This window comes from Marmota flaviventris, chromosome 12 (genome assembly GCF_047511675.1).
Source record: "Marmota flaviventris isolate mMarFla1 chromosome 12, mMarFla1.hap1, whole genome shotgun sequence".
In the NCBI taxonomy this organism is placed as follows: Eukaryota; Metazoa; Chordata; class Mammalia; order Rodentia; family Sciuridae; genus Marmota; species Marmota flaviventris.
The window spans coordinates 75,646,483-75,717,434 of NC_092509.1; the positions used below are offsets into that span (position 1 = coordinate 75,646,483).

Below are 70,952 nucleotides of genomic sequence, written 5' to 3' on the forward strand. Positions count from 1 at the left end.
ACAAATGTCTCAAAATTTGACTGACTGAAAGGCAGCTGGTTGCATTTGTAATAAAGCCAAGACATAACTGCATGTCTTCTAATTCCCCATCTCCATTCTGTCATTTGGGTTTCTGGGAAACGTTTGGCCTGGAAAACCCATTTTAGAAAATAAGCCTAGACATTTAGAGAAACAGAACTGAGCCCTTTGGGGTTTGAAACTCTTGGTTTGTATTAAGATAGCTTTTGAGAACATGCTTATATATGGAATAGTGACATGTGATTAAATTTGGGGCCAAATTGAGTGCACCCTGAATAGCATGCAGTGCACACATGTCCTAAGATCTTTAATTGACAGGTTCCACTTACTAAGATATGTCACCACGTGCAGTGACTGTCATTTAATTTTGCATATCACTTTTCTTATTTGCAAGTGCAGGGATTTTAACAGCCATTCTATTTTCAACTGTTGCTGCCAGTAGCTGTGTTCATCTGTGTGTTTGCTGCAAACCACATACTCTCCTAAGCACTTCACACAGAAAATTTTTATTTCACATTGACCTTATGGGACAAGTATTTGAGGTAACTGGGGCCAAAAAATGACTTTTCTCAAAATAGTGATTTTTTTTAACTTTAATCAACTCCAGAAATAGCCCTTTGCTACATCACAGTGCTTTCCACTGTGTGTGTGTGTGTGTGTGTGTGTATATGTGTGTTGGTGGTGGTGGCATCCTTGAAGTTTTTCCATTTAACAAATTTCAGTGTGGTGGAAAGAGTAATATGTTAAGTGGGTAGATAAATTTTCTAATACCTTTATGATGAGAATGTTTATACTTGCTCATTAAGGAAATGAGAAGGAAGACCCCAAATGGGCCATAGCTCCACAACCCAATCAAGACCTCTAATTTATTTCAGTAAATTTGTTTTTCATTAATTTTTTAATGCAGACTTTTTTGTTCAATTGTTTTCATACTTGAAACATCTGATTGCCTGCTATTTACGTATCTAGGGTTGCAGCAGGAATTGTAGGAGATATAAGATCTGTGCCCTAGAAATCCAAAGAAGAAAGAGGTCAAAAAAGAGTTCTTAAAGTAAATTTGAGATAGATAATGATTGAAAAAAAGGTGGGATAAGATTTCAGGTTGGGCAGAAAGGGAGTTTGAAATGCTTAGGCAAGTTTGGAAAGTAGTCAATGGACCAAAGAGTTTGTGTTAAAAATAAGGTTAGGGGCTGGGGCTGTGGCTCAGTAGTGGAGCTCTTGCCTTGCACATGTGAGGCACTGGGTTCAATCCTCAACACTACATAAAAATAAATAAATAAAATAAAGGTATTGTGTCCATGTACAACTAAAAAAATATTTTTAAAAAGTAAGGTTAGGGCTGGGGTGTGGCTCAGTGGTAGAGGACACACCTTGCACGTGTAAGGCACTGGGTTCAATCCTCAGCTCCACATAAAAATAAAGGTATTATGTCCATCTACAACCAAAAAAATATTTTAAAAAATAAGATTAGAAAGATGATTGGCAGCTTGTTTAGGTGATTCATTTGGCCCATGTGGTATGCCCATTTTGTGCCAGGTACTTCTTTAAGTATGTAGGATGCAAGACTGGGGAGGAGAAGGCTCCTGTCCCGGAAGGGTGATCAGAAAACAGAGGGACATGGAAAGAACTCTTCAGTGTGGAAAGTGCCAAGTCTTTACTACTTAAGAGTGGTAGAGCTTGAGAGGGGAGATCAGAAAAGCCTTATGACAGACAGGACAGTCAAACTGAGTAAGAGTCTGCCAACTGGAGGGCTATGGAAGGAAATGCATTTCAGACAGGTGGAATAAAGGGAATGAAGCCAGGGGAAATGTGATGCATAGCACAACTTGCTCAGAGGAAAGCGGATATTCGTCACAGCTGGAGCTGGAAGCGGGGAGCTGGCAGTAGGATTGTATTAGTCTGTGCATGCTGCTATAACAAAGTGTTAAACTTGGTAATTTTTAAGTACCAGAAATGTATTTATTGCTCACAGTGTTATAGGCTGGGAAGTCCTAGATCAAGACACCAGCCCTAGTGAAGGCTATTTGCTTCATAGATGACACCAATTTTGCTGTATCTAACTGGCAGAAGGGGCAAACAACCTCCCTCTGGCCTCTTACATAAGGGCACCAATACTGTTCAGGAGGGCTCCATCCTTATGGCCTAGTCACCTCTCAAATATCTCATCTAGATACCATCACATTGAGGATTAGATTTCAACATATGCATTTTACAATCAGGCCATTGCAAGAGTAGAGGTGAGAAAACACATTTAAAGTGGGGTCAAATAAAGGATATCTTTGTAGGCCATGCCAAAGCATTTGGACTTCATCTTGTAGTACCAAGTGAAGGGATGTAGCACCTGTGAAAGGATTTTTTTAATCTTGTTTTCTTATTGAAAAATACATGAATACTAGTCTTTTTAAATGTCATATTTAGACACCATTTTTTTAAACCTAATTGTTCTGGATGTCGTAAGCACAACATGGTCTCATTGGGCTGAAATCAAGGTGTGGGCAGGACAGCATTTTTTTAGTTATAGGGAAGCATTCTTTTCTTGCTTCTGGGCCCCCTTTCTTCATCTTCAAAGCCGTTTTTTCTCATCTCTTATCACTCAGGCCTTTTTTGGCTCCTTTTTCTTTTCTTTTCTTTTTTGCTGTGCTAGGGATGGAACCCAGGGCCTTGTGCATGCTAGGCAAGCGCTCTTTACTGGGCATCACCCCCAGCCCCTCCTTTTTCCACTTTTTTTTTTCCTAGGGATTGAACTCAGGGGCACTCAACCACTGAGCCACATCCTCATCCCAATTTTGTATTTATTTAGAGACAGGGTCTCACTGAGTTGCTTAGCACCTCGCTGTTACTGAGGCTGACTTTGAACTCTTGATCCTCCTACCTCAGCCTCCCCAGCTGCTAGGATTATAGGCACGCACCACTGCACCCTTTTTTCCACTTTTAAGGAACCCTTGTGATTCTATTGGGGCCCACTTGGATAATCGAGGTCGATTTTCCATCTTAAGATCAACAGATTAGAAGCTTACTTTCCCCCACATAGTCACAGTTTCTAGGAATGAGGACCCAAAAATTTTTCAGGGATCATTGTGCTTATGATAGACAGAAAAACTGAGAGTAGAGGGGACGAGGAACCTGTCTAAGATCATACAGCTAGTTTGTAGTAGGACCAAGAATAAAGACAATTTTTTACTATTTAAATAATATAGATATTTTTTAAAGGAGATAGGATTCTGTAATGTCATCTCTGAAATAAAAATTGATTAAGAGATTGGATATTATTATAGGTATTTCTCTACATATACAGTCCCAGCTGTGAGCCCCTCCCCCTACAAAAAATAAAGTAAAATAAGAACAGGCTTATATATGGCTTTTGGCAATTTGCTTTTCTCTCTTTAATGTATCTTGGATAGCTTCCCATGTAAGAACACAGAATTCTACTTTCTTGCTTTTCATTGCTACATAGGATTGTATGGAGATATTATAATTTATATATCCAGTTACCTATTATTGGATACTTAGGGTACTCCTTTTTCCTCTATTATGAACTCATATCTTTGTATATTTATGAATTTACTGAATTTACATGAAAACTTTTTTAGGAACTCCTAGAAATACTCCAAAAGGATATAAACATTTTGTTTAAATTTTGTATCAAATTTCCCTGTAAAATATATCCATATATACACATCCATTACTAGGGTCTGAGAAGTCAGTTTTCCAATGTCCTTAAGAAGACAGTTTACTGATTTCAGAAGTGAAAAAAACTAAATTATTTGGCTTTTATTTTGTTATAAGTGAACGTATTTTAAAACATATTCATCATTTTTATTTCTTCTGTGAGTCACCATCCTGCGTCTGTCTGTGCTGGCGATTGAACCCAGGGCCTCTCCACGCTAAACCCACACTCCACCACTGGGCTACACCCAGTCCCTTCTTAGTGATTTATTTTATATATTAAGGACAATAATCTTTTGCTATATCTTGCAAATATTTTTCCTAATTCATGGAGGGATTTTAGCAAAGTCATATTAGATCTGGGCTTAAGAAATCTCTCTTTAGTAGCTTGAATGCTAGCTTAAGGAGCTAGACTTTATTATGGAGCTGTATGCACTTAATTTGAGGATGGATGAGAGTGCTGTGCTTTATGAAGGCAGTGTTGCCTGTTAAACCTACCACAGATTACAGATCCCATCCTTCCTTCTAGGGTGGCAGGGTGAACAGAGCCAGTAGATTGGAAATAGAAATTTAAAAAAAAAAATAAAGAGGCTTTCTTTAACTTCCTAGAAGAGTCTTCAAAGAGTGGTACCTTTCTGTGTTCCTGTGATCAGTAAAAGCAGGGACTGTCTTTTTATTTATTTTTTTTTTCATATTAGGAATTGATCCCAGGGACCCTTTATCACCAAGCTACATCTTCAGTCTTTTCTTTTTCTTTCTTTTGTTTTGTACCAGGGATTGAGCCCAGGGGCACTCTACCACTGAGCCACATTCTCAGCCCTTTTTATTTTTCATTTTGAGACAGCGTCTCACTAAGTTGTTTAGGGCCTTGCTAAGTTCTGAGGCTAAGTTGCTGAGACTAGCCTTGAACTTGTGATCCTCCTGTCTCAGCCTCCTAGAGTCACAGGGATAACAGGCGTGTGCCACCAGGCCTGCCTTAGTTTTTTTTTTTTTCTATTTTTTATTTTGAGCCAGAGTCTCGCTAAGTTGCTTAGGACCCTGCTAAATTGCTGAGGCTGGCCTTGAACTTATGATCTTCCTGTGTGTGTGTGTGTGGGTGGGTGGGTGGGTTTGTTTTGCTGGGGGTTGAACCTAGGGCCTTGTGCATGCTAAGCATATATCCCCTGCCTTGACTGTCTTTAATATACACAATGAAGAAGGAAAAGACTACTTCTCAAAATACAATTAAAATCATAGGGAAAATTAAGCATTGGGATAACAAGCCAAGTGGTTTTTTGTTTGAGACAGGGTCTCACTATGTCACCCAGGCCGGCCTCAAATACTTGGGCTCAAGTGATCCTCCTGCCTCAGCCACCTGAGTAGCTGGGACTACAGGCACACAACATCACACCCTCCTCTATATTTCATTTCCGGAGAAAAGGAATAACTGCCTTTTCTGTCAACTGATCATTTTCTGTTTCTATAGCTTTTCAGAGTTTTATTACACATATTGTCTCTTCAGAGTTCTCAGATGGTGCTTTCAAAATCTGACCTATCATATATGATCAGTGTCTTCAGATTCCAATAAAATGGTTATGGTTGAGATAGGCACACAGGGATGATTGGAGGTGCAGTAGTGGGAATCTACCTTGGAGCATGCATTCTAGGTTCTGTTAGCTCTAGTAGGCAGAAGTTCTGAATTTGTCCAGTAAAAAGTAAACTAGAAGTTCAAATGTTAAGCTACTTCCTTCCTAAAAGACAGTGTTGGATGAAATCTCTTATATTATTTTGTACTAGGGATTGAACTTGGGGCACTCAACCACTGAGCCACATCCCCAGCCCTTTTTTATATTTTATTTAGAGACAGGGTCTCACTGAGTTGCTGAGGTTGGCTTTGAACTCACGATCCTCCTGCCTCAGCCTCCCAAACTGCTGGGATTACAGGCATGCACCACTGAGATATGTACCACTGTGCCTGGCCAGTGTTGGCTGAAATATGAGTGAATAAATGAGCAAATGGAGGGAAAGCATCAGCTGAAGCTTCAGTGAAGAGACAGGGAGGACATGACTCACACCTCGGATGGGGAGAGTCTTTATTCAGTGGCCATCCATGTGCTGGCCTTGGACTACACAACCAGGCCAAGTCCTGGAAGACCTGTTGTGAACTTTTTCCCTGCCTGGACATGTTGACTATGGCTAGTTCCATTCATTACCTAATAAATGATTAACAAGACTGCTTCTGCCTCGTTTCATAATACTAAATAACGGTGTTTGCTAAAATAATAGCAATTTGTTCTAATAAAACAGCCTCCAACAAAACTACTTTTTGATCACAGCATCACCCCAATCTCGGCACTGGCATTCTGATAATAATACCAATGGTAAGACACTTAGTATAAACATATCTGGATACCTATTAGAATAGCTATTATAAAACCAAAACCAAAGCCAAAATAAGTGCCGGTAAAGATGTGGAAAAAGGAGAACACTTGTGCATTGCTGATGGAATGTAAATTGGTACATACAGCCATTCCTGAAAAAATTAAACAGAATTGCCATGTAATCTAGTAATTTCAGTTCTGGGTATATACCTAATAGAAGCGAAAATAGGGACTCAGATATCTGCACACTCATGTGCAGGCACTACCCATAGGTGGGAGCAACCCATGTGTCCAGACATGATGAATGGATACACAAAATGTAGTATATACATACAATTTGGCCTTTGAAAGAAGGACATTCTGTCACCTGCTATGATGTAGATGAACCTAGAAGATATTAATTAAGTGCAATATGCCAACCACAAAAGGACAAAAACTATGTGATTCCACTTATAGGAGCTTCGTGGAGTAGTCAAATTCATACACACTGAAGGCAGAATGGTGAGGCCCAGGGCTGGGTGTGGGGAGAGGGAGTGGGGAGTTAGTGTTTAACCTGCACAGAGTATCTGTTACCTTCCTGGAAGATGGAAATGTTCTGGAGATGGATGATGGTGATGATCGCCCAATGACATGAATGTACTTAATGCCATACTACCGTACACGTAAATATGCTCATCTTGTGTAATCTTTTAGCCATAATTTTTGAAAAAGCAGGGTAGGGGAGAAGTTGGCAGGACCTGGAGTAGACAAGAGATAACTTGTTTAATGTTTCACTGGTTGGCCGTACTATTCTCTTCCCTCAGAGAAGCCACGTTTTACAAAGGGAAACTTTCAGGAGGCAGATGGTGATGTGTTTTGTTGTGTTTTGATGTGTTTGTTTGGGGACTGCATCTTCAGTTGGTTATAAACGCTCTGTGGCAGGGATTGAAGACTATTTACAATGAATGGTGGGGTAAACTTTAGTGGTTCCCATAGGGATCTCTGAAATCTCTGCTCTCTGAAATTTAGGCACACAACAAATGTTTGTGGATTTAAACAGAAAGCTCTGACTTACCTTCATTTACGATTTGGGAGTCAGCCCCGCCTCTACCCAAGGATGTGGTCATATTTTAAAAATTAAGTGTAGCACGTATACATTGCACTTATGTATGCCAGACTGTCCTAAAGGCTTTTCACATATCTATTCATTCAACCCTAATAAGCCTGTGTGGTACGTACTTGTTTCCCATTTGACAGATGAGAAAACTGAGGCACAGTGAGAGAAAGTTATACAATTATAAAGTGGTGGATCTGGGATTCCACAGGAAACATTTTATGAAACCAGAGCTCATTCTCCAAATTATTATACACCTCTTGCTTCTTGGAATAGTAACGTTCTAGTCCGGGACTTTAATGACCCTGAAATGGATCTCAAGGTCCAGAATGGAGAACGTAAATTGGGGATGAAGACATCTTTGATTATGATCCTGATTCTCTACTTCAGCGGCGTGGTTGGTCTCCTGAGGGTAATGCCGGAGCCAGGTTTAAGGGCTTTCGGGATTAAGGTCAAATTTTTTGAACCTAAGGAATTTCCCTCCAATTCTAAAGCAGCCCCTTAGTGACGAATCTGCGGCGTAGCCCACGGGTTTTGCTATTAGCAGATTTCCTAAGTGATCAAGGCAGACGAAATGAAACACCATTTCATGAACACTGAGCCACGTTGAACCCTATATAAATCTTTTTTTCTAGTCATTTCAAGATACAGCTCAAGACGAATCTGCAACTTTGGAGTGGAAGCCAGGGGGCGGGCTGAGCAGCGACCATTTTTGTTTTGCGGCCTTGCGCTCTCAGAGCATCTTGATTAACAGGACCTCACGGAGGAGGCGGGGCCTGCCAGGGGGAGGGGCGGGGCCTGAGAGACGTGATGATTTAAACTGACTAATAAGCAGGACGCATCTGGCAGAAGCCGCCAATGACAGAGCGTGTTGGGGCGGGGCGCCCAAACCCTAGTGGGTTTGGTTGTGCCGCTGCTTTGGCGCATTTTCGGCTGGTTTGATTCATCCATTTTGAAGAGACGGGGGAGCGGGGGGCTCGTCTGATCCAGGGGCCCTGAACCAAGGAGCGGCGGAGTTTGAGAAGCCAGCATCTCGGGGTTCGGCGGCAGCGGCCCCATCGGCCGAAGTTCGGGGGGGGTGGGGCGCCGAGCGCGCGGGGTGGGGGGGGTCCTGGTCTTTGGCTTCTCGACTCGGTCCTGTTTCGACAGCGAACATGTCTCGGCCTGTCAGGTCAGTGCGGAGTCCGAGGCCTGGAGCGGGTTGGAGGGGGTTGGGGGTGAGTGGCGAAGGAGTGGGAGACGGAGCCTAGAATCGGCCCTCCCGGTTGCCACGCGCGGCCTCCTCCCTTTCGGGGCCCGCGCGCGCCCTTGAGCGTGGGGGGCCCTGTTGGCGCGCGGGGGTGGCGGCAGCGCGCCCGTGCGCGCGCCCCTCCCCTACCCGCGCCGCTGCAGGGCTCCGGTCTGCTCTGATGCCTCCCCCACCCGCCGCACTGGAGCGGGCGGGGTGTTCCCGAACCGCCAGGGCCAGAGGGGGAGGGGTGTGAAGTCAGCGCCCCCAAGCAGGCCCCACCTCCTCGGGGCGGGCCCCTCAGATCCCGTGAGGGAGACTGGCAGACTCGCGCTCGGCCCCCCCAGATTCGGTGAGGAGGGGCGCAAGCACGGTGTTGCCCCTTCATCCCGCGCCTTGCGTCGGGGTGGGGGCACTCGCCCTCCAGCTCCAGCGGACAGGGTGTTCCACGCAAAGGGGGAGGGGCAGCAGTGCTGCCCGGCCCCGCCTCCGTCCTCGGGGTCGCTCCAGGCCCCGCCTCCCGGGCCGGACGTGGGCGGGACCCGTTCTTTACCCTTAGAGCAAAAAGTTGAGGGATTGGACCCCCCAAAAATAATGCACGGCTCTCTCTCCCCACCCCGGAGTTTGGAGAACTTTAACCCCGAAGTTCGCTCTTTCCTCCGACTAGAAATGTCCTTCGGGGAAATGTCCGTACTCAGGGAGGTGCGGGTTAACTGCACGACCCAAATCCCGTGTGGTTCTCGTTCCGCCCTAACCCGGCCTACACGTCTCGGGATATTTCTGTAACCCTCTCCCTCCCCGGAGTGACTTTTTAATCATAAAGGGGCTAGATTCCGTTAACCATCAGACTTTATTCTCAGAATTTCAACAAGTTTGCTGCTCCCCCAGCGGTCGGTGGGATCGCCCTCTACCATTCTCCAGGCTGTTGTATGGAATGTGCCATTTACGGAGGGGTGTGGTTTAGTCCGATCTGTTAAGGCCTTAAAGAGGAGAGCTGTTGTAAATAAATACACTTACTATAAAGGATTGGCTACTTTGTATAGTGTTTTCTAAACAGATATTTAGTTTTTAAACGTTTTCATGCTTGTCGATTTCCCTTCATTCCAAGTTTTGTGGGCAACAGAAGTATTTTGAGAGTTCTAAAAAGAGGTTTGGGATCCTGGGAACGGTTTTGTTGCACACCATTCTGTCTCCTACTAGATGATCCGTTTCCAACTGGTGGTGGTATGGGACTGCGTACTCCTATGCCTGGGTGGGAATGCAGAGAATGAGCTAACTACCTGACTGCTTCTATGCCATCCAACTTCAATCCGCATCTCTATAAATCACCACCTACTGACAAAGTTTTGCAGGCTTTTTGGTAAGGAGTCTAGATGGCTCTTTCAAATTACAGTGTGAATACTTTTTTGGCATAGAAAGTGGCCAGTGTATTTCATCAGGATATTTTTCCTTAGGATCAGGTAATTAGACAATATTATAATAAAGATTTATTTTATCTGGATTTGATCTTTTGTCTCCTGGAAGTAATTACTGTGTGGTGAAACTAAATTACTATTTTTCCCTGCCATGAAATCAATACACTAGGTTGTGATGAATTTGTATTCCTATATTTATTTATTTATTTTTAATTTTTTTGTATTCCTATATTTAGATAATGAAATATCCACAGAACTTTTTTACTGGGAAAATTTGGGGTTATCACTTTGTGGACATAAATATATTAAGAATATTTATTATTTTTTGGAGGTATTGGGATTTCTGCACAACTTTTTCTTAATGTGTTGTTAAAAATAATTAAACTTTGTCTATCCCCATAATTTGAAGAGCGAAGTCAATATATTGTGGGCTTCTCTTTTGTCACTTTCAAATTATTAATTTCAGAGCAGTTTGGTTTCTGATTATATTTTAGTGATAAAGTCTCTGTAATTATTTTTTAAAGATTCTTTAATATACTTATGACCAATAATAAAGCAGAAACAAATAAACTTGAGTTTGGTTGTTTGTCAAATTTTGCTATAAATAAGTCCTAGCTTAGGGAAATGATATAGTTTCAAAGTGTAATTGAAGAATCTATATTACCTTAGATCATTTAACAACAAGAATGTAGACATTGACTTGATTTTAAAACAATCAAAAAGAAGTATATGTTGAAAAATATCAATGTCAGTGCATCATTTGCTGTACATTTCTGTCCATGGACCATTTTTCTAGTTCTCGTTTTTACTGTAAATGTTTATTTTAATATAAACCTAAATATTTAAAGGGCATTTAGAAATGAATTAATGGTGCTTTGACACCAGTATCTAAATAAAGCATATAATGGGCTGATTGGATACAGCATGGTTTTCCATGGAGGTCTAGGTTGATAGTACATTATTTCTTTTTAAATTATTTATTTCATGGTGCTGGGGATTGAACCCAGGGGCTCATGCATGTTAAACATATGCTTTGCTACTGAGCCACATCCCCAGCATAATATGTTATTTCTAAGTAATTTTTTTCATACAAGGTAGCTATCTTTACCTTTTACAGTATTTATGACAGCTCAAATATGTTGAGCCTTAGTTTCAAATTAATAGCATAAAACTATAATCCTGGAACTAGAAAGAAAGGACAACTCAGTTCACAGGACTTAATGTGCTGGACAAGTGACATGCTTTGTATCACATACTACTAGTAGGTCCCAAAATTGAATCTAGAACCTAGTCTTAATTCCCCATAGTAATCACTTCTGCCTGAGAAGTAGTAATAATGTCTGTGGTGATTCCAAAACAGTATATGGTGTTTTTTAACTTCAGAGTGCTTTTGTGACTCTTAATCCTTGTATAGAAGGAAGGAAAGTACCACTTGTAAAAGATGAGAAAGAAAGCTCAGATTTACTGACTGGCCCTCACTAGAAACCAGGTTTCTTGATCCAGCTTGGTATATTCTCCAGGGATCCTCCTCCCTTGTTGAAAATGATCTAAGTCACTCAAGTCAGTCTTACTTGCTCCTCTTTGTAACAGAGGTGTGCTTGATATCTTTTGTTTAATACTTGAGAATACAAAGAGTCTTTGCCATTGAAAGTTTAAATGTGAAAACAGAGGCTCTTACAAGTTACTTTTATTGTTTATAATTACAATGAAAATTAACAGTTTTCCCAAGATTCCAGATTGCTTTCTTTTCAAGAATGTGTGTTTGGACTCTAAAAATGTTTGTAGCAAAAAAAAAAAAAGTTTCAAGAATCCCTCAGTTGGGGCTCGGGTTGTGGCTCAGTGGTAGAGCATTTGTTTAGCATGTGGGAGGCACTGGGTTCAAGTCTCAGCATCACATTATAAACTAATAAAGATTGTGTCCATCTACAACTAAAAGTAATGCACATACCAAAAAAAGCCCTCAATTATAGGGAAAACTTAGAAACCTGGAAATTCAAGGTAGCTTGGAATTTGTTACCAAGCAAGCACAGGATGACACTTAAGTTGTTATGGCTGTAAATAAGCCAGTTTCCTTATATCTCTTCAGGTATTCTTTTTGGTGTTTATGGATATGTGCGAGATGAGTATGACTTTATTAACCTTGGGTCCATACATTTTATTATTAGCTTTTATCTAAAAAGACAATCCCAGACTGGGTGTGGTGGTCCACACCTGTAATCTCAACTACTGTAGAAGCTGAGACATGGTTTGAAACTTTGAAGTCAATTTAGTGAGACCCTGTCTCAAAAACTGAAAAGGGCTGGGGATGTGGCTCAGTGGTAAAAACACCCTTGTGTTCAATCCCCAGAACCAGGAAGAAGGAAAAAAAAGGATAACATAATTTTAAAAGCCTGAATAATGGGGAAGTTGGTTTTATGAGAAATTAAAAGCACTCAACTTTTTCAACATTTGATTAATTAAAATAATAATACAATGATTAAAATAGAGTAGACTACTGAATAAACATTCATTGAGAAAAAAATGCAGCCAGGCACTGTGCTTTCACTTTATCTTGTTTTATCCTTTCTAAAAATATTTAACCAGGGTATTTTTTTTTTAATACCCATAAAACAGAAAAACTTAAAAGCTTTTGTTACTCAAGGTAATAGAGTAGTAGCAGAACCATGATCTAATAAATCAAATCTAGCTATAGCATTCTTTCATGGTACCACTCTTTACTACCTAGTATTTGGTGTTAAAATGGTCAGGGTTTTTTTGTTGTTGTTTCCGTTTTGTTTTTTGCTTGGGATCCAGCTTAGACTTGTTCATGCTAGGCAAATGTTGTACCATTGAGCTACACCCCTCATCCTGAATACATTCTTTATTCATAGATTTTTAGCTCCACATAGGAATTTTTTTTGGAGAAAACAGCCAAAATATTTCAGTATGAGCACTGTTTGACACTATACAAAATAATTTTCAGATATATTTTTTAAATAAAAGCATTACATTAAAATCAGTTTCTTCAGTTTACCAGTGATGATTTTGAAACCCAAAGAATTAAATACAGATAATAGCAAGGCTGCATTTAGACTGCCTGAATCTTAGCCATTCTACTTTCAGCATATTTACTATATTTGGTTCCACAGAGAATATATTACAGGTACAGGTCCCTGATTTGAAACCTTTGGGGCCAAATGTGGGAATTTTGAGTTGTTTTGGTTTTCTTTTTAATTTAGAAAAGATAATGGGGTACATATAACATAAAAGTACTACCTCTGGGGTAGTACTATAATCAAACACATTGGTATCTTATGAAGTTTTATGAATATTCACAGAGGAGATGGGTTTGTAAATTATGAAAGAAAATGGTTTTCAGAACTTAGGGCTTTCTGAACTGTGAATTAGGGATTGTGGACCTTTAATGGCATAAATTGAAAAAAAAAAAATCACTTCTAAACTCAAGAGAGCTGTCAGTCACTGAGCAACTCTTAGGTGCCAGGTATTTGGCCAGGTACTTTATACAACTATTTCAAAATCATGCAGTAGTTCTTCAGGCAAGGTATATATTATCCCATTTCATGTGTGAGGCCTGGGGCTTGGAAAAATTAAGTACCTGGCACAGTTCACCTAACTATTAAAGAGACAAATCAGGAATTTGAATCCAGGTGTGAACAACCAAAAGCCATTATGATCTTTCTCATGTGGCACTGTCACAAGGTGTGGTTTTTCCCGCAATGATTGTGCACTGTCTTTGGAGGGTGATGACATTTCATATTGGGACTTGTGGGGAGGGTTAACTTTAAGGAAGTTGGGAGGGGGGTGGTAAAGGACACTCTTGGAAGGAACAAAGCATGTAAAGCAATTAAATGAGGATAAACTTGACTAGGGAGGAAAAATTGAAATTAGTTTGAGTCTTTTGAGGGAAAATGTCAATGATAAATGGTATTATTGCATTTACGCATTTCATAATATGAGGGCATTTCCCTTGATTAAAATATGCCAAAGAAATACAAGAAAGTTATGTGCTTATTTTACATTTTTGTTTTGTTTTGATACTGGGGTTGAGCCCAGGGGTGCTTAACCACTGAGCCATATCTCCAGCCCTTATTATTATGTTTTATTAGAAACAGAGTCTTGCTGAGTTGCTAAGTGCCCCTTCCTAAATTGCTGAAACTGGTTTTGAATTATGATTCTCCTGCCTCAGACTCCCAAACTGCTGGGACTACAGGCGTGCACCACCTACAGCTTGTTTTACATTTTTTTTAAAAGAATTATGTGATCAAGTAGTTTGTTCAAAGAACAAAAGAGTCTTATCACTAATTCATTATAAAGACTAAAAGAAAAATCATGGCAATTGAAAGTTTCAACATCTATTAACAAAACTTGTTAATGCCATTAAAATTAGAAGGAATTTAATATTAGGAGTTTAACTTGACAAAGTTTCAAAAGTAAGTGGTTACATTTTTATTTTTTTAAGTCTCGGTGAAAATTTTTGCTTTTGAGGTGCTGGTGACTGAGATAAAAAACTAATTCTTTGGGGAGATAGCATGGTATAGCAAAAGAAACCCTGGGTGGGGGGGGGGGGGGCATGTGTTTCATCCTCTTTTAGGTTTGTATAATGGACATGTTGAACTTCACTGGAGTATTACTACATTGCATTTAACAAAGCAAGCATTTTAGTTTTCAAAGCTTTTCTCATTGGTTTGAGCTCTAAAATTACCATTCATGGGGCTGTGGTTGTGGCTCAGTGGTAGAGCACTTGCCTAGCATGTGTGAGGCACTGGGTTTGATCCTCAGCACCACATAAAAATAAATAAATAAAGATATCGTGTCCATATACAACCTAAAAATATAAATTAAGATATTAAAAATTACCATTCATTATTAAGAAGGAGAAAATAATTTCAAATAAAGATTTTTGTTTTGAGCAGTGTTTGGTCTCTTGTTTCCAGAAATGTAAAACAAGGCCACCACACTATAAAACTCAGGGACATCATCCTCATTATAGTCCATGTGTATGTTGAACCTATATAGTTGTGTGATTTATAGTCTGCATAGCCAGAATTTATTTCTGTTTACTTGAACTAATAAAGATATTATTGCTATAAAGTGTTAATTGTTTGCCTTTTTAAAAATTCTTAGCTGCAAGGATAAATGTGACTTAAGATTCAGAAGTAGTTTTTTAGATGGTTGAGACAGCACCTAGGGGACTCTGTAATGTTGTATACAAGTAGAGAAAATAATTGATTTAGCACAGGACCACTTTGGTCAAATTGAGCATCCTTTTTTTTATTGTGGGAAAATCTGACTATCATTTGGCAGTGGCCTACGTCAGTAATCCCAGCAACTCTAGAGGTTGAGGCAGGAGGATCACGAATTCAAAGCCAGCTTCAGCAAAGGCCACACTAAGCAACTCAGTGAGACTCTGTCTTGAAACAAAATACAAAATAGGGCTGGGGGTGTGACTCAGTGTTCGAGCACCCCTAGTTTAATCCCAGTACCAAAAAATAATTTTAAAAATATTTAACTATCTAGAGTCAAGGAAATGAAGCTGATTATAGAATTGCATTTCCATGTTTAAAATAACTACCATTTAAGTAGTCATAATTATAGGTCTTTGAAATACTTTAGATGAAGAGACTACCTGCTGCCAAGAGTTGCAACTGGGTATTGCATATTTTCAGGTGCCTTGAATTGTATTTTTGTTCAGTTTCCACTAAGCAAGGTACTCTTCAGAGAGATTTCCTTTCCAACTACTTTTGGTTGTATAGAATCCTTCATTTGTCAAAATCATAACCTGAAAAATAAACTACATGAAAAATTAAAAATTGGGTTACCAAGAAAATAGAAGTCCACCCTGCTATGTTTTTGTTGTTGGTTTGTGGTACTGGGGATTAAATCCAGGGCTGTGTGCATGGGAGGCAAGCACTCTACCAACTGAGCTGTATCCCCAGCCCATCCTGCTATGTTTTGAGCTAGGATAACAGATGTATTGTCTTCCAAGAACATGCCACAGCTGTAAAGTTTCATGGCAACCTGTTCTTTAGTTGCTACAGTTCTTTTTTCTAGGCAGGGCTGGGGATTGAGTCCAGGGGTACTCTACCACAGAGCTGCATCACCAGCCCTTTTTTATTTTTTATTTTGAGACAGGTGTCACCAAGTTGCCAAGGCTGGCCTTAAACTTGCAATCCTACTTTAGCCTCCTAAATTGCTTGGATTACAGTGTGCCACTGCACCCTTCAGTCACTACTGTTTTCTTAACAAGAAACCTGGTTTCTTCAAAATCAGAGACTTAGAAAGATTTTTGTTTAGAATTATAACATCACATTTTTGTTAGGAAGATCTTAGTCACTTTGACATAAAGAACTAGTCTTGATTTACAGTTTCAGTGCTTTGGATGAGGGATTGCTAGCCATGAAATTCCAGATCTATCTTGCCTTCTTCCCCAAGAAATAGGACCCTTGGTCCACTTTGCAGTCCAGACCTGTGTGTACACCTCTAACACATACTCCTACATTTAGAGCCTGTCGAGACCTGCTGTTTTTACCTTAGTTCTGTATTTCCCCAAAATCCTAGAATTTTTTTTCTCTGATATCAGATGCCTGGCACTACTGATGTGCTTTGTTTTAACGAGTCAATACATCTCACTTGGTCAGGCCACAGAATTGTCCCTGGTGATTGAGTTAGGCAGTTGAGTAGATTCCATATGGTTTCCAAACACCCTCTGCTGAAAAGCAATCCTTTAGTTCAATAATGTGTAAACCTGAGACCCCTAAGTCTTTACCATTTGAGACTTCTCTGTCCCCATTTGCATAGGTTTTACAGTAAAATTCAATTGGGAAAAATCTTCTAGCACATCTCATATAGCAAATATTTTATCTTATACTCATTGACATTTGTGTGTGATTTTCCTATGTAGTGGAACTGAATATGGTAAGTCAGTGAAATATCTTGAGCCTTGGTAATAAAGCATACTATGTAAGAATTAATATTTGTGTGGATTAAGACAAGTTAGTAAAATGTTTAGTAGAAAAATGTCATTTATCTAAAAAACATGTCTGGCTCATCATCCAGACTTTCTATAATTTTCTTGTTTGTTTGCTTTCCTGTATCTGATAACTTTGTTTTTAATTTATATATATAAGATACATTATATATATATATATATTTATATATATATATACACACACATATTTATAGTATATGCATGTATTTATATATAAATATTTTATATGGGTATATGTATGTATATATAAATATATATAGTATTTGCATATATATTCATGTATGGTACTATGGATTGAACATTGAACCTAGGGCCTAGTGCTTGCTAGGCAAGAACTGTACCACTAAGCTACATCCCCAGCCCTTGATGTTTTAAATGTGAATGACAGAATGACATAAAATCTACTTAAAATTACATATCTTAGGGGCTGGTACTGTAGCTCAGTGGCAGAGTGCTTGCTTAGCACATGTGAGGCACTGGGTTTGATCCTTAACACCACATAAAAATAAACATACAATACAGGCACGCTGTGTCCATCTACAACTACCAAAAAAAATTTTTTTTTAAATTATATATCTTAGAAGGAACTTGAAGGTAAAGATAAGTGAAATAATTGTAAGAAATTGTCCTGAACTAAGTTCATGTATCCTGGGCCTCAATGAGCTAACATTTTTATATCCTGAAATATCTGATATGTAAGATTGCTTAATCATCTGAGGGATAGAATAATAGAAAAAGGTAAATGTCCTAGATTTTAAAAAGGAGCAGATAGTTGATGTGTAGAAATTTTAATGGGATCAGTTCCACAGAAGAGTAGGCTTTATAATGTTTAGGAAAGTTCTAGAGGTTGCCCCAGTAGCATATGTGAGTTTGAAATAGGATGGACTTAGGTTGGAAAATAGTCTTTGTTGTAGTAAATTGTTTATTGAAGTAAAGTTATGTAGCCTTTTTGAGCATTATTTTCCTCAGGCAAAATTGATACAATATTAATTAGCTCCTCTTAGAGCAATGTGAGAATTAAATGAGGATTTAGATGGAGCAACTCTGAAACTGCTCTTGTAATCAAAATTCATGGTTTCACAAAAAAATCTGATTTTGTAGATTAGTAGTCTTCATAATGTTGAATTTCAGGGATATATCAGACATTTGATTCACATTTTATTTTTTAAATATGGATAATTTGGGAGACATTGTTTTAAATGTTTTTTTTTAATTTTAATATTTTATTTTTAGTTATCGGCAGACACAACATCTTTGTTTTGTTTGTATGTGGCGCTGAGGATCGAACCCGGGCCGCACGCATACCATGCGAGCGCGCTACCACTTGAGCCACATCCCCAGCCTTTAAATGTTTTTTTATTGTTGACGGACCTTTATTTTATTCACTTATTTATATGTGTGCTGAGAATCGAACCCAATGCCTCACACATGAGGCAAGCACTTAGCTACAGCCCCAGCCCCAGGAGACATTTCTTTTTTTAAATATTTTTTTCCCTTAGTTGTTGATAGATCTTTTATTTATTTATACGTGGTCCTGAGAATCGAACCCAGTGCCTCACACATGCAAGGCAAGTGCGTTACCATTGAGCCACAGTCCCAGCCCAGAGACATTTTTTAAATGTGAATTATAAGACCAATTTATACTTTTTTTTCTTTGTAGTGTTAGAATTTTTTTTTTAATTTAACTTTTTGTTCTTTTGCAATTGAACACAGGGCCTTAGCATGCGCTGTACCTTTGCGCATACTCCTAACCCCAAGTTTATACTCTTAAAATGCTACTTATACTTACAAATAGTTGTGTTTTATTTGTTGTTTCTAGGCAGTTTTCTGGTTAGTTGGTTTTTGCTTTGTTGTTGGGCTACTGGAGATTGAATCCCAGGGGCACTATACCAAAGCTACCTCCTAAGCCCTTTTTTAATTTTTGAGATGGGGTTCTCATTAAGTTTTCAGGGCTAGCCTAGAACTTTTTACTCCAGCCTTAACCTACCCAAGTGCTAGGATTATAGGCTTGCACAACTACTCCCAGCCCTAGGCAGATTTTGTTTGAACAAAAGTATACTGCTTTGAGTTATCTATAATTTATGTCAAACAGATCCTTTAGTGTTCTCTGCTTAGCTCCCCACTTTACTTTTCATTTCTACATTTTAAATGTATATGAAAGTGGAAGCTTCCTGGTTCAAAGCCCCGTGGGAATCATCCAGGAATTGGTATGTTATGACCAAAATCAACTTTTTTTTCCTTGATGCTTGAGATTGAACCCAGTGCTTTTGCATATACTACGTACATGCTCTAGCACCAAATTATATCCCCAAGCTCCCTCCCCAAGTTACATCTAAAATCTAGATACAGCAGTTATATAAGCTTTTTAAGTGAGAACAGGCACAAAATTGGCATTTAAAGTTTCTGTGTTTCTGCCAGGAGTGGTGGCATACATTTGTAATCCCAGCAGTTTTGGAGGCTGAGGTAAGAGGATTGCAAGTTCAAGGTCAGTCTCAGTAATTTTAGCAAGAACCTATCTCAAAAATTCAAGAACAGTTTTTAAAGGGTCAGGGATGTGATGTGGCTCAGTGGTTAGGCAAACTTGGTACCAAATTCATGGTACCAAAAATAAATAAATAAATACATGCATACATACATACAGTTTTTGTGTTTCTGCCAGGCATTGTGATGCAACATTTTTAATCCCAGTGACTCTGGACACTGAGGCGGGAAGGTCACAAATTGAAGGCCAACCATGCACAGTGGTGTACACCTGTAATCCTAGCGGCCCGGGAAGCTGAGGCTGGAGGATCATGAATTCATAGCCAGACTCAGCAACTTAACGAGGTCCTACAAGCAACTCAGAAAGATCCTATACCTAAATAAAATATTAAAAAGGGCTGGGGATATAGCTCTGGCAGAGGGCCCCTGGGTTCAATCTCAGGACCTCAAAAAAAAATCAAATTTCTTTCTGGCGCAAACTTTGAGACTAGTTTAAATGGAACTCAAGTTGATTTGAGTATTGGGAATTGTTATAACCCATTTGATGGTTTTAAAATGCTATAACTTGCTGCTTTCTTGGATCTAAATGGTGGGGGGTTTTTTGTTTGTTTTTGTAGTGCTGGGGATTGAACCCAGGGCCTTATGCATGCAAGGCAAGCACTCTACCAACTGAGCTATATCCCCAGCCTGATTGGATCTAAATGGTAACCTGAAAACTTTGCCATAAAGTTAAAAATCACTTAGTATAAAAATAGGGAGATGTAGGGCTGGGATTGTGGCTAATTGGTAGAGTACTGGCCTGGCATGTGTGAGGCACTGGGTTTGATTCTTAGCACACCACATGGATAAATGAATAAAATAAAGGGTCATCAACATCTAAAAAAAAAATAGGGAGATGTAAGAAATAGTAGCTGATATTAATTGGAGAATAATCTACCCGACACTCGCTTATTCTTAGAACAATCTTGAGAGGTATTCCTGTTTTAAATGTGAAGAAAAACTGAAGTTCATTGAGGAGAAAGCACTTCCTTGGGGACATACCACTAGTAAGTGGCAAAGTCAGGATTTAAATCCAGTTTGGAAATTCGTTTTTGATCTCTCTGATATATTGTAATTTTACAATATGGGCCTCCAAGTTCTAGTTATTACCCATTATACACTGGAGAGTTAGTTTAGCTTTGGCTTGAATTTAAATAATAATATTTTGAGGGACTAATGTTGTTTCTGTTTAGGCTAGAAAATCTCTGAATACTCAAATCCCTTATATAAAATGGTATCTTTGCGTGTAACCTATGCATATTCTTCTGAATGTTTTAAAGTCATCTTTAGATTACTTGTGATGTCTGTATACTGTAAATGCTGTGTTAATAGTTGTTATACTGGGTCTGAGGTATAACCCATTGGTAGAGCACTTGCCTGGCATTCGTTAAGTCCCTGGGTTCAATCCCCAGCACCACACACACGCAAAAGTAGTTGTTATACTGTATTGCTTAGGGAATAATGACAAAGAAAAATGTCTATACACTTTTTTTTTTTTTAACACTGAATGTTTTTAGTCCATCATTAAATCTGTAGGTGTGGAACCCACATTTAAAGGACTGACTTTAGTAGAATTGGTATTTTTTTTTTTTAGGTATCTTTAAAAGGCAGGACATAGTTTGAGAAATCAACCAAATTATTATTATAAGTCAATATATCTAGTCATTATGAATGGCCCTTGTTACCATAGATCATTTACCTAAATAATCCTTTCCTTTTTATCAATTTTTTATTAGTTTAATTTGGTTTGGCTAGTTACCCTTAATAAGACTCCATTCCTATACTCATATTTTGCTTTCCTCTGTTTTTTCTATTTGTTTGTTTTATTAGTTTTTAGTTGTAGTTGGACATAATACCTTTATTTATTTTTATGTGGTGGTGAGGATTGAATCCAGGGCCTTGCATGTTTTAGGTGAGAACTCTACTGCTGAGCCACAACCCCAGTCCCTTTACTCTATTTTAATAGTTTTTATGACAATGACATATTTAAAAAAAAAAAAAAACTTGTTATTTTTAGCTATACATGACAATAGAGTATATTTTGACATATTATACATACCCATGGAGTATAACTTTTTAGGATCCTATTCTTGTGATTGAATATGATGTAGTGTTCAAATAACAATTCAGGTCCAAATAACATAATTCTCAAAATTCTGGCTGTTTTCAGATCATTTAAAAGTTTAAATATTGGTGGTTTTAAAGGAAGGGATCATCTTTCGATTCAGTTTTGAAACTTTCTTATTTCTCAGTATTGTCTGCATAGAATTTCTGTAGTTCTCTTTGAAAATTAGAATAGAGAAAATATACTTAATAATAGACTTTTCAACTAAGTTGTTTTTGTGTGTGGGATTTTTCCTTTTTTTTCTTTTTGCGGCATTGGAGATTTAACTTGGGTGTGTTACCACTGAGCTACATCACGGCCCTTTTTATGTTTTTGAGACAGGATCTCACCAAGTTTCCCAGGCTAGCCTTGAATTTGAAAATTTATTAAAGAAACAAGTTATTTCATAGGAAGGAAACAGTTTTGTCTTGAAAGGCAATTGTTAGTCAAATGCCTGATGGGCTGAAAATGACAGTCTTGCAAACTTCCTCTCTACTGATGCCTTTTCCCACCCTAACCCTTTGCAGATGCTAAATCCATTTACGCATCAAATACATTGTTTGAGGGGCTGTGTTGGTGGCTCAGTGGTAGAGCCCTTGCCTAGCATGTGTGAGGCACTGGGTTGATTCTCAGCACTGCATATAAATAAATAAATAAATTCCCATCAACAACTAATAAAAATATTTTTAAAAAATACATTGCTTGAATTTGGTGTTCCTAATGAAGAAGAGACAATCCCTGCCCACAAGAAGCTTAAGTTCAGTAAGACAGAAGTTCTAGCAAATTACATAGTATCAAAGGATTAAGGGTGTTGAGAGGTCAAGTTGGATTTGAGTGGGAGTAACCGCACAGCCTTCTGGGACAAAGCAACAGGAGCAAGTGGTAAGAAACCACAGGATTGGAGGAACTAGGTTGCTTGATTGTCAAGTGGCAAGAGATGAGATCTCAAAGACTTAAAGGATATTGGATATTATTCTATAAAACAGAAAAATAAGCTTTAACAGAGCTCTCAAATTTGACCTAAAAGCAAACTTTTTACCTTGCCCTTTGCCATAAATGTGGATATCCAGACATGATTGTTACTTCCAAGAAGCTCAGATGATGAAGAAAACATGACTACTCCTTTTCATGTCAATGAATGCTGTAATGTAACTAACATGTTTTTCCTTGCAAGGAATGGGTTCAGTTTATATTCATATGATGCATCCTTTTCTATTCTGGTAGCATACATAAAGTAGTCTCAGGATTTATTTATGGCTACTTGACAGAAATTGAGTGATATTTTTGTTGCCATATCACAAGTACGAGATAAACTAAAATTATGCCTACAAGTTTGGAACCTAGAGTCCAATTATTAGGGATTAAGATTTCAAACTTCCTCTTCTGGGGTTGAGAGTATAACTCAAGGGTAGAGCTTATGTGGGGCCTGGGTTCAATCCCTAGATTACAAAATAGATAAATCTACCTGCTGTTGGTTTATTTCATGGACTTGTTCAATAAAAAGTTTTGTTTTTAAATCGTCCCTCTTCTGGGTATTTTCCTTTCCTTGTTTCCATTTCCTTTTTTGTTTGTTTTGTAAATAACACAGAAGATGCCTCTCTGCATTGTAATCATAATACTATTTTTCATGGCATTTGTCATTAAAAATAATCATTTTTCCAGAGCACAGTGGGCATTTCCATACTAGCCCCCAAATACTTTTTTAAATAGTTAAATTTTCATTAGGATAAAACCTATTTAATAGGATATTTACCATCTTGACCATTTAATGTACAGTTTAATAGTGGAAAGTATATCCTAACTACTCATTCCCCCTCTTCTAGCCCCTTGCAACCACCATTCTACTTTTTGCCTCTGTGAATATGACTACTGTAGGTCCCTCATATAAGTGGAATTAATAGACTTTTTTTTTTAAACAGGCAAAGATATCATCCTTACATATCATGATAATACTAAATAACCAGTGCTTATACTCACTGTCTTTGGATCTTAAGTGATGTCCTATTCTATACAACCAGGAATATCCTCTTAATACCTTGATTCACTTATATGTGCATCTTTTATCTAAGACACTTTTGGAAGCTGGTCTGTGTGGTTTCTAACATGGAAGCTTGCTAATATTTCTAAAGGAGGAATTTCAAATTTAGATTTAGTAAGAAAGCAAAAATTAAGATTAGTTTGAGGCTGGCACCCGGGGCAGCAGCTCTGGAAGCCAGCCTGGTCTGGTGACCTGCCAAAGGTCCCAGAAACCTCTCTGCTGATCTAAGGGTGCAGCATAAGTGGCCAGAAGTTGTAAGTGACCAAGGGAACTCCTGAAGGAATTGGATGAATATTTTGAGAAGTTTGAATGAAGGAGAGATGGTTGATGCCCAGAAAAGGTGAGTGGTACACTGCATCCAGACAGCTCTGATTTGGAGCTAGGAGCAGGGCAATGAGAAGATTCAAATTGAGTCAGATGGCATAGCTAGTAGAGAACCAGGGCAGACAAGTCATGTTGAACTTTTTTGAAGCACATCAAGAGAGTGTGACACCATTGCAAAGTGGCAAAACTGGCCAGGATAAGTCCAAGAATGAGATTATCACACAGGCAGGAAAACTGAATAACAAGAGGTCCCAGCCACAATGCAACACTAAAAATGGAGAGAATGTATCCAATAATCATAACCATGATAACATCACCTTGGGAACACCTAAGGAAAAGAAAGCGAAGACCTCAAAGAAGAAGAAAATGTTCCAAGGCCAAAGCAGAGATGGAAGCATCCCCTGCAGACCTTCCCATTAACTCAAATGAACCCAAGTACTGTGCAAACAGCTCTCCAATGGAGAAATGATAAGCTACCACAAGGAAGAGTGCCCCATCCAGTGGTTCCACTTCTGAGTATGACTCAGTCACAAACCAAGTCAAGTGATACTGCACCAAGTGTCAGGGAAGATGAGAAAATAATGACAAAGCACTGGAAAAATCCAAAAAAGAAGACTTAAAAAACAGTTTGTGGACATTAAACAGTCTGAAGAGAACACAGTCAACCAGTATGTTTATTACATTGTCACTTTTGTTGAGGTGTGGGAATTGTCAAATGTAAATTTTTTTAAAAAAGATTGTGTCCATCTACAACTAAAAATTTTTTTTTAAAAATGATATACCCTTTAATAAAAAACATCTTTTGACTAAATCAGTAAGCTTTAGTCTTCTCATGTATAACATTTAATTTAGTGTTATTATATTTTTTGTTTTACTCTATTATGTCTAAAAATTGATGTTGCCTTGAAAACAAAGTTTAGCAGTAATTTTGTTTATGAACTATACATGTGTATAGCAGTAAGAATAAAAATTTACAATTTTGCCTTGCAAATATGGTATCTGTATAATGAAGGTATGGTGAGTTAGTTTATTTTGCTGACGTGTGTTTTGGGAAGGTAGTTTTATGGCATTTGAACTGTCACTGAGATGAGCAGTATAAAAAGAATAATTTGAAATATTTTGAATTAAGCTGCATTTTCCTATAACAAAATGTGAAGGGCTGGGGTTGTGGCTCAGAGATAGAGCGCTCGCCTAATGTGCATGAGGCACTGGGTTCGATTCTCAGCACCGCATAAAAATAAAGGTATTATGTCCACCTACAACTAAAAAATAAATATATTTTTAAAAAATATGAAGTGTTTTGGCTAAAATATGGAACTGTTAAATAATTTTCAGAGAGCTATTCTAATTCTGTGTATGAAATAAAAGTGTACGTTCTGATATCTTGGAAAAGTTTTGCATATATATGATGTTAATTATTCTCTTCTTTCTACAGAAACAGGAAGGTTGTTGATTACTCACAGTTTCAGGAATCTGATGATGCAGGTATGTTTTGTGATTTCAACAAATTTTATGTTGGACTGACTAGTGGAAGAGTTGGCAGCTAATATATCATATTTTAGTAATAAATTTTATTTGTTCATTTTGCAGTACTAGGGATTGAACTTAGACCACTTTACCACTCAGCTACATCCCCCAGCATTTTTATTTTGAGAAAGGGTTTCGTTAAGTTGTTGAGGCTGGCCTCAAACTTGCAGTCTCCCTACTTCAGCCTCCTCTGAGTCAACTTGGATTAAGGCATGTGCCACCGTACCTGGTAGAATAAGTTTTATTTTTTTATTTTTAGTATATTTATCCAAATTATTTGTGTTAACCAAAATAAAAGTTGAATTTGCATGGGAATTAGCTTTCTTGTAAGTCATAGATAATAAACACTTAATTTTTTTTCTCACATGGTTTTGGAGTCCTAAAGTTAAATGTCCTATAATTCCAATATAGTGTTTATTACTTAAAATATCTCCTGCGAGCCAGGCACAGTAGCCTGTTTGTAGTCCCAGCTAATTTAGAGACTAAAGCAGGAGGATCACTTGAGCCCTAGTTTGAGGCCAAACTAGACAACATAGTGAAATGCTGTCTCAAAAAATTTTGGCTATTATCAGAGTAAAACCTGTGTCTTATATTGGAGGGCAGGGTTAAGGTTTTTACATAATAAAGTAACTAAAATGGGATTCCATTTTGTGTAACAACTTTGATTTATTAACTAATTCATCATAGTATTTCCTTCCCTCTTCCTTCCTTCCCACTCTTCCCCTCCCCCCCTTGGGAAAGCTTTGAAAAATGCAGAAAGATACAAAAGAGGGCTAGGGTTGTGGCTCAGAGGCAGAGCACTTGCCTAGCATGTGTGAGGCACTGAGTTCAATTGTCAGCACCACATATGAATAAATGAATAAAATAAAGATCCATCAACAACTAAAAAATAATATTTAAAAAAAAAAAAAGATATACAGAGGAGTAAAAACTAAATACCAAATGCTGCCATTTTGCTCCAGGAATTTTGCTCTAAATGTTTGTATTAATAATTTATTCCTTAGAACAGTCCCATTAATATGAGATGTGCTATTACTATTCTCATTTTATAGTTAGGGAAACTGAGGCAGAGAGAATATTCAAGGCCCATTAGCTAGCAAATAGTATTTCAACCTTTTTGTTAATTCCTAGTCTTTTTTTTTTTTTTTAACCTTTTAAAAATGGAATTGAAGCTACATCTCCAGCCCTTTAAAATGTATTTTATTTAGAGACAGGGTCTTGCTAACTTGCTTAGGGCCTGGCTAAGTTGATGAGGTTGGCCTTGAATTTGCCATTCTCCTCCTCGGCCTCCTGAGTTGCTGGGATTTTAAGGGTGTACCTCCATCCCCAGCAGGAGTGGACATTAAATTCTTGAAGTGCTTGCTGCCTAGTGGATTCTCCTGGGGGATGGTAATATTCTAACCCTGAACTCTGTCCCACATGGAGTGGAAAAGGACTCCTCGCTACCCACATAATTAGTGTTACAGGAGAGAATAATTGCAAGCAAGAACCACATTTTAAGAAGTGGATGAAGAAATGGCCAATACAGCTAGGCACGGATGCACACACCTGTAATCCCAGCAGCTCAGGAGACTGAGGCAGGAGGATTGCGAGTTCAAAGCCAGTCTCAGCAACAGCTAGGCACTGAGCAACTCAGTGAGACACTGTGTCTAAATAAAATAAAAATGGGACTGGGGATATGGCCAGTGGTCAAGTGCCCCCTAAGTTCAATCCCTGGGAGGGGGAAGAGTAGGAATGGAGTTGAGGTCTTGGTCTTTGCCCCTATCTCACTCATACTTAAAAGTATGTTTCAAATTTTATTAAAGGTTATTTGAAAAATTCCTCTAAATGGTATGATAATCCATCATGGAATTTATAATATATCCAGTCACTTAATAATTGCTGAAGCTCCAGACTACTTCCACCTTCTTGCCATTACATGTAAAATGGTGTAGTAAATAGTTTTGGAAATAATCACCTTTTGATGTAGGACAATTTTCTGTAATGTATAAGGCTTTTGAAGTTAGAGCTATTTTTCTGAAGTGCTAGAGTACCCAGAATACATTATATATGTTTAATATTTTAGTTTACAAGTAATTTGCTTTATAACAGTAATTATGTTAGGACTGTAGAATTCTAAGTTTTTTACTTTCTAAAATGCTTTTGACATAACCTGATTATTATAATAATATTCAAATAAATATGAAGATGTTGACGATGGGAAAATCATAAAATGGAATGATATAAAATGACGAGATTTGGCTATAGGTATATAAAATATGTATATATGAGGACTAGAGGGTAATATACAAAAATGGAATTAATGTGATAAAACTAGGTTGGAAAATTTTTTTAAATCAAAGAAAATATTTGGAAAATCCTTTGTTTGCCATTTAAGTAACATGAGATAATTATTGTCAGTAAATATAAGTTGGTGCTTTTAACATGTAAACATAATATAGTTAAATGAATTTGAAAAATGCTCCGTTTAGATGAAGATTATGGAAGAGATTCAGGTCCTCCTGCTAAGAAAATTCGATCATCTCCTCGAGAAGCTAAAAATAAGAGGCGATCTGGAAAGAATTCACAGGAAGATAGGTAAGAGGCATTGTTTTTGTATTCTTGCTGATGCTGTCACTCTGAAATGAGGGCAGTCTTTGATCTTTAAGTTGGTGAAATCTCCTTATATTTTTTGGAGAGTTCTTACTGTCTACTTAGTGTTTTGCATATTTCATTATCTCAGGTCATGCTCTAAGTCTAGAGTTGAGTCATGAGGCTTGATCAGATTCAACCTTAAATCCAAAGTGATCAGCCAGGCTTGATGGCACATAACTATAATCCCAGCAGCTCAGGAGGCTGAGGCAGGAAGACCACAGGTTTGAAGCTAGACTCAGCAACTTAGTGAGAACTTGTGTCAAAATAAAAAGTAGGGCACAGTGGTGCACGCCTATAATTGCAGTGTCTGGGGAGGCTGAGGCAGGAGAAAGGTGAGTCAAGCCAGCCTTAGCAACAGCGAGGTGCTAAGCAATTCAGTGAGATCCTGTCTCTAAATAAAAAAGGGCTGGGGATGAGCCTCAATGGTTAAGGGCCTCTGAGTTCAATCCCTGATACAATATAAATAAATAATTCAAAAGAAAAAACACACAATAAGCTGGCCGTAGTGATGCATGCCTATAATCCCAGCAGTTGGGGAGGCTGAGGCAGGAAGATCACCAGTTCAAAGCCAGCCTCAGCAAAGGCAGGGCCTTAAGCAATTTAGTGAGACTCTGTCTCTAAATAAAATACAAAAAGGGCCAGGGATGTGGCTCAGTGGTTAAGCACCCCTGGGTTCAATCCCTGGCACTCCTGCCCCTCCCCCCCCCCAAAAAAAAAAAAAAAACAAGGGAAGGGGAGGGAAGAATAGAAGTTCATTGGATTAGACAAAGGGGAATGAAGGGTAGTAATGGGGGTGCTGGTGGGGGCTGGGGTTGTGGTTCAGCAGTAGAGCACTTGCCTAGCATGTGTGAGGCCCTGGGTTCGATCCTCAGCACCACATAAAAATAAATAAATAAAATAAAGGTATTGTGTCCAACTATAACTAAAAAGTAAATATTTGAATTCCCTAAGAATGCCTCTGCTGCTACCTCAAACCTCAACATAAGCATAAAGACTGCTTTAGAGTATACTTCGTTATTAAAATTAGTATTGACATTTTCATTGTAGTGATAGCAAAGATCAAGTGACCTCTCATTCAGTCACAAATCACTGGTCAAATTAACTAAAGCTTATAGAATCTTAAGTAGTAGTAGAGTTTTACTGTCTCATACTCAATTCTCTTTTGTTTAAATAACTTAATCATTGTTGTGGGCTCCATCCTCACCCATGCTGGGGATCAAACACAGTGCCTTGTGCATATTAGGCAAGCACTCTACCACTCCAAGCCTTCTCTTCTCTTAGTTTTACAATGAGTTTAAATTTAACTAATTTTGCCTCATGAAGCCAGAATCTTGTAACTTTTGCTTGTTTTCCAAGGTTTTCACACACAGTCTCATATGCAGTGCAGCATAACTTCAAGACTTCCTTTATGATGATGATAATAATGAGAGTGAGGATAGCTACCACTTTGACTATTAATGTCAGGCTCTATTATATGCTTTATATACATTATCATTTAATTCTCTTAACACCTCTGTTAGGTTAAGTGATGATAACTTAGATGGGTTCAATGATTTAACCAAGGTTACCCAGCAAATGAACAAGCAGGTTTTGAAACCCTGCCTGTTGGACCCAAAATCCATATTTCAGCCATTAGGCTATGCCACCTCCAAGTAACTCTACTACAGATGAGCAGTTCAAAGAAATTACATAGTATTTTTCATTTCTTCTAAGAAACTTGGAGCCCTAAACTTATTGTTAAACCTATACATTTAGCCATATGTGATGGCACACTCCTGTATTCCAACTTCTTGGAAGTCTAAGGCAGGCGGATCGCAAGTTCTAGGCCATCCTGGGCAACTTAGCAAGACCCTCAAAATAAAATTTAAAAAGAGTTGGGGATGGGGATGGGGATGTGGCTATAGTTCAGCTGCAGAGTGCTTGCCTAGCATGCGTGAGGTACTGGGTTCAATCCTTGGCACCACATAAAAATAAAAACAAAAAAATTAAGGCATTCTGTCCATCTACAACTACAAAAAAAAAAAAAAGTTGGGGATGTAGCTCAGTGGTAAAACATTTGCCTAGCATTCTAAAGGCCATAGGTTCAATCCCTAGGAAGGGTGTGTGTGTGTGTGTGTGTGTGTGTGTGTTTGTGTGTGTGCATGTATGCATATATCTAGGGGTTTTTTGTTTTGTTTTGTTTTTGTTTGTTTGTTTTGTTTTTGCTTTATGGGTTGTTGTTGTTTTTTCCAAATATGTTTTTTAGGAAAAAAATAATATAAAATTATACCATTGGAAGAGAAGTCTTCCAGAGTTCCAAAGGGCCAGGGATGCGATTTAGAACAATTTTTCATTATATTCACTTATATTTCTCCTAGGAATGAACTGCTTATTGCTGTTATAATGCTTCATCAATGTAATTATATCTAGTCTAAAGCTTTTCTTATTGCAACCATTTGATTTTATTATTCTCTCTGAATTCTCTCTGAATTTTTATTGCCATTGGATTAGATGCCTTGTGTATTCCCTTAAAGCAATGCTGTGTTGATTTTTCTATTATTCTTCACTTAAAAGTTCAGCTTTCATTTGACTTTGCCATAATGGTGCTCAAAGACTAATAGTGTTTACAATGATATGATTCTTCATCATTGGTTATATTTGTAAATTAAATGCCTGTGTGTGTGTGTGGGGGGGGGGTGTTGGGAGTCAAACCCAGAGCCTTGTAAATACTAAGCAATCACTTTACCAGTAAGCTCTAATTCCAACCTTTAAGTCCCTATTTTACATGAAAAAAGTTGATATAGAATAGTCACAAGTTTCAGAATTATAAAGTATCTCAGAGTCAGATTACTTGGTAAAGAAATATGGTTGTTCTCTTTGGTTCAGTAATTTGTCATTTGACTATGGTCTACATTATGGGGAATACCAAAGTGATTTATAAGACCTGATGTTTAAAAAAGGAAGGTCAAGATGGCAGGTTTTACAGATGAGTGTTTCTTTTTTGTTCATCAAAATTTCTCATGAAGTCATAAAACATTGGCACTCGAGTAAGTGCCAAATGATTTGCTTAAGATTTTACAACAAATTACTGATAAAATTCCCAACTTAAGATTTGAGGACATGAATGTTTATGACTTGAAAAGTTTTTTTGTTTTTTTGTTTTATTTTTTAGTTGTAGATGGACACAATACCTTAATACCTTTATTTTATTTATTTTTTTATGTAGTGCCGGGATTGAACCCAGTACCTCATGCATGCTAGGCAAGTGTTCTATCACTGAGCCACAACCCCAGCCTTAAAAGTTATTTTTATGGGACATTCCTGTAATCCCAGCTACTTGGGAGGCTGAGGCAAGAGGATTGCCAAGTTTGAGGTCAGCATGGGCAGTGAGACCAGGCTAGGGATATAGCTCAGTGGTGGAATGCTTACTTGTCTAGCATATTCTAGGCCTTGGGTTCAATCCTTAGTATCACCAAAAAATAAATAAATATTTTTTTAAATTTTCCATTTAACTTTGAAGCTCCTCAGTTTCTTTTGCACAGTAGTTGTAAGCTCACTCTTACTTTCTCCATGGTACAAAGCAGGCATTGTTGATGTTTCTTTCTTTCTTCTTTTTTTTTTTTTTTTTAAGTACTGGGTGTTGAACCCAGGAGCACTGTACCACTAAGCTACATTCTCATCCCTTTTTTTGACTTTATTTTGATACAGAATCTCACTAAGTTGCTGAGTCTGGCCTTAAACTTGCAATCATCCTGCCTCAACCTCCTGAGTCATTTGGTTTCTGAAATATTTGAAGCAAAAGTTATTAGAAAATAATTATTAGTAAATAACAAAATTGTTTTATTTTCATTTTATATTTAGTATTTTTGTACTTTCTCTATGGAAAATACTTTTTCTTATGAACCAGGCCTGTGCTGAGACACCTTCTTTTTTACTTTGGGTCTTTGGAAGCAATTTGTTTTCCATAATAGATAAAATTAAGCTTATTCACCAACATCACTGTGAAGTGAAGAAATAATAGAAGCAATTTTACTGTTCAGCATTTGTTTGAACATTTTATTTTCATGCTTTTCTCAAGTCAGACATCAGAGATCTGTGGTCATTTAGACTTTGATCTAAGACTTTAAGTGTTTACCCTTTCTCCTTTACCTTATAGTGAGGACTCAGAAGAAAAAGATGTGAAGACCAAGAAGGATGATTCTCACTCTGCAGGTAGTAAACTATTTTCAATGTGATAAGTTCATTAGGCATTTTAACAAGCAATTTTGTACATCAGGCACTATTGCGAAAACTGGACTTACAAAGATGTCTCTAACTTCAAATAATTAATAATGATTCTGTCCTGGTGGCTTATTACAAAACAGGCACTCTGGGTTGTGCCCCAAGATTTCCAGTTAAATGAATATAGGTGGAATGTTGAGGCTTTCTGTGTGTTTTTAAGTAGCTGTAGATTATTCTTATGCACAGTCAATATTGAAAACATTCTACGTGAACAGATAAGACTTCAAACTAAATTTATATATGTGTATAATCTAAGTGAAATAAAGGTATTAAAAAGGAAGTTATCAATTCTAGGTTGAAAAGCAAAAAGGCTTAAATTTCAGTGCCACTTTTTTTAGATTTACATCTATAATTCTAGCACCTCAGGAGGCTAAGGCAGGAGGAAGGCAAGTTCAAGGCTAGTCTCAACAACTTAGCAAGACCCTACCTCAAAATAAAAAAATACAGATCATGGGGCTGGGGATGTGGCTCAAGCGGTAGCACACTCGCCTGGCATGCGGGCGGGCGGCCCGGGTTCGATCCTCAGCACCACATACAAACAAAGATGTCGTGTCTGCCGAAAACTAAAAAATAAATATTAAAAAAATAAAAAAAAAAAAAATACAGATCAGGGGGCTGGGATTGTGGCTCAGCGATAGAGATCTTGCCTAGCGTGTGCGAGGCCCTGGGTTCGATCCTCAGCACCACATAAAATAAATAAATAAAATAAAGGTATAAAAAAAAAATACAGATCGGGGAAATAACTCAGTGGCAATGGTAGAGCATCCCTGAGTTCAATCCACAGTATCTGAACAAAAACAAAAAAGAGAGAGAGGAAAAAAAAAAAAGAAAGAAGGAAACTACCTACAAAGAAAACTTTTTGTAAGAATTAATGAGGCATCTCCATGGACTAATGTTCAATCCTGATGACTTATTGGTGGTACTAAATGTTAAGTTTAACTTTTAAAAGAATTGAGGATTTTTTTCCTTATTGCTCCCAGACACTAGTTTTGACCTGTATTCCTGCTTTGTCTTCTTGGGTTTTCCTTTTAACTAGACAGCTATTTAGCTGATATTTAGATGGTAAACAAGGTTCTGCTAAATTCACTCTGTTTTATTTTCCTGCTATATGTATGCTGTTTGGCTGCCTACATTGAAAATAAATCATTTTAACATTTTATACTATCTGGTGATCTTAAGATAATGTAGCATACACTTATTCATTTGCCTTGTGAATCCTAACTTGAATATCTTACCTTTATTAGTTTTTTGAGCATTTCAAGATACATAACTGTGTACTAATATCAAGAATAGGTGAATTTATTTTAGGGTCCACCAACTCGGCTTTCTTCTCTGTTGTCTGTAGATGAGGTTTTTGGCAGTGACCAAGATTTGAACACTGAGCATGGCAAAGCTCACAGGACCCTGAGTATTTCAGAAGAATGACAGCTAACCCTTAGTAGAATAAGAGAGCTTAAAAGGGCTATACTAGAGTCTAATACAGCATAGCTTGTTCTAGAGCCAGGGACCTGGCTGACTGTCCTTAAACCAAATTTATACTCAAACACCCTGGGTATTGAAAAAAAAAAAAAAGTTTTTAATTAAATTGTAATATGTGAAAGTAATTTTTTATAAGCTTGTCCCAGGTATCTTTAGCTAATTGATACAAACATGTTTTTAAAGGGTTCCCTCTAGCCCCTCTAAATTGTAAAGGGTAATGATTTGACATTGGTTTTTGTCTTATATCTTAAGATCACTGGAAAACATTCATCCCCTCTTAAAAATACTTTAAAATATTTTTCTGTCTTTTCTAAAAACATAGGTTTGAATGTAATTGAGAATTTTAGGGCAAAATAGTGATACAAATTTAAAGTATATTATAGGAAATGTGTTCACTCTTTAATTCATCTTTGTTATTTGCTTAAAACTACATGTTTAAGTTATTTTTATAAATGTCCTGGGTATATAGAATTATTCAGGTTCTTTCCTTGTGAACTTTAACTCCTCCTTGTTATATTTTGCAGAAATTTTTAAGGATAGAATTTACCCTTTTAGAATAAAATAAAGCCAGGTGCTATGGCACTCACCTATAATCCCAGTGGCTTAGGAAGCTGAGATAACAGTATTGCAAGTTCAAGGACAGTGTCAGTAATTTAGTGAGGCCCTAAGCAATTTAGTGAAACCCTGTCTCAAAATAATAAGGGCTGGGGATATAGCTTAGTGTTAAATTGCCCCACTAAGTGGTAAATTTAGTGGTTAAATCCTCAGTACCAAAAAAAAAAAAAAAAGGAAGAAATAAAGCCGTCTTTACATACTATATTGGCCACTAGGTTGACTCTTTCAGTCATCTTTGATATGCAAAAATGATTTGATCCTTTCATCATGATAACTTTCATATTGCAGAGGACAGTGAAGATGAAAAAGATGATCATAAAAATGTACGTCAGCAAAGGCAGGCAGCATCTAAAGCAGCTTCTAAACAGAGAGAGATGCTCATGGAAGATGTGGGCAGCGAAGAAGAACAAGAAGAAGAAGATGAGGCACCATTCCAGGAGAGTATGTGAAGTTGGCTAGTGTCCTTTGGTTGTTTGGTTATCGTCTATGACTCTGGTTATTTTGGCATTTTCTAAGATACTAAATGTTTCATACAGCCCTTTAAATTAGGTTGATAATCCCTGTTAAAAGAGATGATGACCCATTAATATTTTAAGTATTCGGATATTCTCATTATTCACTATTTGTAATGGTTGTCCTATTTTCTTAAAGATGTTCAGGTTTGAACACAAAATGAACAAGTATTAAAGTAATGACTACATGTTGTGATTTGAGATGTGTTTTAGCCTGGTACAGAATGTAGGACACCCTCCAAAAAAAAATATTAATAGCAAAGTGTAGATATTGCACAGGTTATTTAGATTAGCGATATGAATTTTTGTTTTACCTGTAATTTTCTTGTTTGATTTATTCAATATCAGGCCCAAAGTACCAGGTCAGTTCAGTTTGATTCCCTGGTTTCAACCAGTCCTACATGGGACTGATAAAACTACCAAAAGTTATTTTACAGTTTCAGTTTTTACTTAGATTGTTTTGTCCCTTCTGTCTCCAAGCAGCTCTTTATCAGCCATGTAATCTTTATGTGAGGTACATGCCAAGCCCATTTACAGATGGGGCCAGTGATGACTCCAACCACATTGTTAGAACAACTACAAATAGAATCCAGTAGTGTTTGACTCCCAAATCCCATCCTCTGATCATTCTTCACAGTCTTTCCCTTTGTTTATTTGGAAGAATGTTTACATTAAGTTAGATGTTGAAATTCTCTTTATTCTCAGAAGATTCAGGCAGTGACGAAGATTTCCTAATGGAAGACGATGATGATAGTGACTACGGCAGTTCAAAAAAGAAAAATAAAAAGATGGTTAAGAAGTCCAAACCTGAGAGAAAAGAAAAGAAAATGCCCAAACCCAGACTAAAGGCTACAGGTAAGTTCTGCAAATGTGAAATTCAATTGCTACTTTCAAAAAATTTTAAGAACCAGTACTTTGTCTTCATCTACTTCCAGGTATAAGTAAAATTTGGTAATGGCTTATTTGTTTCAGATATAGTAGTAGGAATACTGTGTCAGCATACCTTTTAACTGCCCTGTTCTCCAACTGATATATATATCATAGTCCCCACATCCAGTCTGAAGATTTGAAATTGTCGTACAATAGTGCATTCAAGTTCTCATTTCTGGTTTCTGCCTCATTCTCTGTACTATGAGAATAAAATCACTCTTGAAAATATGAATTTATTTTCTCTAAGTCCTGATGTTTTCTGCCAGATATTTTCCTAGTTGGAGCTAGTTTGTTAATTAAATCAGAAATCTAGATTTGCTTTTTGTGTAAGTAGTTTTATTCTGGCAAATAGAATTAGAGTTTTGTTTTGTTTTTGTTTTTTGGTACTAGAGATTGAACACATGAGCACTTAACTACTGAGCCACATCCCCAGCCTTTTTCAATTTTTATTTTGATACAGGATCTCACTGAGTTACTTAGGGCCTTGCTTAGTTGCTGAGGCTGGCCTAAAACATGGAATCCTCCTGTCTCAGCCTCCTGAGTTGCTGGGATTACAGGCGTGAACCACCACACCCCATGTAGAATTAGAGGGTTTTTTAACTTTTCCAAAAAAAAATACTTCTTGCTGTTGGGAATGATGGAACTACCAAAAATTGTTTGATGGCTTCAGTTTCTATGCACATTAAGTCATATTTTTCCCTCTTCTTGTCCTGCTTTTTAAATGTAAAAACAGTTTCCATCTTGAACACTTACAGTTTGATAAGCCACTAAGGATGACATGCATTTTCTGTAACATATTTCTTTATTAAAGGTATTACTGATAACATTAGATAAATGATTAGATAACTGAGGAGCTGGGTGTAGTGGCATGCACCTGTAATCCCAGTTACTCAGGAAGCTGAGGCACAAGGATTATAAATGCTAGGCCAGCCTGGAAACTTATCAAGACCCTGACCCAAATTAAGAAAAAATTTTAAAAGAACTGGGGGGATAGCTTAGTGGTAGAATGCTTGCCCAGCATGTGTGAGGCCCTGAGCACAATCTTCAGTACCACCACCAAAAAAAAGTTTAAACATTACATAGCATATATGTATATTGAAACATCACATTATACCATATAAAAATATGCACTATTTTTATATATCAGTTAAAAATAAATTTAAAAAATATTTGGAACTTACTACAACATATTGTGTAATATATCAGGATTTGTTTAGAAATTGAGATAGGTTGGAGTTGTTTATAGATTTTATTCTTACAGAAAGACATTTTTTCTCTTCCCTAAACATTGTTTGTTTTTCTTCTTTCAGTGACGCCAAGTCCAGTGAAAGGCAAAGGGAAAGTGGGTCGCCCCACAGCTTCAAAGGCCTCAAAGGAAAAGACTCCTTCTCCCAAAGAAGAAGACGAAGAACCAGAGAGCCCTCCTGAAAAGAAGACGTCTGCAAGCCCCCCACCTGAGAAATCTGGGGATGAAGGGTCTGAAGATGAAGCCCAGTCTGGGGAGGATTAAAAGTGATAATGGTTTGGGGAGAGATTTTATTAAAAAAAGAAAAAAGAAAAAAAGAGGGGGAAAAAAAGAGAACCTACTTAAGATAGAACATGGTTTTGGCTATGGCTTGACTCATGGGCTTTCAGTGCTTTTTTCCATTTGTTGAAAATAACATTCTCTCTCTCTCTCTCTTTTTTAAGAAAACCATTGTATGTTGAAGTGTTTAAGTTACCTTTTGTCTATTGGGCTTCTCTATGCCACCACCTCCCTTTCCCAATGAAAGCCATGTCAACTTAATCACTGGATTGACTGCTTCATCTTTTTATTTTTAATGGAAGGTGTACCACAGTTGTAAAGCAATAAGATTTGAGATGAACACTTTGGAAACTTTGCTTTTTGCTAAACAATAGCAAGTTAAACAGTAATCAAAAACATAGAGAGGTTTTAGTTAAAAATGATTGCTTCTTTCTCTGCCTGGACTTTTTTAAAAAATCAGTTGTCATCTAATATGAGTTTATATGTCTATATGCATAAGTATAAATGTCTAAAAAAATCATGACTCTAAACTTCCACTGATGAGGCAGGTAGGATATAAAGATGAATTCTGAATTGTTACTAAAAGTACTCATATTTTTTACCTGGGTGGGGGTTGGGGATTGGGTTTACCTGACCTTATTTGGGGGTGTGGGTTTTCCTTTTTTATCTCATCACTTATTATCTCAAAGAGACTCGGAGCCAGTGATCCTTTTATCCTGCTACAGTCTTTAAGGAACTGAAAAAAAAAAAAAAAAAAAACAAGAGCCGCCAAAACTGAAATCACTCTTGATTTCACATTTCATTCTCTAATGGTTCATGTTTTAAAAATATATATGTATCCTGTTTTTTGGATAAAATTTTACCAAGGATCAAAAAAAGAAAATAGACACCCTAGAATTTGAATGGTAAGATGAATCTACACATCACAGGGGGTTTCTTCTCAAACTGACAATGTTTTAGGTTTTAAGCAAATAAAGTTCCAGTTAATGTGAAACTCGGTCACAGAGAATTGAGGTATTTCCTTTATGAAAACAGAGAATTGAAATTCTTTTTATGCTATAAATGTACATTCAGATCCCATGAACCATGCAGTTATTTGTTATAGAACATTTTCCTTTTTATACCCCAATCTTCCCGTTTCTTTGTAGAAATATGGTGTGAAGTACATCTCTGCTTCCTGCTGCTACATAGAACACCATTGCGCCCCCTATCCCCAGGCCTACCAGCTCACTAGGGGACACTTTTCCTAACTATTCACTTACTGACAGGATAGGAAGTATGTTAAATGCTGCTTCCATACTATTGAGTTGGCTTTTCTTGTCTTAGTTAGTCTGACCCCCTGCTTACTGCTCATGTTTCTCAAAGCAAGAGACTGAGACTCAACAAGCCTAGAGAAATCCTGCATTTAGGAGGCCTGTGTGCCATTGGTAAACAGACATTTTACATGCCTTAGGAAAGTAGTTAGGAAATAGATTTGCAAGTTTGATCCTCCATATGCTGATACCATGAACTAAAAGGAGCAAAGGTCAGGGAGGGATCCTGGTATAATAATAAATTGAAAATATGGTGAAATTTAATTTCTGCATTTTTCCTGCTTTTTAATTGAGATTTGCTTCCTCAATATCTTCCTCTTGTTGTTTTCTTTCTGTCTTTTAAGTGACGACAGCATGTATTTCTCAGACAATATAGCTTTCTTGCAGGTGTTCCTAGGACAAGGGTTATTTAAGGAATTATTTTTACTCTTAATTATGAAGACACTTTAAGGAACATTCTTAACTTTGATTTTTTAAAAACACCCAGAGTCATTTCATTGTTGCACTGTGTGTTAAAGAATGAATAAGGAGTTTTTAATACATGGCCAAAAATTGCAGGACTTGAACATAAATAGCAGTTGGATTTTTATCTTACATGATGGTTAAATTTATGGTTGCAAACATTGTAATGAGGGTGTTAAGGATTATTTTCTGTACTTTAGTGATTTTATTCAGATATCCATTTTTAACAAAAAAGGTTTGTGTTTGTAAGTAAAAGACCTATCAGTGTTTCCACCATGCACTTATGTTGTTTGGGGGTTTTAAGTCTTACATTCCTAGAAACATCTGGGCTTTTCAAAGGTTTTGTTTTGTAAGGATTGGGGAGGATTTCTCTTTAAACTTTAGCCTCCCATTTTGTGTGTGTGTGTAACTCTCTTTAAGACATTACTCTGCACTAACATCTCTGATCGTGATATATGCACATACTTTAGAGATAATCGTGTATTCTAGTTAACTTGTGTGCATTTGATTGGGCTTCTCTTTTAGGGTCCCTTTTAAAAATAATTAAGTTGAAAAATATGTTTTCTATTTCTAATAGGCTGGACAGAAGGATCTGTGTCCCCAGGTGAGATAGGCTCTGAATTACCTTTGTTTTCTCCTCTTTTGATGATTTAAAACACTCTAGTCTTCCCCTCAAATCATGCATGCAAATGGGAGGACTGTTTTGGTGACTCAACTGGAAACAGGTGCCCAATAGTCAGGCTTGATAATGTTGTCAGGATGCGTTGTAGCTATAAGCCAATAGTGGCCAGCCATTGGCACCTCCCTCGGCTGAACTTCTCTTTTTATCTAGTGTGCCTATGGTGAAGTGGCAATAGCATTCACTGTCTTATTTTGCAGTGCTCAGGAAGTGGGACATTAACTTTGAAGGTGCTTGTTTATGTTATCTGAATTCTCTTAGTTAGCTGTGCTAGGTTTACCTCTGTAACAGATTTCGGCAGCTATGCTGACTGACACTACATTCTAGTTGTTAAGGTTCTTTTTTTCCAGCCTCCCCTCCCCTAACTAGAAATGGGTAGCTTCCCTCTTACTCATTGGTAACTTGCTGCTGCTTTTAGCCCTCGTCACCTCAGATTGGAATCAGAGGAGTGGGCCCAAAGGATAAATATTAATCTCAGTAATGGTAGATTTGTCCTACTTTCTAAAACATTTCTCCCTTTCATATTTCCCCTCCATATTGATTCTATAAAGGAAAATTAATGGGTGATTCCTTCTTTAGGGAGGTAATGAGTGGAAATCTTTTGATCTGGAAGAATAGTAATTGAGTTTTCTTGAAGAAGTTTTGATAGTGGGTTGTGGGTTTTTTTTTTTTTCGTTTGTTTTGTTTTTGTTTCCCCACAATAACTGGTTTGCCCCAGTTCAGTCCTCAAATTCAATACTTATTCTTTGTAAGTTCAAGCATTGTCTTACAGATAACAAATCAAAAATGGAATTTGGGGTTATATTCTAGTAGTTTTTTGGTAACTTGTGAATATGGTCAGCTAAACTGAACTTGAGTCACTTTTTTTTAATAGTTCTTTTTATGTCTGTGAACATTCAAGTAACAAGTGGATTTTCGAATACTGGTTGGGGAAGGGAATAATGCTTTTCTTTAAACAAACTTCATTGTAAGAGCTGTTTTAAGGGTTAGAAAGGCAAGAGCAGACTTTAATAGTAGGAGTAACTGGGAAAGCTTTATAAAAGACCGTGAGGCCCTTGTTGCTGTTTGGAGTGTCAGTCTTTATTTGGCTGCATCCCCAGTAGCTAAACAGAAAAAACTCACCTAGGGAATTTGGAAAGGAAGAAAACCGGGCTGTGGTCTTTATGGCATTCAAGCTGAAAGACTTAGAACAAGTAGTACATACACATTTCCTGCCAAAGGGTAGGGAAAATAAGCTGGTTGCTCTTGAGGGTAGAAATCTGTTCCTTTCTCTGTGGATGAAGCTGAGTTTACTTGGACAGTTGGTTTTTTGTTTAAATATTGGGACATCAAGCTGTCTAGCTGAGTTTCATTCTCAACTCATTTCCCTTTTTCTTAGACAAACTCAATATGATTCTTTTTAAATATCAAATCTATAAGTTATACTTTTATTCAAAGCCTAATTGATAAAATTCACAGTGGTGCTGACTAATAACCACTATTGGGAAAAATCCCATATACCTGCCCGTTGCCATGCCAATGGAGTGACTGACTGGTGACATCTGTATGAGCATGCCTTGTGTGGCTGGGAGAATGCCACCGGTTGTGCAGACACTTTGTACATCAGGGGTGAGGGAGGGTTTTCTAGATTATGGGGGGGAGGGTAAAATTGGAGTTTTTGTTGTTGTTCCTTTTTATTATTTTTTGATGGGGTGTGGGGGTGTAGTACTCAGCTTATGCCCTAAAATAACGTGTATAAAAACCCCTGAAGTATCGTGTGGGTGTGCGTGTGAGTGTGTGTTTGTGTACGTCTGGCAGTTAAACCTTTGTCTTCTGGAAATTAGTGAATTCTTTTCTTTTTTTCCTCCAGAAGTATTTGTTACAAGATTTGTAAATAAGAGCTCTACTTAGTTTGTTTACCATGAACGTGTTGCAGCAAACCTTACACACCTAATCCTGTAAGACTTCAGGAAAGACAGACTTGCCAGGTTAAGCAGCAGCCAAGTTCTTAGTAATTGTTTGCTTTGATTCATCTTTTAGACTTCATTTTGCCAGCTCTAAAATTCCCAGTCTTCCTTGATTTTAGTCCTTAATCGTTTATGTTCTGAGCAGGAAGGGTAAAAGAAAGGAACCTGCTTAAATGTATTAATTAGTCCATGGGCTGTGACCCTTTCTTCATATTGCAGTGTGGCTAGATACATGATCTGACACCAGAAGGTTGGGCATTCTTGCAATACCTTAACAGTGCTGAAATCTGCAGCATGGTACTAAGGAAGTTAAAGTTTGAATGTAACCACTTTATTTAAAAGTTTTTTTTTCTTTAATTTAAATGAAATGGGGTTGAAGTGAACATGATTTTGTTGACCATGTTCGTGGCTTATAGATGCAACATGCATTGGTAGAATCGTGTGATGGTCTTTTGTGATACTTAATTTTTACATATCCCAGTCTCTGTATGTATCTGCATAGACAAAGAAAAAACAAACTCCGCTTTGCTTTTATTGAAGGGTTTCCAGGACTGCGTGTCTGCTCCTGAGCTTTGTTTTAAGTATGTGTATCCTTTGCTTGTATTTTGTATTAAAAAAAATAAGAAAAAGAACCCCTTATTGTTGAGCATGTTGGCATTGTCCCCTTTATTTTTTTTTTTTTTCCTCTTTTGGGGACATGCGAAGCAAGTTAACTCTTTTTCTGTATCTTTTTTTTTTTCTTTTGTAAACTTTTTTTTGTTTTGTTTAAAAATGGCTTTATAAAAGGGCTTTTATAACCCAGATGTGTGCTCTGTGTACTTCTTGTAATACTTCAAAACAAATACACTGACTTACAGCCGATTACCTTGGCCCATCAGATCTCTGTCCAGCCTGACTTTGGGGAGAAACAGTTCCCTGAATAATTTAGGAACTTTTAACAGTGACCCCCCTGTTGTTGAAAAAGGAAAGCTTATCTTGTCTTAAAAGCACAAAATCAAGAGGCAGTGGGTTCACTAATTTGTAATGAGCTAAGAGAGGGAGGACTGGACTGAGTGCAGAAGGATCCCTAACTAGTGTTTTTCCTCATGTTCTTATCCAAAGACAGGAAGTATTGTGAAGGGCAAAGTTTATCTCAGCGATCTGTATTATAAAAGATAATTTTTATGCTCACAACCATTTCCATTCAATTTCAAATATCATTAGAACTATACTAAATCATCTTTTATGACTTAAATGTTACTTAAATGAAGAACATGGTACAAGCTCCCTTGTTAGAACAGGGCTATGACATAGCTATTGGGGCTTTTATTCTTTTTAGTCTCTCCCCTCATTTATATACTTGCCTTGTCAGCAAATACTGTAACTGACTTATATGTTCCCCTTTGCTTTGAAATTAAATGCTTTTGTGCATGCTGTTATATGTCAGTGACTAGCTAGGTTTATTTTATTTCCTAATAAAGTTGTCCCAAAGTGGGATATCAGAAGAATGTTAGCAATCCATTTTTCCTCAATCTGTGTTTTGTGGTTAATATACCAAATTTTATGTTTCTGTACAGTACTAAAGACATATAATCTGGTTTAAAGAATTTCAAAAACCCCAAGTGGCTAAACACCAAACACATGGAGGTAAAAATACATTTAGAACTACCTTGACTTACTTAGAATTCTGACTGTACAGTAATTAATAATGTACTTGTACAGCCCATTGCAGTCTTATGAAGTTTGTGTTTACATGTTACCTCATTTAATTTTCACAAGGATTATGAAATAGGCAAGATGGGTTTTTCTTCCAATATTACAGAAAACAGACTGGTTCAAGTAGAATGAGTCTTGATGTGGTACCTGATGGGGCTAGTATGTGGTACAAGGGTTTGAATCAGGTTTGTGTCATGTTGTCACAGCTGGTAGTAGCATTTTGCTGTTCTTTGGCATCTCCAAATAACAGTGGTACTTGAACCAATCCAATGAGTCACAACAAAGTTTTAATGAAAGGGCTGGGGATGTGGCTCAGTGATAGTGTTTGCCTAGCAGTTCAGTGCCCTGGATTCCATCCCCCAAAGCGCAAAACAACAACAACAAAAATTAATAAAAGTACAAACTTTCAGTGAGGTATGAAGATTTTTCATTAAGTACTTCAAAATTCCCATGACCCCTCAGGAGACAGTTAGGATTGCAGGTTCAAGGCCAACCTTTCAGGAGACCGTGTCTCAAAAGAAAAAATAGCTGGGTGTGGTAGAGCTCACCTGTCATCTCAGCAAGCCTCAGCAATTTAGCAAGACCCTGTTTAAAAATTTAAAAAGGCTAGAGATATATAGCTCAGTGGTTAAGTACCCCTTGGTTAAATCTCTACTACAAAAAAGTAAAAATTAAAAAAGGATAGGGGCGTAGCTCAGTGGTAGAGGGCCTCTGGATTCAATTCTCAGTGCCATGAAGTGGGGGATATTTTCAAATTATTTAAATTCTTTTTATCTTCTGATTGTTTCAGGATTGTTGTAACTATTGAGGAAAAAGATGTCATCTTGACTACATAATATTGCCTTCTGCCAGTAGAGGGCAGTGTTTGTCCTCCATATCAACTATGACTGCTTTTCTCATCTCACGTTCAGGTACTGCGCTCTGCATCCTCTATATCAGGACACCTTGCCACTACTTGGATTAGAAAGTGTACACACTTATCATCCTAGTACACGCAGCAGCAATCTTTTTTGGATGTTAAATGGGAAATAGGATCTCTTGATTCATGCACACCTGTAATCTCATGGTGTTCCCTTCTTATAACTCCCAAACTTACGTAGTCAGCCTCCCAAAATGATAGTGTGTTAAGGTTTCAAAATGCAGCTGTGATCTCTTGGCCCTATTTTGAAACAGGTGTTGCCTTTTGAAATTGGTCTCCAGCTCATAAACCTTGTTTCTTGCATAAAAAGCACTGATATATGTATTTGCATACAACAAATACTAAGACCGTTTTCCAGGTAATGTGGTAGCTTGTGTTCCTCGGTTTTTTATTTTTATTTATTTATTTTTGTACTGGGGATTGAACCCAGGCACTTAACCACTGAGCAACATCCTCAGCCCTTTTTATTGCTAAATGTCTAAGGTGGCTTTGAAATTGCAATCCTCCTGCCTCAGCCTCCCAAGCTACTGGGATTACAGGTGTGTGCCACTGTGCCCAGCTGTTCCTTGATCTTGATGACATGCCTGTTTTTCCCTCCAGTATCTTAATCAAGTGAACAGCTACCCATTTTGACATGCTTTCACTGGGTCACCACCAGGAGAAATTGGTGTTGCTCATGGGTGTGCCCTGTTTCGATAGTTAAGTCCTGGACAAATATTGTGAAATAAATGTGTATTAATTCAGGGTTCAGGAGCAAGAAAGTGCAGTCAGAGTTTCCATCCTAGTAAAGCAAATAATTACTTTAAAACATGATAAAAAATCTTGGGAATAATTGTTTGCCTTGAATTTACTCTAAGCTAGCATCCGGAAATGATTTGTTTAGAAATCTAACTTTAAAGAACGGGTAGAGCAAGGAAGAGTACACATATATATTAGTGTTATTGGTAATGTTTTAGCTATTAAGTTGAATATAATATATACACAAAAGTCATTTTATTCCAATATGTAAGATTACCTCCTTGTCTGATGGGGATGTAATGTGTCCTCTGTCTCTGTCTTGGGTAGGAACAGGAATAGGTCCTCTCTAAGTAGTCAGAATTCCCCTGACTACAAGAGATAGGGTGGATAAATTGAGTCAGGCTCTGAAGGAGATAGAACAGAATTGATCCAGGGAAAAGGATGGCCTAAATGTTAGGAAAAGATTACCAATTTGGGGGCTGGGATTGTGGCTCAGTGGTAGAGTACTCGTCTCGCATGTGCGAGTCCCTAGGTTCAATCCTCAGCACCACATAAAAATAAATAAGTGAAATAAAGATATTATGTCCAACTACAACTAAAAAATATTTTTTTTTAAGACTACCAATTCAGTAACCATAGCTGATTGGATATATGTGGCAAAAAGTGATTCTTATCCATTTAATGAACTGTGGTATAATTAACCAAAAATAGATTATCAAATAATGATCTTTACCAAAAAGTGTAAATAGTGACATATACTCAAAAAGTTTTTATTTGTTTATTTATATATTTTTCATGGTGGTACTGGGGATTAAATCCAGGGCCTTAGAGAATACTAGGCAAACACTCTACTGACTGAGCTATATTCCCAGCCCTAATCAATACTTACCTGTGGCTATAAAGTAGTTCTCTGTGTTCATTAGTTTACCCTAATTGGGGTGAATTTATTTTGGAATAAAAGTATACTAAGCTCTTAAAAAACATAGTTTTACTTCTAAAGTGGTTAAGAATAATAATAAAACAAAGTTCTTATATAAGACACTAAATGTCTTGAGGAATCAAGAAAGACACCTGGTATGGTGGCGTACGTCTGTAATCCCAAGTGGCTTGGGAGGCTGAGGTAGGAGGATCCTAGATTCAAAGCCAGCCTCAGCAACTTATCAAGGCCCTAATCAACTCAGTGGGACCCTGTCTCTAAATAAAATACAAAATAGGCCTGGGGATGTGGTTCAGTGGTCGAATACCCCGAGTTCAATCCCCAGTACCCATTCCCCCCCCCCCACACACACACACAGAATTGACATTCTGTTTAGATCTTAGAACATAATCTTGAGCCCCTTAATCTAACTTCATACCTAATGCATGCCACATCTCAATTTCAAACTCCAAGCTCCAGTTTTGTCTTTCCCTCCTGCCTCTGACCTCATTTTGCCACTCTCTCTCTTTTCCTTCTCTTGTTTTTGGGAAGGAACAGTTGGTTTCCATGGGGTTAGTGCTTTTGAGGCAAATATAATGCTTGTAAATGAACGTGGAACCAGCTGTTCTGTGGATAGATACACAGTTGGCTGGACCGCAAGATAAACAGCATTTCCTGGTAAACCTGGAACAATGCAGAGTGCAGATTCCAAAGCTCTATTGTAACAAATGCTGGTGCGGTTACAGGTACACGGGATAGAGACGGGATCTTGTTCAAGGGTGTGGGTATTTTCCTAGACCTTGCACAATGGGCCAGCGTTGGGCCATCAGCAAAGCAGGTCATCATCTCGTCCTGCTTTCTTTCATTCTCTTCCTACTCACCCCATGGCTCTACTACTGGCTTCTGGGTTACTCATTCTTCACAAGTCGACACCATTGAGTAGTGGCTGAGAAGCAGATGCCATTCCCTGGGAGAATTAAGTCTAACTGGGGGACACACTAACAATTCCAGACAGTGGCTATAGGATAGGTGTTCCTAGAACACCTGTTCCTCTATAGTTTGCCTCTGAATTGGCTGGCAATATCTACTGATGATGACAATTATGGTGACTATATTCCAGCCTCCAAATTGGGATCTATGCTGGAGTGAAGAGTTGTGTCATGTTCCTCAATAGGAAAGACAGTCTAAGATATCTTTTGGCTCTCAGAATATTGGCACATCTGGGATGTGCCAATGGTTTAAGAAACTAAAGCATGAGATATTTAAAATTGAATTATTCTAGGGAATTTCTGTGACTAGTGTAAAAAGTGCAACAGGCATTCAGGCAGCAAACCGAGAATTGCCCATAATGCTCACTCTAGGGTAAGTAGTTGTTTGGAGTTCATTTGGTTTTGTTTTTCAATACTAGGGATTGAACACAGGAGTGCTATACCACTGAGCTACATCCATAGCACCCCCCCCTTTTTTTTTTTTTTTTTTTGAGAAAGGTTCTCACTAAGTTGCCCAGTCTGGCCTCAAACTTGTGATCCTCCTGCCTCAATCTCCTGAGTATCTGGGATTACAGATGTGAACTACCACACCTGTAAATAATTACTTGTTTTTCTTGAGCCCCCAGTCACTTTTCCTCACTTGGTGACATGCTTTGGAGAAGCTTTGTGAATGATTTATATGAAATGAGAAAATCAATTTGCAGGGTGATCTTGGGCAAGTCACCTATCCATCCACCACCATACCATGACTCTCTCTCTGTTTCATGTAGTGGGGGATAATAAGAGACTTCTTCTCTGCTTCACAGGGACATTATGTGAAGGAATGAGACTGTGTGCACCCAACACTTGGAAAACAGGCTCTCTATGCACACAGGTTACTGCAGGCATTGAAGACTGATCATCCTCAAACAAAAGCAGCAATGTACCTCTAGGCAGGGACACTGCAGGCAAAAACCCTCATTCCTTCAGTGCTGCAATCCTTTTAACATGGGTTATTTATTAGTAAGAACACTCTTGCAAAAAGGTAATCTTTAACCAGCCCGCGATATAGGCAATAGTAAGTGTACAGACCTGTTGGTTTGAATTTGTTCCTTCAGCTTCTAGTAGGAAAAAAGAATTTCATCCAGTGATTTTAAATGGTCTTCCTCATTATAGGCATATTTCAAGTGAAAGAACATTCAATTGATCTGGAAAACTGATTAGAGATACTCGTCAGTAGCAGATTTTGGGTATTTGAAATCACCTTATTTCTATGTCCTTGGTCTTTCTAACTTAATACCTTTCATAAAGGAAGCCACAAAACTATATTGGATCCACAATCAGGGACAGAATCCAGGGCTCAGCTGAAACCATTAGATGAAAGTGACATCATATGTAATATATATGTACACACACACACACGTTTGTATTGACACCATCAATACTAAAGCCTCACTAAAATGCTTTTTGGGGGGCCCCTATTCTGAGACCCTTTTATAGACTAATAGCATTTTGACAATTGAACCCCAGGGACATGCTACAAGATAGATGCCTCTCCCCGCCCCCCCCCCCATAAATTCTCTCTTCAGTCTTTGGGGGAAAAAAGAACTTATTTCAACAGATGAAGAAAAGAACTTTAAAAAAAAAGTTTGACTTGCCAGAAATGGTGGTGCATGCCCATAATTCCAGTGGCTCCAGAGGCTGAGGCAGGAGGATCACAAGTTCAAAGCCAGCCTCAGCAACTTAGTGTCTAAGCAACTTAATGAGACCATTTCAAAATAAAAAAATAAAAAAAAAAGTCAGGTATGTGGCTCAGTGGTTAAATGCTCCTGGACTCATTCCCCAGTACAAAAAAAAAAAAAAAAAATTGGCTTAATGTAAGTTGAGTAATAATCAGACTATATAAATACTAAAATTTGGTCAGGAGCCTGTTATGTTACATACTCTCCCATCAGATTGTGAAGAACATCATTTGTGCTTTGGGGAGAGATAAGATAGCTCCCCAAAGTTGAAAGTTCCCTTTGTCATGTTATCTTGCTGAATGAGATAGAATTGTTCATTTTTGGCTTTAGTAAAAATTTCAGTTTTCTCAACTGGGTTGCTATCACTGAGTTCCGTTAATGTGCATGACACATGCTTCCTCTCATTAGGCCTGTTGGACAAGTGTCAACATTTAAGGTCGTGAGAACTAGATTTTTGTTCCCCTTAAGAGTCTGCTATTAGGAAAACTTGAGTGAAAATCGGGGTAGCATTCTTGCCCCCAGGCTTAGCTTTTACAACATTCTTCTAGAGTTGGAATGTTAGCTTGGCCAGATAGAGACAAGGCAGATTCTCAACTTGAAGCATCCAATGGCGAAGAAGTGGAGTGAGGAATAAGGAGAACTGCTATTGAGGCCTCTCTCCATCCACTGGACAGACCATTTTCAGTTTCTGTTTATGTCAATCAGACTTTCAAAGACTTTCAAAAGAGATTATTTTGGGATCGAACTCAGGGCCAGAAAAGCATTCTACCACAGAGCCACATCCCCAGCCCCTCAAAAGAGATCCCTTGGTTTTGGATTTGGGTTTTGTTTTTTTTTTTTTCTGTTTTTAGGATAAAACTCTTAATTGAGAATACATATCTTCATTTACTAATCAATGAGAAAGAGTGGCTGGTAACTATAGGCAACTGTTATTAGAAAGCAAGGTATTGGATATTCTTTGGCAGCCTGTAGAAAAGTGCCTTAAATCAGTGGTTCTCAAAATGTGGCCCCTGGATCAGCAGCCTCAGCCTCAGCTGGAAACTTGTTTGAAATGTTAAATATTGCGTCCCACCCTAGAGCCTTTAAGAAAGAAACTGGCTGGTGCTGTGGTATACACCTGTAATCCCAGCGGCTTGAAAGGCTGAGGCAGGAGGATCTTGAGTTCAAAACTAGTCCCAGCAACTTAGGGAGGCCCTAAGCAACTCAGTGAGACCCTGTCTCTGAATAATATACAAAATAGGGCTGGAGATGTGACTCAGTGGTCAAGTGCCCCTGAGTTCAATCCCTGGAACCCCTCCCCCCGAAAAAAAAGAGAAACTCTGGGGATAGGACCTGGCAATTCGGATTTAACAAGCCCTCCAGGTGACTGACACACAAACACTGCTACTTTCAATCATGCCAAAGGATCAGCTGAACTAAATCCTTATCCTTTTCTGCTTGTTGGAAAAGGCAGCTTGGCCTGAGCAATGCTGAGACAGACCAGTTATGGCGTCACCTAACTGATGGATTGGCTCAGCAGTACCAACTAAAACCTGGAGCTGCATCCTCATTTGCCATTCCTGGAAATAATTTTCTTCACTTTCAGATGCTCTGTACCTCTGTAGGAGTCACCAAAGGGAGAACTTGTCCTTTTCTCTTCAATGGCTCCCACTGTCACACACTTCTTTTGGCACCTCTGCTTTTTATCCTATAACTTTCCAATCCTGCCTATTGGCCTTCCTGCAAATTCAGGTCTTGGTTTGGGGTTGTGTGTCTGTTTTTTTTTTCATTCTCTTCCTGGAAAGAAGACTGGACAAATGTTGTGTGTGTGTATGTGTGTGTGTGTGTGGTTCTGGGAATGGAACCCAGGATCTTACACATGCTAGGCCAGTGCTCTACCACTGAGCAACACTCCTAGCCACTCTAGTGAGATCTTTAGGTCTTCCATAATCTACACCTCACCCTGGAAAATTCATTTTGGCTGTTAACTTGCACTTCTCCCAACACTAATTCTTGGTAACGACAGTAGCTCCTGTTAGGAAGGACTTGCTGCATTCAAGGGATCATCTTGAACATTCCCTCTGCCTTCTATTATCAAATTCTCGGGGCTCGGGCTGTAGCTCAGTGGTAAAGCACTTGCCTCACATGTATGAGGCACTGGGTTCAATCCTCAGCACCACATAAAAAAAATAAAGATACTGTGCATTCATCTACAACTAAATAAATATTTAAAAAAACATTCTCACCACACTCCCACAAGGTACAGGTGCTATGACTATCTCCAGTTTACACAGGAAGAAACTTAGGCGCCTAGAGATGGTTAAACACTGTGCTCAGGTCACGTAGGTTGACAGTCACAATGTTCTGCAACCTTTTTGACTAAAGTCAACATCAATCAATTGCATGTTGGTTCCCTTTGCTTGTTTCCCAGAAGACGCAGCCTCTGACAGAAATATCAGGAGCAGTGAATTAACCAACATAGATGAAGAGAGAGAGAGGGAGAGGGAAAAACTCTGGACAGAAAATCAGGAATCTGGGTTGGAGTGGGGTTCTCCACTAACCAGCTAGGTGCAAGACACCCTCTGAGTCCCAGCTTCAGAGACGGTGAACTTTGTCAGTAACATCACTTTCTTGGGATTGTTGAGACTCCTACCTGAAACCATCTAACAGGAGGCCTTTTGGGAATGTTTCCCCTGGGGGCGGGGGGCTGAGAAGTTAATAAAGCATCAATAGCAAAAGTCAGGTGTGGCCTGGTCTGTGAACCACAGTGCCGTTCATGCTTGTTGCACAGGGAAGTTTTTGGTCTCCACTGTTTTTTCTTCAGGGTGAGATGATGGCGCAATCTAGGTAAATAAGGGGACAGGAACGAGGGCTGAGAATCACACAGCCTGCATATCTCAGTGCTGCTGATGGCCTCCTTCTTTGCCTCTGGTGCACCTTGCTTCAGGCGCTATCTGTTTATTTATATTTGCCCTGCAAACTCTCTGGCAAACAAGGTGCCTCTTGTGTACATTTTGATATTTGTGAAGGGAGCCAGACAGAGCTCTTTGTTGGAATGCGCTAGGATTTAGGAAAGGGCACAGGCCAGACCTGTCCCCAACATTCTCCTGGATGCTCAGATCTCCCTGGCTCCGGGAGGGTAGCTAGTACCCCTAGTGAGACATTTACTATGGGAGCTGTGCCTGGGAAAGTAAGCAATGGAGGCCAGGATGGGCTGGGGTTGCTGTGAGCTCCCACTTGGCCCTCCCTCTCTGATGCTGTGGTGGAGAGGCCGGGTGGGCAGGGAGATGCAGAATAAGCCCACACAGCCCTCCTGCTCCTCCCTCGCTTCTCTGGAAGCTGGCTTGTGTCTTACAGTCAGGAAGATATACTAGCATGCCTTTGCCTCCCTGGAGAGGCTTAGCAGTGTGTGCTGCAAAGGCCCGGAATTACCCCCATGCCTAGGTGGACAGACTCCAGCTGCCAAGCGAGCGCAGCATTGAGGGGGTCTGTCTTGCAGCAGGGTGGGAAGAGCTGATGGTGGATGGAAAGTGAACATGAGACAAGGAGCAGGAACAGAAAGGCCATACGGCTCCCCCTCCCTCTAGAAACGCAAGTTGTGGCTCATGGCAGGAGGGAGTCCTGCGCCCACCCTTCTCAAAGGAAAAGGGTAGATGCTGGGGTCTGAAGGGGGGCCTCGCCCCTGAGGGCCTGAAGACCCCTCCCCTCTAGCCCAGCTGCCAGACTGTTTGTAGAGTGCAGACTTCAGGATAAACAGTGGTGACCAAGTAAACAGGACTGTGCCCTCCCTTCCAGGATGTACAATTTTAACTATTCGGCTATTTCTTTCTGTCTTTTTTTTTTTTTTAACATGTCACTATAGAAAGGGATAAAAGCTGATGCATAAGCTAATTTAAGGAGAAAAGTCTTGTTAGTGGGGAGTTTTGCTTTCATATTTTTCTTTGGGAGAAGAAAGGTTTGCTCAAAACAATCAGGAAGTGATATCTTGTTAATGGGTAGTTGTGTGGGGTTCCCCCACAATGCACACTTAGGAATGAGGAAGAAGGAGAATTTTGATCATAAAGAGAGAAGTGTTTATTGATTTAAATCCGGCTTCCTCCACCTTGGCACTAAATGACATTTTGGATCAGAAGATTCCTTGCTGTGGGGGTGCTGTCCTGGAAAATTGTAGGATGTTTAGCAACTTGTTTAGCCCTATCTTTCCACCCACTAGATGCCCATAGTACCCACTGGCCTGTGATAATAATCAAAAATGTCTTCAGACATTGTCAAATATCCCCCAGGGGACAAAACTGCCTCCAGTTGAGAACTACTGATCTAATTGTTTCCTACCATTTCCCTCCTAGTGATTTGGTTTTAAGTTTTGTTTGTTCCCTGGGTCTTTATTCTTAGAGTCAAGGAATGAAGCTGGCTTTTCTGAAGAAGCCCAGCCCGTAGGCCCTGCTGGCCCTGCCCAGCTCACAGGAGCCCCAGGAAAGTTCTCTGCTTTTTCATCTGGACTGGACCACTAAAGCACTTTCAGCAATCTAGGCCTAGCCTGGACCAGAAGCAGGGACAAAGAGGGGTAGCAACTTACTCACAGCTGGGGGAGTCCTGTGTCTGTGTCCTGCCACAGTGTGCTCCTAATTCAACAAGATCTCAAGGGGACTCATATAACCTGGGCACCTAGCATTTCTTTTGTGTGTTTGGCTGGTACATGTGATTAAGAGAGTATCAGGGAGAAAAGCGGTGATCCCAGCCCTCGCCTATTTCTATAACAAAAGACAGGTTAACAAGAGAACATGAATTTATTTAATCAAAGTTTTATGTGACACAGGAGTCTTCACATTGAAGACCCAAAGATCCAGGGAAAACTGTCCATTTTTATGCCCAAGTTGGATGAAGAATGGACAGCCGTGTGAAAATAGGATTGGATAAAAGGTTATGAGCTAATGGTCAGAAACTGGACCCAGCAAGGCTGGCTATTCAGATTCTTCTTTGGTCTCTCCATGCAGCATTGGGCAGGAATAGGGATCTCGTGTGTGTGTGTGTGTGTGTGTGTGTGTGTGTGTGTGTGTGTTGCTGGGGATTGAGCCCAGGGCCTTATGCACGTAAGGCAAGCACTCTACCAACTGAGCTATTTCCCCAACCCTGGAGTAGGAATCTTATGACCTAATATCAAAAGAGGTAGGTCAGGACTGGGCTGTAGCTCAGTGGCAGAGTGCTTGTGTGAGGCACTGGGTTCAATTCTGAGCACTGCATAAAAATAAACAAATAGAATAAAGGTATGCTGTCCATAAACAACTACAAAAAAAAAAAAAAGGTAGGCCAGAGAATTTCTTTACAACTAGCTCTTACACATAAAGGTGGGAGAAGGTTAGAGTAATAATTTTAGGCTCTATGCTGGTTTTGGGGGAAAGGGGTGCTAATTTCTATGGCACAACTTGAGAAAGAGGAATTCTGGATTCTATGGCTTGCCTCAGGGAAGAATAGGGGGCAAGAAACAGAAGGGAAGGAGAAACTGCTTCTGGGGCCTTCACTTTGGGGCACTGCTTTGAGCCCCAACAAGAGAAACAGAGACAGATGACGGAGTGTTTGCATCTTGGGGGATGGAGGCAGGAAGGGGGATTCTCATCTCTCCGGAGCCCCTCTCTCGTCAATGTAACCAAAGGATACGTTCCTCCCTAGGGCCCTCCTACTTCCCCGGGCTAATTACATGCTTCTTTAATGAAAGGAAATAGTTTCTCAGCTGAGCTGGGAAACCCAGGTCCTGATGCCCCCTCCTGGCTCCCGACGTGGGTATCATGGGAAGGACAAGGAGGGAAGCAGCTGCTCCACTTGCACCTTCCCTGCCCTTTCCAGGGGTGTCCAGCCCAGCCTGGGACAGGGCCAGTGTCTTTCTGCCAGCAGCAGCCTCCAAAAGCTGCCTCTGGATGTGACAGGGACATGGATGCTTTAAAAGAATCTGAGCAAAGGATGAGATTAGGTGGCAGATACAGGCCGGTGTTGGAAAGCGCCTCTAGGAAGCCAATTTTTTTTTTTTTTTTAATTCGCAAAATAAAAAAAGCAGCTGCTGCCTGGGAATGAGAGGGAGTGTGACTGTCCCCTTTCCCTGCTGTGTACAGCTGCTGGGGACAGAGCCGGCTGCCTCAATCTTGGGTGGGGTGGGGCAGGTGGGGCCACAGTGGGGACCAGGGGAGGTTGGCTGGAGTCCCAGGACAGGGCTGCAGGATCTCCCTCTCCCTGCAGGGCCTCCCTAGTCAGCACAGTCCCTGGGAGGTGGTTTTAAAAAAGAGTTCCCTGTGGGACCATAGGTGAGGGGGATGTGAGGGAGCATTATAGGGGCAGGAAACAGCTGGGCTCTTGCTTCCCTAGAGAGGTTACTCATGGAGCAGATTCCAGGATGTGAGGGTTATGGGCACCTTTCCTCTTTCCACTACTGGAGAGAGAGGGAGGGAGAGAAAAAACCCCACGGAACTCCACGCCTTAAACAGTAAGCTGGTCTGCTGGGAGCCAGGGTGATGGGAGACCAGGCAGGAGAGAGTCTGTCTGGCCTCTTCTCTCTCAACTGCCTCTGATTTCTAGGCCACCACCCTGGAGGTTCTAAGTGCCTCCACCTCCCAATACTCTCTATCTGTAAAAATAAAATGCCAACACAGAGGAAACAGCATCTGGGGAAATCAGGAGTGAGGACTGACCTGAATTTATGGTCTTTCCCTGACCGTTGAGCAACCCGACTTCCCTGAGGTAAACCAGGGTGGTAATTTATTATGCATCAATTACTTTGGACTTGGATAAAAGAAAAAGGGAGGGGAAGGAAACAGGGGACACCTTAGAGACTGCATGCCCCTTGAGGACAGGAGATTTCTTAAGTCTTTTATTTTACTTTGTTTTTCTTCTGGTGCTGGGAATTGAACCCAGGACCTTGTGCCTGCTAGAAACATGTTCTACCACTGAGCTGCGTCCCCAGCCAATATTGAGATAATTAAAGATTCACATGCAGTTTTAAGGAAAAAATACAGAGTTGGGGATGTAGCTCAGTGGTAGAGCATACATGCCCAGCATACAAGAAGCCCTGAGTTTGTTCCTCAGCACCACAAAACCAAAAAACCCACAACCAGAAACATTGCCCAGTTCTCCCCACTGATAAGATATAGCAAAACTATAGCATATCACAACCAGGATATTGACTCGGATACAATTCACCAGCTATTTTTTTTTTTTCAGGGACTGGAATCAAAACATATACCTTTTAGATAAATGTTTTATTATTGAACTCCTTCTGCAGGCCTTTTTGTAAAATTTAGAGACTGAGTCTTGCCCAGGTTGGCCTTGAACTTGCAATCCTCCTGCCTCCACCTCCCTAGTACCTGGGATTATAGCTGTGTGCCAGGCCAATCTACCAGTCTTATTTAGATTTCCTATTTTACGTGTGTGTGTGTGTTTTAGTTCTACACAATGTTTTCACCTGTGTATATTTGAGTACCCACCACTATAATCCAGATTTTGAATATCACAAGGATCCCCAGTTGCCCTTCTATTTTATTTATTTTTTCGGTACTGTGGGTGGAACCCAGGGCCTTGCACAAGCGAGGTGAGTGTTACCACTCTACCACTGAGCTACACTCCCAGCCCCAAGCTGCCCTTTTATGATCACACCACTTCCTTTCCCTTTCTGGTACCCGATCCCCAGCAACTGCTCTTCTGTCTTCCATTTCTAAAGGTTTTCTTCTAAAATGAATAAAGGAGCTGGACCTAGTGGCACAGGCTTGTAATCTCAGAACTCGGGAGCCTGAGGCAGGAGGATCACAAATTCAAACCCAGATTCTGCAATTTAGTGAGGCCCTAAGCAATTTAGTGAGACCATGTCTCAAAATGAAATAAATAAATAAACAAAAAGGGATGGGGATGTGACTCAGTGCCCCTGGTTTCAATCTCCAGTACCAAAAATAAATTAATTAATTAATAAAATAAAATAGAATTAAAATGTTGAATAAAGGGATCCTACAGCAAGGGACCTCTGGGGATTGTTTTTCTCAGCATAATTCTCTGCAGATCCATCCAAGAGGTACCAGGCATCAGTAGTTCATTCCTTTCTAGTGCTGAGTAGTAATCCATGGTATGTTTGTTTATTGCAGTCCTAGGGATTGAACCCAGGGGTACTGTACCACTGAGCTACATCCACAGACCTTTTTATTTTTTTGAGACAGGGGTCTAGCTAAGTTACAAAAGCTGGCCTCAAACTTATGTTTGTCCTGCCTCAGCCTCCTGAGCTGCTGGGATGACAGGTGTATACCACCACACTCTGTCGTAATCCATGGTATGTTAGTGCCAGAGTTTGTTTTGCCATTCACCTGTTGAAGGACACTTGGGTTGTCTCTAGTATGAGGCTAGACAAAGAAGGCCACTATGGACATTCATGGACAGATGTTTGTGTGAACCTCAAGGTTCATGTGTTTTTCTATCCAGCCACAGCAGTGTGCTGGACACCTACAAGATCCTCAGTCCATATTCCTTGGTAAGACTTTAGGGAATGTAGAAAGCGAGAGTAACGGTGGATGATGGTAGTTACCACAAACAATGAATCAAAAATTGAGGCACCGTCTGAAGAAAGGATTGATCAAAGGACACATGGTCATCATTAGCATGAAGCAGGCAGGATTACAAGGAGGATAAAATTGTCTATAGGAAGCAAAGGTGCAATATACAGGTGAGCGAGAGGGAATGGCCGTGGGCAGCAGCACAAGGCTGTATGGGAAATGATGTGCAGGGAGGCCCCAGGGACACTGAAGCAGCCCTGATAGTGGCAGGATCAGGGCTTCAAGAACACCTCTGCTTTGGATCCTGCCTCACCCACTTCTTAGCTGTGTGTTCTAGGCGAAGCATTTAACCCCACTGAAAATTCTCTTTCCTCATCTGTAAGATAAAGACAGTATTTTTCCCTAGGAATTAAGAGTTATATTCACAAGACATAAATAAAGTAGTATTTATAAAGTTCTTGACCCGAGAGTCCCTGGGTAGATGTTAGTTACCGTACTGTTTCCCCTCCCAGGGGAAATACAGCCGTCAGAGCTATTGTGATAAGCTACAGACCTCTGAAAAGGTGCTTGCTTTAGAGGTAGTATGCAGAGGGGCACAGAGTAGAGGGAGGACTTGAGCTCAGTTGAGAGACTAGGCAGTAGGCTGCAGGAGGTGAAAGCCACCTCTCTGGGGCCTAAGTGTCACTTTCACGCACCATAGTAATCTGCCATGGGCTCCTCCCCAGGAGTCAAGGTAGCTTCAGCTACCATCTGGGTGGGTACTCCACACATTGCTTCTTCTCCCTTCAAGGTGAGCTCCTCCTTCCTTTATTAAAGGCCTGAGATGGACAGTGGGCAGCTCTCTTTGGAATGGCTACAGGGGCCACACTGGACAGAAAGCTCCTACCTCAACCCAAGCACATGCAAATCATCCACAAGCTACCTCTCCCTTCAGATTCCAAACTCCAGGCAGCCAAAATTCCTGGTGCCACCAACGCCTTCCAGAAAGTGCCTGGCCCTCCACAGGGCCCTCTGTCCAGATCTGCCTTTGATCTGACAAAGATGCTTAACCTCTTGATCCTATCATGGGACTGTCCCCAGCCCCAGGTCACTGGAGAGGGGGAAATAGAGACATTCTTTCCTTGTTCCTATTTCTCCCTTCTTCTGAACAAGGATTACCTCCCTTGGGGGTCTCTCTGGAAGAGAAGGGACTTGATTCTTCTCTCCCTTCTCATCTCTTTTCCTGCCTCTGGTGCTTCCCAGGTCCCAAGTTCCTCTAGATTCTAATCGGAGCCAGGGATGCAGCTGGGAGGAGCCCCTGGTCTTTGAAGCCAGAGGTGGTGATGGTGAGGGACAATAGGCTCCTGCCTCCAAAATGCTATGGCCTTCTCCCCCAGGTCTCTCTCCCGTTGCCTTTTGGGTCGAGGAGACAGAAAAGGATAGACAGGGCTCCCTTTGGAAGAGACCAGTGAGAAGGAGCTCTCCCCAGCCCTCCGGGGTCCTCTATGCCACTCCAACAGTCACAGCACACTTCTGTTCCAATCCTCTTTGTGTCCATCATCATCATTATTATTACTTTTTTTTTTTTTTTTTGGTACCAGGGACTGAATCTAGGGATGCTTAACCATTGAGCCACATCCCAGCCCTTTTTATATTTTATTCAGAGACAGGGGACTTGCTAAGTTGCTCAGGGCCTTGCTAAATTACTGAATCTGGCTTTGAACTCTCCATCCTCCTGCCTCAGCCTCCTGAGCTCCTGGGATTATAGATATACACTGCTGTACCTGACTCATCATCACTTTTTTCAGTGGATGTATTAATACTTCTCCCTGAACAACTCAAACCTTCCAACATGATCTTTTTTTTTCTTTTACTATTTTTTAGTTGTCAAAGAACCTTTATTTTATTTATTTATATGCAGTGCTGAGGATTGAACCCAGTGCCTCACACATACTAGGCAAGTACTCTACCACTGAGCCACAATCCCAGCCCCCCTAAAGTGATCTTTAAAATTATAAATTACATCCTGTCACTTGTCTGCTTGCCCCTTCTAACGTCTTCCTGTTGCAGAAGGATAAAATTCACAGGATCTGATTTCTGTCCCCTTATCCAATCCCATTTCTGCTGCTCTCTCACACTGGCTTTCTTTCTTCCTGGTAGCCTGGTCCTGTCTCACAGCCTTTGCATTGGCTGTTCCATCTTTCTAGAGCTTTCTTTTCTGGTCTTCCTGGGGCCGATTCCTTCTTAGTTCTCAGGACTGGCTCAAGTAAAGACTGGCTCACCTTCTCAGAGGGCCCTCCCTCCAACCCCACCAGCAGCCCTCTAACCCATCATCTTGTTTGACCATCCGAAATTACATAGTAGTGGGATCTGTGTGATTTCCCTACTGGAAAATATACTCCCAGACAGCGGGGGCCTTACCTGTCCCATTCACCTATGTCAAAGGCATCTAGAAGAGCCTTAAAAAAAAAAAAATGTTTTTTTTCATTAACAGGGAATGAACTCAGGGACACTTAACCACTGAGCTACATCCTCATTCCTCATTCCTTTTTAATATTTTATATAGAGTCAGGGTCTCCCTAAGCTGCTTAGGGCCTCACTAAGTTGCTAAGTCTGGCTTTGATATTTTGCTGAGTGATCAGTGAACCCTCTGGGATTCCAGGGAGTCTGAAAAGGCCTAGGATGTGGGTAGAACACTGGCCTTGGAGACTAGAAACCCAAGTGGAGGTCTCCACCCCAGCTCAGATGAGCACAACTCAGCGGCGCAACCCCAGACGAGTCTCTTTGCTTCTTTCAATTTAATTTTCCTCATCTGTAAAACAGAAGTGCTACCACTTGGCTTCACAAGAGCGCGGTGAAGATGAGAGAATTACATGAAAGCACAAAATAGATATAGAATAAGCACTGGTTTAAAAATAAGTCCACATGGTTTATCCAAAGAGAGGGAAATAGAGCCTGGGTGCCGTTATACACTAATCTCCTCTCCATTCCTTTAATCAACTTTATCATGCTTTTAATTTGAGGAAGCAGAGACACGAGGCTACCCTGAGGGAGGGGTAAACGGAAAACCATCATCCACAGGCTGAATCTGGGTCACTGCTGGTTTTCATATGGTCTGGGAGGGAGGCACGCTTTTACATTTTTAAGTAATTGAAAAAAATAAAAATAAACATTGGGCTGGGGGGTGTTGCTCGATGGTAGAGCACTTACTTGCCTAGCATGTGCCAAGGTCCTGGGCTCAATCCCCGGTACCACAAAAGAAGAAGAAGAAGAAGAAAAAAAAACCCTTTTGTGATACATGAAAATTATATGGAACTCAAATTTCAATGTCCATAAATAAAATTTTTGTTAGAAACCAGAATCAGTCAGGCGTGGTGGTGCTTGCCTGTAATCCCAGCAACTTGGAAAGCAAGGAAGATCTCAAGATCAAGGCCAGTCTGGGCAACTTAGTGAGATTCTGTCTCAAAATAAAAATAAAAATAGCTGGGGATGTGGTTCAATGGTAGAGCACCCCTGGGTTCAATCCCCAGTATAAAGAGAGAGAGAAGGGGAAAAAAAAGAAGAAGAAGAAAAGCATCCAGAATCACTGTTCTCTTATATACGGAGAACAGTGGCTATTTTTGTGCTCCAAGCACAGATTCGAGTAATTGTGACAGAGACCATGTACCCCTAAAATATTCAGTCTGTCCCTTTACAGAAAAAGTATGTGGAACCCTGGCTGATTCTAAGGAGGAAAGGGCCATCTAAGAGATGGCCTAAGAGGTGGTACAGAGAGGACAGGATGACCCCAGGGTAGGGCTCCCTGTTCAGGGTTCTGTCTGCAAGCCTTGGAAGGCCCTGTGTCCCCCCTGGCCTCGGAGGCCGCTGAGGGAGCTTCCCATCTCCTGGGCTCTTAGGAAAGAGGCCCCTACAGTGATGCCCCCCTACAGGAGCCCCTAGCCCTGTCGTGGGTCCTTTCACCTCCATTTTTCCCTGGGCTTGGTTTTCTCTAGAAGGAAGGGGGATGGGGTGGTCAAAGTGGCTGGCCTTCAGGACATCAACCCTCCACCCTCCTAACAAAGGCTACCCACTCACCCCAGGGAAGAAACCTTTGCACCCTCTCTCCTCCCCAGAGGCTGCTCCACATCCGCTCTGCAAGCCCCGTGTAGGAGGGCAGTCTGGAGAGCCCTGGAGATTATTCTTAGGGGAAACAGGAGGGCTAGCGGCTTCAGGGAGGTGGGAAGTTTTCTGCTCCTAATGACAGGCCTCTCTCTCTCTGGGGAGTTTATAATCACCCTTCGTGTGGCAAAGACGCCAATCCTGATGGAGCCCATGACATCAGGGAAGCTGCTATGTGGCCTTGGGGGTGGGGACGTGTGTGCACATTCATGGCCAGTAGAGGGGAGGAACAAGAATCGAAATGCAAATGTAAAGGGTCTGTCCTTGAAAAAGCCAAGGGCTGGGGATGAACAGGAAGGGGGGGTGGCAGGAGGGAAGGCTGGCTGTCCTTCTAAGTGCAGGGTGAGGGAACGGAGAGAAGTGTGGCTACACAGCAGCACCCCTTTCACTCAACTCCTTCCTTCTTTCTGTCCTTCCATCATATCTAGGAGTCTGGAAGGTTAGGGCCAAGATCCCACCACTACCTCGCTCCCTCTGAGGAAGAAAAGGTCCCTTTTACCAAAGACATCTCAGGAAGCAGAGATGGAACATTGTCCTGTCTCACTGCTCCGAGGTCCAAGCATCCAGCAGCCTCTGGCTCCCCAGTTGCCTCCCTTAGAAGTATACCCAGTCAGAGGACTAGAGGGCAAGGTCAAGGCTCCAACACTGGTAGCTCTATGGCCCTGGCAAGTTACTTCCTACTTCTCTGAGTCTCCATTTCCCTCCTATCATAACACCTGTCCTCCGAGGTCACTGTGAGTACCAAATGACAAACTGTACACAAAACCACTTTGAAAACCATAAAGCCCCAGGAAACAAAGTTCATGGGAACAAACTATGATCTTCGCACCCACAGGTTCCAGAAGGACAAAGTGCGCCTTTTGTGACATAGGTCCAAGTAGCTAGGTGACTTGGAAATAACCTAAGCACAGCATACCCTGAGCAAGCTCAGGAGATGGGTTTCTATCACCAAGAGGTTCTGTCCAGTGTAGGAGATGGGAGCCAGGGGAGGATGGCCCCCAGGGCTGGAAGCCTCAGAGATGCTATCACATCACACGTGATATGCGATATCACACTTGATATCTTTTCCCATCACAGCAGGCCTTCATGTGACCTGAGCTCAGGATCTGTCAGACAGGGCCCAGCCTTCCTGTCTCAGCTCTGGCCGTTAGACTGAGATAGAGTGGGCTTCCCCTCCAGCCCAGTGCTCCAGCTGCTCAGGCCTGGGGAGGGAGGGGCAGGAGAGGTTTCAAATGCGTGGATTTCCAGTGTGGTGCCCGCCCCCCCCCAAACCCTGCTTCCTTCTGAGATCCTTGGCAGGAGTTGGTAAAATTCTAGAAATGTCCATGTGATCCTTGAGGAGCTCGGTGCCAAGGGGAGTGAGCCCTGAGTTCTAGTTTAGCCCTGCCACTCTGAAGCCACACAGCCCTGGGTGAGGCGGCTGCATCCTCATCCTGTGAAGCAGCACGGACGCCCTTCTGTGCACCTCTGAGCAGCAAGGAGCAAATGGGGCTTATGAAGGTGCTTTGAAAATGGTGCGGGGAGAGCTGGGGTTGGGGCTCTGCGGTAGAGCGCTTGCCTAGCATGTGTGAGGTCCTGGGTTCGATCCTCAGCACCACATAAAAAAAAATAAATAAAATAAAGGTATTGCATCCAACCACAACTAAAAAATAGATATTAAGAAAAAAATGGGGGCTGGGGATGTGGCTCAAGCGGTAGCGTGCTCGCCTGGCATGCGTGCGGCCCAGGTTCGATCCTCAGCACCACATACAAACAAAAGATATTGTGTCCGCTGAAAACTAAAAAATAAATATTAAAATTCTCTCTCTCTAAAAAAAAAAAAAGAAAGAAAAAGAAAAAAGAAAAAAATGGTGTGGGGAAGCAGAGGCCGACTGGCAGGATAGTGGGGACAGAAGCATCGATAGGCCTGAGCTGGGGTGAGGTGGGGAACAGAGGGTAGAAGGGGTGGAGGGGACAAGAGGAAAGTAATTACTGAGTGCTCTGACAACTGAGGTTGTTACTGTCAGGCTCCGTTTTACAAAAGAAGGAACTAGGCTTGGTGAAGTCGGGTAATTTGCCCAGAGTTTATGGTAGTAAGGGCAGGGTTGGGTGGCCAGCTCTAATCTGCCTGATTCCAGAGCCCATGATCTTTGTACCCCACCAAGTCTCTGTAGTACCTATCCTGAGTGTTGGCAGAAGATTAACATAGAGTAGGAGAAGGAAAGCCAGTTAGAACCCAGGAAGTGACAGACAGGAAGTGTCTCTAAGCACACCTGGCCCCAGAAAGTACCAGTGTCCCTGCTAGCCCATACAGTTCTTTTATGCAAGTTAGAGAGAGGTCAAAGTGGACGCCGGCCCTGCCTAGTTGTACCTGTGAAGCGAATACCAAGTTCAGCTGTTGAAGGCAGCCTTGGGCAGAACTCTGAAATTACCTAATTCATTCACTGGCTAATTAATTAAAGGAGTAAAGAAAAACAAAACAACCAAGAGTAGCTAGGGGTAGAGAAAAAGAAGAAATAACTGTGGGGAGAAATATGTAAATGGGAGGACTGTCAAAGGTGGGTGTCTCACTAAGAAGGGAAGTGGCAGGGCCAGCTCTGGCTGCTGGGAATTGAACCAGGTGCCCAGCTGCCTGGGCTAGCTGCCCTCTCTGTGCACCTGGTAAGCACACTTGGTGTGATTGCTGGCTCAAGTGCTCTTACATCGGCTGGTGGTCAGCTGGTGACACCAAGACTAATCTGGCATCTATCTCTTCATATCTCACTGAACAAAGGTGATGTCTTTTGGCCAGCAGGGCAGGACAGTGCTCAGCCATCACTTGTGACTCTTTCCCTTCTTCTCCGGGCCCTGCAGAGAAGCCTCTTCCACTCCCACCTTCCCTTCGAGTGTTCCAGCCTGGGGCTGGTGTCCCTGGCCAGACACCTGGGCCCAGGCTGGTGCCACTCCTTCCTGGAGGCCTGAGGATGGATTGTGAAAAAGAAGTGCTATACCCTGGGGCAAGAGGTTAGTTCGCCGCCATCTAGTTATTAATTACTCACTTGCTTATTATCTTGCACATTGCATCAGGACCGTGAGAATGGCTTTATAGCTGCTTAAATTGGTATCAGCCCCTCTCATTCCCCAGACACACACACAGATCCAGGTACAGTAGCAAATCCTGCCAAAGCCGTTCCAGCCTTGGCCTATCTCCCATGACTCCTGGCACAGGCACCCTCCAACCATCCCCTCCAGAATGGGAAAAGCTGCTCAGCCAGCAGGTTCCCCACCATTACCAACTCCCTAAGACGGGGCTGACAGGCCGTCTCACTTACCCATGGTCCCTGGGCTATATTGCACTGGACTCTGCATGGGAGGACACTTACAGGAGAAAGGTTAGAGATTTTATACCTTGCCTCAGACGTCCTGGGATGTCTCTCCTCTAGTCTGACTCTCATTCCTCTTATTGCAGTTCTGGGGTTTTCCCTCTTATTTGGCCTCCCTTGCCACACTGGTTGAGTAAATACTGTGGAAACACTTAATGGTGGGTGTAGAAGGCTCCTCCTCCTTTTATTACTGCAATGCTGTCGGAATATCAGACTTACAGCGGAGAATGAGAATGAGACCTCTGGGCCTCCCCTCAGGCCCTCCTGCCCCTTCCTTGACTCCTTTATTTTCCCCACTCCAAAGACTGTGGACTCACAGCCAGCAGCCAAATCACAGCGCCCTGGGAGCTCCCCAGCCTCCTGGCCTGCTCTCTGACCTGCTGTGGGGCACTGCTCAGGTGTGGGCTGACTTAGTGCATCCGCCCGGCCCTCCCCAGCACACTGATGGGCAGACAGCTCAGAGTTTCTGCACACCCCCAGGTGAGGGGCCTCTGCCCTCACTTTCCTCAGCTCCATCACCTTGGGCAAGTTAGCTGACCTTAGTTTCTCCACCTGTGAAAAGGAGGCCATACCTTCCTACCTCAGAGGCATTTGTGAGAATCAAGCCAGTGGAAAGTTCTCCTAAGCCGTTAAGTACAGCACAGAACCAGGTAATTACTATTCACCTTCACAAGCATCAGGGCCAGGTCAGAACTGCCCCACTCAGCCCTGCTTCCCTGGATTTACCCACTGAGCTTATTTCTTACCTCCAGAGCTGGTTTGTAGCCTTGAGATTTTTGCACTTGCTGACACGTTCCAGATCTATAACAGGAGCCACCATGGCACTCTGTTTTTTGTTTTGTTTTGTTTGTTTGTGTTTTGTTTTGCTCTGCTGTTTGTGGAAACCAGGGCCTCCCACATGCTAGGTAAGCTGTCTACGGCTGAGCCACAACTCCAGCCCGATCCCCAGGTCACAGGAGGTAATGATGTTGGGTTCAGATATGTGAAGAAACTTGGGCAAGTCTGTGAGACCCAGCATGGAAGGTAATGTGACCTCCTGCCCCAGGGCTTTCAGGAGTGAACTCAAGTCCCTTAAGTCTCTAAGTGGGAAAGACACCCAGTGACCCAGTTGCTTTCTGAAATGCCTGAAGCAGGGAGGTGACTGAGTCCTGTGAGTCCCTAGGATTCTACTCAGCAGCTCAGATTGCCCCAGGGGCTGACTATGGTGGGGTTGGAGAAGGGCTGGAGGGACAGCCAGAGGGGACAGGCTGATGCCAGCACTACACTCCCACGGAGACCTTTCCTCGGCTAGTCACCAGGCTGCAAGCTACAGTGGAAAACGTGTGGGCTCTGGAATCAGACCCAGTGCCACTTACTATTCATCCTGTCATTCATCTCTCATCCAGCAAACACTTATTAAATAACATGCAAAAATCAGGCTCAGGGTTAGGATTGGGTAACTTTATGCCTGCCAGCAAGTCGTTTTTTATGGAGAAAGCTTTGGGGGAAGAATGCAGGCTGCTGCATAAATAACCTATTTAGAGAAGGGTCTCAGAGCATGTTTCTTTCTTCTGGACAGAATCCTAAATGTGATGTCGTGCTGAGGTGGAGCATACACAGGGGCTGCGGGGTAGCACTTGCCCAGCACATGCGTGAGGCTAGGCCCTGGGCTCCATCCCTGGCACTGCAAAGCAAAAAAAAAAAAAAAACCCACCTGATACAGCTTCTGCCATCATGATGATGACAATCTGCTCCGGGAAGCAGAAAGTTTGCTGATGTCCCTAAATTACAGGGGGCTAGAAGATCCAGTTCTCACCTTTGACAGGAGATTGGGACCTGGAAGGAGACCAGATCTCAGGAATGGAAAGGACTGCTGTGTTCATCCAGCCTCGCCCCTTACCTGGTGCCCGAAAGCCCTGGGTTTGTCCTCTGAAGCCATCTCTTCTCAACACTGTGACTGTGCCTGTAGAAAAGCCAATACGTTTCCAAGGCAGGTCTGGGCTCAGCACGCCCCACCTCTGCTCTCTGCTTAGCTGGGTCTTTCTGCTTGGGAGGAATCTGTTTCTCTCCACTGATTCCCTACAGGTCTGGATGGGAAAGAGGGAAGGAAGAGTCCTCTGAAGGAAGTTGAATTCAGAGGAAAGTTCTCTATGTACAAGGACTTCTCTTGTTCACTGTCAGAAGCTTCCTGAAGAAAGCACCCTGAAGATCATGTTTGTTGTTGTTTTAAAATCTTCCCTGCATGGGGGCCCCTCAGATCAGAGTGTCCCCAGCTGTGGGCTGAGAGACTCACTTGTCAGTGAGCCTAGGGCTCCCCTGTCCTGTGATAGGGTGGGGCAGTGGTGACCTCCAGAATCAAAGGCCGCAGTCATTCCCAAACTTGGATTTTGAAAAAGAAGAGGGAGAGTCCAGTTCTCTCAGGGTCCTCCTCTTGTGTCCCGGAAATCACCCTTCACCTCCCAGCGCTGGGTGCTGGAGGAACGTGGTTGAGCAGTGTGGATACATAACCTCCTGCAGGTGGTTCTTCATCTTTTTTAAACTCTGCTTCATTTATTCTTCTTCAGCTCAAAGTCCTGGTGCTTTTGGGTAAAAAGAGGCTCAGGGCTGGCCCTCTGCTTCTGGTCCTAACTTCCCCACCCTTAGCCCTTCAGACAGAAGGAGGGTGGGAGTCCACACAGGGTGGGAGGGAGTCACATGCTCATTGCTCATTCCTCTTTCTGTCTTTCATTTAATTTTTTTTTCTTGCCCCTTAAAAAATTAAAATTCTTGGAGCTGGGGTTATGACTCAGTGGTAGAACGCTTGCCTAGGACAGGTGAGACCCTGGCTTCGATCCTCGGCACCACATACAAACAAACAACAACAAACAAATAAAATAAAGGGTAAATTTAAAAAATAATAATAATAAAATTCTTCTCTCTCTCTCTTTTTCTCTTGGTGCTAGGACCTCAAGCAAGTGTTATGCCACTGAGCTACAACCCCAGACCTATGTCATCTCCCACCCCCACCCTCCCATACTGGGGACTAAGCCTAGTAGCACTCTACCATGGAACTATATTCCCAGCCCTGTTTGTTTTATTTCTTATTTTAAGACAGAGGCTTGCCGGGTGAGCTGGCACATGCCTGTAATCCCAGCGGCTTGGGAGGCTGAGACAGATGGATTGTGAGTTCAAAGTCAGTCTCAGCTATGGTGAGGCATTAAGCAACTCAGTAAGACCCTGTCTCTAAATAAAATACAAAATAGGGCTGGGGATGTGGCTCACTGGTTGAGTGCCCCTGATTTCAATTCCTGGTACCAAAAAAAAAAAAAAAAAAAAACTCGCTTAAGTTACCCAGGCTGGTCTTGAACTGGTGGTCCTCCTGCCTCAGCCTCCCAAGTAGCTGGGATCATAGGCATGCGTCACCGCACCAGCTTCTGTGCTGTCATTTTTATTGGTAGCCTAGTGTTCTATTGTGTGGATTTGCCATAATTTATTTAGCAGTGGCTTGTTATTCTTATTAGTCTACACTTAAATCATTTCTAACTTTTTATTATTATAGAGAATGATGAATGATGGGATGAACATCTCTTACATCTGATATATATATATATATATATATATATATATATATATATATTGCTTCAAGAGAAATCTCAGAAAAGGAATTGCTGTGCCCAGGGGACACATTCCTCCATTCCTCCTCCTTCCAAGTCCTCAGACAGGATTTGGCCATGTTGGTGGTCCTTAGGCTTCAATAGACTGATCACCCTCATCCTGAAGAAGGCAGGGAAGAAACAAACAGATGTCGAAATGGACCTCAGCCCTTAGATGATGGAGATGGTGAGAGAGAAGAACATCACAGGAACTCCAGGTCCTTCACAGCTTCTCAGCTTTCTGTGAGGCCAACCAGCCCCGGCTTGTATGTTATCTCCGTAGAATGAGGATGCTTGTGCGGAGCCCAGGGATGGTGGGGAAAGGCTGTGGGTGGGGGGTGGGGCAGTAGCTAATGCATTTGCCAGCATCTTTGGTTTCTCCAATATCCAACCAGACTATTAGCAGTTCCCCAAGGATGGCCTTGCTCCTCACGTCATCCCCCATTTCCTATAAATGGGAAGTAGCAAGGGAGTAGGGTTTGTGTATGCATGTGTGTGTTGTGGGGGAGGGAAGAGGAGGAAGGTCTGGGGCATATTGGTTTTCCTACAGCTGGTGTAGTGAAGAACTGAGGTCCAGAGAAGTTGTTATTTGCCCAGAAGGACACAGCATCTTGGAGAGTAAGTTGTATGGATGTTAGAACTTTCTTTGAAGTCACTGGCCAGACTAGATTAGGGATTTCTGCCCCTGCCTTGTTTCTGGAGCCCAGAGACTGTGTTTGTGTGTGTAGTGGGGGTTGGAAGAAAGTAATTACACTGAAAAAGTGCCTCGGTTTATCTGGAAATGTTACCCATCTCTTGGGTTTTCCTAAGGATTGAATGAGCTAATACACAAAAGCATTTAGAAATAGTGCAGGCACAATCCGGAATGGTAACTATTATTATTATTACAAGAGGCTACATCAGCCGAAGGGGGAGACTTTCAGAGCAGAATGTCATATAGCACTGGGGACTGGGTGGGGGAAAGTGCATCTGCCTGGTTTGGTTAAGAAAGTATGACCCTTGCTGGGCAGGGTGCCTGGGCAGTTGTTCAGGTGGCTGCCTGGGTGAGATCCAAAATCTCACTCTCTGGAGCCCTCCTTCTCTTCCCTGTGTCACAAGGCATAAGGCCCATAGGCTCCTGGCAGGGAGAGGGTGCCAGGCAGGGAAACAAGGACTTATAGCCCTCTGGGCATCATGGGACGAGGCAGGGGGACTCTCTCCTGACCCCACTGTTTCTTCCTAGGCCTGGAAAATGCCACTGTCCACTCTCTCTTGGCTCTGTAATTTTCCAGCTGACCTGGAATTCCCCATGACTCCTACCCTTTTCCTGGGGCAGAGGGGACACCAGTTCAGGGACCCAGGACTCCACCCTAGTCTCTGCTGGCCACAAATGGGTACAACAAAGACTTTGGAAAACCAGGGTCCTTGGCAGCTGGAGTTGTATGCTCCCAGGGAGGCCATGCTGAAACAGTTTTCAAGTTCACCTTGTTTAGTGACTCAAAGGTAGATTCTTGACTTTTTGGGGGGGCTCTGCCCTTTCCTATACCCACTCTTCCCCAAAACCAGCAGGGCTCCTCTCTATCACTCTCCCTTCCCTGTCTCCTTCTTGCTCTGTCTCCCTCTGCCTTCTTGCTGGAAGTGGCTTTAGGGATCATTTGGCTAATTGCCTTTTTTCACAGAGGCCCACAACATGGGAGAGACTTGTCCCATGTCACAAAGCTGGTTGACACAGGGCCAGCATTGGAAACCAGTGCCCAGTTCAGGCCTAAGGCTAACCAACTCCTCCCCTTTGAAGGTATTTGCAGATGAGTTCCAGAACCCCCATGGATAGCCAGACCCATAGATGCTCAAGTCCCCTACATAGAATGATGTAGTATATTCATATAAACCCATACATATCCTCCTGTAGTCTTAAAACCCTCACAGCCAGATTACTAATAACACTTCTTAGGATGTAAATGCTGTGTAAAATGCTGTTAGTACTATATTGTTTAGGGAATAATGACAAGAAAAAAAGTCTGTGCTTGTTCACACACATGCAACCAAAACCATCTCAGGCCTAACTACCTAGCAACTACATTAGCAATAACATGACTTTTTTTCCCTAATATTTTCGATTTTGGTTGAAAAGTGCCAGCGCTTGGTGAACCAGCTGATACTGAGGGCCTACAGTATGCAAGTCAACAATCTGCCTAAATCGTATTTCTCTCCACTCCAATAAAACTCCATGGAAGAAGAAAGACACAAGGGGCCCACCTCCCACCCTGGGGCCAGCCTGGAACTCCAATTACCTGCTTCCCACCTACATCATTCCACTCTTGTCAGAGAGCTTCTTGAAACAGGTACCTGTCGGGACCTCGCTCAACAGCTGACACAGGAACCATTTTACTGGCAACTTATTCCCTCTTCTCCCCCAAACACATCCTTAATGAGTGAAAAATTGGAGTTTGGCTTTAAGCTGCAGAAAGAGGGACTGAATTGTCTCTATGTGCGTGGCAGAATAGGAAGCAGTAGGAAGAGTAACTCGTAAGAATGTGACATCTCGCAAGGGAAGGTCCTGGATGGGTGGGGTGCAGTTACGCCCCAAGAGCGGGATGGCCAGAGGCGCGCAGGGGCAATGGTCGCAGACAGGCTCCAGGGAGGGGAGGTGCCCGGTAAAGCCGGGCGGCTTTTACCTAAATATTTTGGTGGCGAGCGGCAGAGGGGGCGGTGCACGGCCCTAGGTAATGATAGGGCAGTCTGGGAGCCACGCGGGGGCTGCGCGTCGCGGCC

General features: G+C 40.9%; 1 protein-coding gene and 1 pseudogene across 2 annotated transcripts; both read left to right on the forward strand.

Moving 5' to 3' along the window:
* Positions 1-8,216: 8,216 nt before the first annotated feature.
* Nucks1 (nuclear casein kinase and cyclin dependent kinase substrate 1) lies at positions 8,217-42,437 on the forward strand. Of its 2 annotated transcripts, none has more exons than XM_027934662.3 (7): positions 8,217-8,308; positions 25,190-25,239; positions 27,753-27,858; positions 32,051-32,106; positions 34,558-34,710; positions 35,487-35,636; positions 37,022-42,437. In XM_027934662.3, the coding sequence occupies exons 1-7, from the start codon at positions 8,292-8,294 to the stop codon at positions 37,219-37,221; spliced, it is 732 nt and encodes a 243-aa protein (XP_027790463.1). In that variant the 5' UTR covers positions 8,217-8,291; the 3' UTR covers positions 37,222-42,437. The 2 variants fall into 2 exon arrangements, with proteins under 2 accessions (XP_027790463.1, XP_027790464.1); XM_027934663.2 differs by having other exon boundaries at positions 35,490-35,636.
* LOC114092237 (inhibitor of growth protein 1-like) lies at positions 23,833-24,475 on the forward strand (annotated as a pseudogene).
* Positions 42,438-70,952: the final 28,515 nt, after the last annotated feature.

What these genes read in the sequence shown, in the direction of transcription:
- Nucks1 (XM_027934662.3), top strand. An exon ending in AAGAATTCACAGGAAGATAG is followed by an intron (nt 27,859 to 32,050) that starts GTAAGAGGCATT and finishes TTTACCTTATAG; the next exon opens with TGAGGACTCAGAAGAAAAAG. An exon ending in TGAGGCACCATTCCAGGAGA is followed by an intron (nt 34,711 to 35,486) that starts GTATGTGAAGTT and finishes CTTTATTCTCAG; the next exon opens with AAGATTCAGGCAGTGACGAA.